The 69375-nt window shown below is 35.6% G+C and overlaps 11 protein-coding genes and 3 non-coding genes across 23 annotated transcripts; 9 read left to right on the top strand and 5 right to left on the bottom strand.

Moving 5' to 3' along the window:
* The first annotated feature begins 3515 nt into the window (after nt 1-3515).
* LOC105227523 (forkhead box protein A2-B) lies at nt 3516-10205 on the top strand. The gene is made up of 4 exons (XM_049461711.1): nt 3516-3535; nt 8681-8852; nt 8916-9360; nt 9437-10205. The coding sequence occupies exons 1-4, from the start codon at nt 3516-3518 to the stop codon at nt 9694-9696; spliced, it is 897 nt and encodes a 298-aa protein (XP_049317668.1). The 3' UTR covers nt 9697-10205.
* Nucleotides 10206-12691: 2486 nt separating this feature from the next.
* On the bottom strand, nt 12692-19520 carry LOC105227498 (DNA-directed RNA polymerase II subunit RPB1). Its single transcript, XM_011206857.4, has 9 exons — nt 19045-19520; nt 18453-18977; nt 17431-18387; nt 16765-17365; nt 15969-16708; nt 15525-15899; nt 14353-15454; nt 14095-14283; nt 12692-14027 (listed from the first exon to the last, which is right to left on the bottom strand). Exons 1-9 carry the CDS (start codon nt 19120-19122, stop codon nt 12925-12927), a joined length of 5670 nt encoding a protein of 1889 aa, XP_011205159.1. The 5' UTR covers nt 19123-19520; the 3' UTR covers nt 12692-12924.
* Nucleotides 19521-19786: 266 nt separating this feature from the next.
* LOC105227496 (transmembrane protein 242) lies at nt 19787-20609 on the top strand. Its single transcript, XM_011206855.4, has 3 exons — nt 19787-19949; nt 20018-20256; nt 20312-20609. Exons 1-3 carry the CDS (start codon nt 19862-19864, stop codon nt 20441-20443), a joined length of 459 nt encoding a protein of 152 aa, XP_011205157.1. The 5' UTR covers nt 19787-19861; the 3' UTR covers nt 20444-20609.
* LOC105227497 (uncharacterized) lies at nt 20554-21356 on the bottom strand. The gene is made up of 3 exons (XM_011206856.4): nt 21091-21356; nt 20982-21015; nt 20554-20911 (listed from the first exon to the last, which is right to left on the bottom strand). Exons 1-3 carry the CDS (start codon nt 21215-21217, stop codon nt 20578-20580), a joined length of 495 nt encoding a protein of 164 aa, XP_011205158.1. The 5' UTR covers nt 21218-21356; the 3' UTR covers nt 20554-20577.
* Nucleotides 21357-21486: 130 nt separating this feature from the next.
* Nucleotides 21487-22676, top strand: LOC105227494 (tRNA (cytosine(38)-C(5))-methyltransferase). Its single transcript, XM_011206853.4, has 2 exons — nt 21487-21637; nt 21692-22676. Exons 1-2 carry the CDS (start codon nt 21577-21579, stop codon nt 22651-22653), a joined length of 1023 nt encoding a protein of 340 aa, XP_011205155.2. The 5' UTR covers nt 21487-21576; the 3' UTR covers nt 22654-22676.
* Nucleotides 22677-22736: 60 nt separating this feature from the next.
* On the bottom strand, nt 22737-23371 carry LOC105227495 (V-type proton ATPase subunit e). Its single transcript, XM_011206854.3, has one exon. It carries the CDS (start codon nt 23271-23273, stop codon nt 23016-23018), a length of 258 nt encoding a protein of 85 aa, XP_011205156.1. The 5' UTR covers nt 23274-23371; the 3' UTR covers nt 22737-23015.
* A 465-nt stretch (nt 23372-23836) lies between these two features.
* LOC105227492 (uncharacterized) lies at nt 23837-26114 on the top strand. Its single transcript, XM_011206852.4, has 4 exons — nt 23837-24017; nt 24088-24395; nt 24460-25708; nt 25766-26114. The coding sequence occupies exons 1-3, from the start codon at nt 23960-23962 to the stop codon at nt 24550-24552; spliced, it is 459 nt and encodes a 152-aa protein (XP_011205154.1). The 5' UTR covers nt 23837-23959; the 3' UTR covers nt 24553-25708; nt 25766-26114.
* Nucleotides 26115-26688: 574 nt separating this feature from the next.
* LOC105227491 (endoplasmic reticulum resident protein 44) lies at nt 26689-31196 on the bottom strand. 3 transcript variants are annotated; one of them, XM_049461702.1, is made up of 8 exons: nt 31029-31196; nt 30825-30900; nt 29258-29349; nt 28796-29189; nt 28460-28516; nt 27887-28153; nt 27613-27811; nt 26689-27546 (listed from the first exon to the last, which is right to left on the bottom strand). In XM_049461702.1, the coding sequence occupies exons 1-8, from the start codon at nt 31074-31076 to the stop codon at nt 27393-27395; spliced, it is 1287 nt and encodes a 428-aa protein (XP_049317659.1). In that variant the 5' UTR covers nt 31077-31196; the 3' UTR covers nt 26689-27392. The 3 variants fall into 3 exon arrangements, with proteins under 3 accessions (XP_049317659.1, XP_011205151.2, XP_011205152.2); XM_011206849.4 differs by having other exon boundaries at nt 28487-28516; XM_011206850.3 differs by lacking the exon at nt 28460-28516 and having other exon boundaries at nt 31029-31195.
* A 506-nt stretch (nt 31197-31702) lies between these two features.
* On the top strand, nt 31703-61885 carry LOC105227489 (myotubularin-related protein 4). Of its 7 annotated transcripts, none has more exons than XM_049461705.1 (18): nt 31703-32342; nt 47118-47239; nt 47319-48148; nt 48214-48404; nt 48481-48676; nt 48740-48925; nt 49000-49357; nt 49427-49532; nt 51185-51657; nt 51822-52069; nt 52148-52829; nt 52866-53067; nt 53136-53304; nt 53377-53487; nt 54230-54616; nt 56490-56692; nt 57429-57552; nt 60109-61885. In XM_049461705.1, the coding sequence occupies exons 2-18, from the start codon at nt 47122-47124 to the stop codon at nt 60667-60669; spliced, it is 5145 nt and encodes a 1714-aa protein (XP_049317662.1). In that variant the 5' UTR covers nt 31703-32342; nt 47118-47121; the 3' UTR covers nt 60670-61885. The 7 variants fall into 7 exon arrangements, 6 of the variants coding, with proteins under 6 accessions (XP_049317662.1, XP_049317663.1, XP_049317665.1 ...); XM_049461706.1 differs by having other exon boundaries at nt 31704-32342; nt 49000-49164; nt 49231-49357; nt 52148-53067; XR_007423555.1 differs by having other exon boundaries at nt 52148-53067; nt 57429-57668; nt 60109-60237.
* On the top strand, nt 41634-41731 carry Trnay-gua (transfer RNA tyrosine (anticodon GUA)). Its single transcript has 2 exons — nt 41634-41670; nt 41696-41731. It is a non-coding gene; the product is annotated as a tRNA-Tyr (tRNA).
* On the top strand, nt 41940-42036 carry Trnay-gua (transfer RNA tyrosine (anticodon GUA)). The gene is made up of 2 exons: nt 41940-41976; nt 42001-42036. It is a non-coding gene; the product is annotated as a tRNA-Tyr (tRNA).
* Trnay-gua (transfer RNA tyrosine (anticodon GUA)) lies at nt 42252-42348 on the top strand. The gene is made up of 2 exons: nt 42252-42288; nt 42313-42348. It is a non-coding gene; the product is annotated as a tRNA-Tyr (tRNA).
* Nucleotides 61886-62922: 1037 nt separating the features above from the next.
* LOC105227488 (5-hydroxyisourate hydrolase) lies at nt 62923-64743 on the bottom strand. The gene is made up of 3 exons (XM_011206847.4): nt 64564-64743; nt 63416-63604; nt 62923-63348 (listed from the first exon to the last, which is right to left on the bottom strand). Exons 2-3 carry the CDS (start codon nt 63524-63526, stop codon nt 62971-62973), a joined length of 489 nt encoding a protein of 162 aa, XP_011205149.1. The 5' UTR covers nt 63527-63604; nt 64564-64743; the 3' UTR covers nt 62923-62970.
* Nucleotides 64744-65649: 906 nt separating this feature from the next.
* Nucleotides 65650-68467, top strand: LOC105227487 (protein no-on-transient A; the record flags this gene model as incomplete). Of its 2 annotated transcripts, none has more annotated exon segments than XM_049461710.1 (4): nt 65650-66115; nt 66713-67967; nt 68028-68279; nt 68409-68467. In XM_049461710.1, coding segments are annotated over 4 exon segments (1890 nt in total), but the record flags the coding sequence as incomplete, so codon positions are not given.
* Between the last annotated feature and the right edge of the window lie 908 nt (nt 68468-69375).

The following is a 69375-nucleotide window of genomic DNA, read 5'->3' as shown; positions in this document are numbered from 1 at the left end:
GATTACTATATATTTTCCTCATTTAAATATCATATAAACCCTGCCACCTGCCACTTGGATGAACTAGATTCTCCATACTTTGATAAACTTACATTACATTACAGACACGGTGTATTAAAAAAACCTTAGTCTTTATTTCTTTGAAAAGGGTTGATCACCATATTTACTTAAACTTTTCCAGCTTCGAAGTGCAACTTCTTTCAAGAAAAATCTGCTTCATTGTTAGACTTGTTTTGATCACTGTGGAATCTGCAAATCCGATCAACTTGCAAGAAAAGGAATCCTTACCCGAATGGCATCAGTCTGGGACCCAGTCGACGTTGTATCGAGCTCTATAAACCCCGGAAGACCTAAGCAATCCTTCAGGTCCAGAGGGGAATGAAACAGATCTCTTTTGAAAGTTTAAGACACCGTCCTATAGATATGATATAGATATGCGGTAATAGGAATCATACTGGACGTCAACTGTTAAAGCTCTAATCTGTTCAAAACGGAGATTAACAAATCTCAGTAGCGACAACTTCGATGAATTAAGCAAAAGATGATATTAGAAACTTCAACAAATTTGTAGCCCAGAAACCTTCGTCGATTTACAAGGGTCCTAATTAATCAAATTAGAAGTAGGAGGATCACAAAAGACTAACAATCCCAGCTATCTAAGTGGGATCCTTTGTGACTTCTACCCCAGAGATCGGCGGTGTCTCAGTGAGAGATGGTAAATTACCACAAGTGTCCTTGTCTTAAATAGATCACATTACATAGAATTGACATACATCAAATAGACATCCTCGCAGCCAATATCGAACGATTGGGAAATTAGAAAATATTAGTTGAAAAACTATTGATTAACAACAAAAATTAATATAAAAGTAAGTGCAGTTATCTTTAGAGAACTAAAAGTGTGTCTTATACATGAAATAATATATCAAATTATTCACGATGAGAGTATATTATCAGAGGAAAAAGAGCACGTAATACACCTTATAAGGACTGAAACTCTGACCCATCCCCCCAGTATTACAGCACATTCCGATTAGACACTGCAGCTGAGGCTGTAATAAGCTGAACATCTGTTTTACTAAAGACTGATCAAAAGTGACTTTTTGGCTCAAGATCGATCGCAAGAGGTCCAGTGAGCTTTTGCCCTTATTACTAAGCCTAACCTTTCCTTAGTTATGGGAGCTCCAACTGGTAATTTCGTTGTCGTAGTCCTCGCTATGAGAATCTTACCTGATGACAGCCGTAGAAGCTGTTTGGAAGGTTAGGTTTGAAACAACTCAACACTTCTGTCTTGATTGCCCCGTTTTTGCGAGCTAAAGGCTTAAACACTAGAGAGCTCACTCTTTCGGATATCCCACTGAACTTTTAAATTATTATTATTAAATTTAAAAAAGAAATTAAACGCATAAGCAGATTTTCATTGATCTCAAGGACTAACGACTTATAAGATCGAATACAGGAGATCTATTTTATGGACTCACATTTAGTAATCCAAGTGCGATGAACCTCATATTGGACAGTACGACCAGCAGAGATAATTGTTCATTAGTCCATCAAATTTCCACACACCTCATCGAGTAGTTTGGACATTTCTAGTGTATGTAGATAACCTGCCGTTCAGTTGGAGACAATTGAGTATTCATAATCACAACAATTTGATATAAGCATAAAAACTGTCACCTGGAAATCTTTGTAGAATTTTTTATAGTTATCCATTCAAGACCGCAGTAGGTTTTAGAGTCAGGCAGGAGTCTTATTTAAACTTAACTTATTAATGCCTAAGATGCTTTCCTCTTTCAACCAAATTCATATAACTCGTCTTCTCTACTGGACTTAACCGATATTGGAATTTGTATGGTTCGAAAACATTCGGTTCATGAACTATTTTGTTTATAAGAGTTAAATTTTTAACGTTCAGATATTGAAATGTGTAATACCTTCAGTTTATTAAAGAAAATGGGCCGTGGTCAATGCATAAATTTACTTCTTCTACAAAAAAAAAAATACTTTCTTGTCTCTGGTCATAATAAGTTCGTTTTCTTTAAGAACAAATTTGCTCTTCTTTCCACACAAAGCATGTAATAAGTTCTTAATTCACCTACGAAATATTCCATTAAAACTTTCTGGCAAAGCAATGACAATATTCTTTCATAAACACACTGCCAGTGAAAATAAATCCAAGACAAAAACAAATTACAGCGGAATAAATTATTACAAGTATAGCCATCGCACACACATACACACACCTCCATGTCCTGCGTGCCACCCGGACTTCACCGAAATCGTAAGCAATAGGCTCGCCATTGTACTTGTGTAGACACGCAGCCACATAGATACGGGGGCAGAAAAAAATACGTAGGAAAGAATTTATATAAAATTTATGAACTGGCTTTCCGCAGCACAACTCGAAATGTACCTTGAAAAAAAAATTGCTCGGAACCATCAACGGCATTAAGCATTGGTTTCGGCGTAGTTGGCCGTGCCGGGGCGTGCCTGGCACGAAAACCAGCCATCATCAGCCAAGCAGCCAGCCAGTCAGTAGTCAGTAGTCGGTTGCCGGCAAACGGCCTATCAACCAATTTAGCCAGTCAGCCAACAAACCAACCAACCATCCACGGCCCACGAACCGACCGGCGAGCCACCAGCCAACCAACCACTAACCAGCAAACGAACAGGCGGCTCTTCAGTGTCTGAGCCCACCGGCAGCCAACCCAGCCAAGTGGCCAGGTCATTCGAAAGTCTCGGCAAAACTTTCGAAAGGGGATGGACAGTGCAAACGTGTGAGTGTATGTGTATCGGTGTGTGTACTAAAAGCCATTCGTGCTGAGCGCCGTGTGTGGCGGCGTTCGGGGTATAGTCGTCCGTCATAAACATTTCATCGGAGTTGGGGAAATGGATTTTTAGTGTTTATATGTAAATTTTGGTTGGCAAAATATGTACACCTACACATACACATACACATACATATAAATCAATTTTTCACTCTTAATAGACATTCCTTCGTCGAAATATAGGTGTACGTGCATTTTATTTCGCCATATTGCACATCTCATTTATTTTGTATAGAAAATGTATTGGCATTATTGTCATTGCTACTGACGTACGAAGCCAACTATCTATATTATATATGTGTATGCATATATACATATTTATATTGTATATTGAATTGCAATTGCACCGTTGCAACGCCTAATAATGGATCCTTCAAATACACAACACCAAATTTACCAAAAAATTAAGTATTTCCTGTGTAGAAACGTTTATGTTAACATACTACAGTGCATATATAAATAGATTGCTATCAATATTATTGACTAGTGCGATTTTGTGTCGAAATGTGTCAGTTCTTCTTTTTTTTTTGCCAATCACATGAACTCTTTTCCTACAACGAGAGTATTTGGACTTGGTCCCATTCTTTCTCACACGTCAATAAGCTAGTGATAATACGAGTATCATCGAAGTATCTTCGTACGTGTGTGCAGTGGCTGACGTCTTCCGTCCATCGATTACTGACAATGATATTTGATATTAATGGGTAAGTGGCACGGCTTATACAGGGTGTGGTTTAGTTTAGGACATCAGGCAGTACATACTTTTGTCTGACATATTATATGTAATAGACATAAGCGAAGATCTTAGGAAGATCCATAAGGAAACCAGATTTTCTTTATATGAAATGAATGGCTCAAGATATGGAAGGTTGCTCTAGTACTCGGATGAAAGATATTAGTATTTTAATGTAGTCTATTCTATTAAAAATTTAATAATTTCATTTTGGAAGATTGCCTATTAAACGATCTGGGCCATTCCTCCAAAATGAAGTTTTAATAAAGTATCAAATCACTAGCTGGAAGGTCGTATTTCTTATCAATACCCATAACATCGCCATTTCTATCCAGTCTATATACGGGAAAACTATTTTCCTCCATTGCACCATCTGATCAAATTTGACTCGGACTGGTCCATTTAAATTGCGTCTGCAAACCAATCGATAAATATTTAATTAATGACGATAACATCGACACATTGAAAAAGAGACGCTTCGCAAAGTAGCTGAGGATCCTACACCATTACACATCATTGACGTGTTGATGAATATAACGTTGAAAATGTCCAAAAATCAAGCGATTGACGCTCCAAAAATAAGCCGAAACCGAAATCAAAGTCAAAGCTGGCCAAAAATCAAGCCAAAGCTTATGATTTTGTTTGATTAACGTGATGTGATTCAGTGTGAATCCGTTCCCCAGTATCAAACAGTCAATAAAGAATAGTACTTGCCTGCTTTGAGGCGTTTGCGTGAAGCACTTTATCTGTGCCGGCGTACTCCGATAATATTGATATCATTGGCCTCAACAATCGCGCCGTTAGTTCTACTTTCACCAGACTGGTAAGGAAGCAAAGCAAATGGGTGTGGTAGTGAACCTGGGCTAGACGAAATTACTCCTGTCATAAAACAAACAGATGTCGCACTTGGCTCCCACAGTCATAACTTTGAATATTTCGTCTATCTTGGAACCAGCATTAACATCAATAACAACGTCAGCTTTGAAATCCGACACAGAATAACTCTTACCAACAGGTGCTACTTCGGACTGTGTAGCCTAATGAGAAGTAAAGTCCTCACTCGACGAACAGAGACCAAACTCTGTAAGTCACTCATCATTCCCGTCCTTCTATATGGTGCAGAGGCACGGACGATGTCAATATCTGATGAGTCGACGTTGCGAGTTTTCGAGTGAAAATTTCTGCGGAAGATTTATGGATCTTTGCGCATTGGCAACTGCGAATAAAGCAGTCGATGGAACGATGAGCTGTACGAGATATGCGGCTGCGCTGCCTAGGTCATGTCGTCCAAATGGATGAAAAGACTCCAGCTCTGAGGATTCTCGTCGCAGTACCCGCCAAGGGAAGCATAGGAAGAGGAAGACCTCCACTCCGTTGGAAAGATAAGGCGGAGAAGGACCTGACTACACTTAGAATCTCCAATTGGCGCCAAAAAGCGAAAAATTCGCCAATAGAGAAGAAGAAGTCACCGAAAACTTACACAAAAAGTGCACAAAATTAGTAGGAAGTCTTTAAGATTCACATTATGAATCACCCTGTTTAATAAAAAATTATAATGAAAACGCCTACAAATTTATTCATAAATAAGGCGAACATCTCAAAAACGAGACAACGAAACAAATCAGACAAAAGCCTATGCTGAGTATAGAAGAGTAGGTGGAGCTCTATGGCGCTACTTGCCCCAAGTAATGCAATCAGAACAAACGCACCGGCACTCCACCATGAATCCTTCGCGTTCCGCGCTCATAATTAACTGCACGCAAGGCATATTTACCGTTGTAGCTAAATCATAACGTCAATAAAAAACGTCCCCCCACACACTACGTCAGCGTGCAAGAAAACCGTGAGTCGCCATATTTTGCTTATGTTTTGATTTTTTTTCTTTATTTTCATAATTTACGAGGAACTGCCCCTCGTTTAGTGCGCAATGGAAATTCGGGCTACATGACAATAAATATAAGTAGAATGACAAATTCAAACGAATGTTTCACATTACTTGGTATTATTAATTCGCTGTGGGCTGTATGAACCTTGGTCGGCGTAAAGCTTCTAGCGGAAGGGTCATTAAAAATTTACGAGTTTTGACTGACATATAAAAACTTACTAATCACTATTCTCTTTTCCTGCGTATTCTTCACCTTTTATGATTGCCTATTTGGATTTTTTCTTTTCTTGCTGGACGGTTTACCTACCTAAATATACATAATATATCACGGTACAATTTCACGAAAAACTATCCAAAATCAAGCGACTCATTTGTATTCCTTGGTCTTTCAAGTGAGAGTGGAAGTAGGGGGTTCTCTGCCTTAAAAGTTGGAGTTTTTCGTCGCATGTTATACACACAGAGAATCAAATTCAACATAAAGACAACGACTTGGCATTCAAGCCTTAACTTCCCAGAGCCCCAATTAGTTCTTACTATACTGAAGAGATCGAATATTTCTCTGTTTAATGGAAAATCGTATGTGGTTATAGATATCATAATGCCTCTCTGCAGTACATTATATCCGAAAAACTAAGTCTCGCCACAAAGAAAGCACTCCAACTTTGGTCAAAAAGCTCGCAGATGTCACTTAGTTGTCAGAGTAAATGTTCAGGCCTTTAAAAGAGATGATCCCGCGCTGGCCATCATGCCTACTTTCTTAAGACGAGTGACATTTAGGCGAAATGAATTGCTGAGAGGTCTCGAGTATCCAAGACTGTTTTAAAACATATAATAATCCGAAATCTGATTGTAGCTCCAGCAGAAGTGTAGGCTGTCTGGCTGAGGGTTTTCGAGTGTCAATAATTGTTCCGAGACCTACATTAATTCGTAAACTGACTTCGATTCGAGCGATCCTGCTTTTGGCAGTGCCTTTAGAAACCTATATGAATGTATTTTGTCCGAAATAATCCTGAACGGAATAATGGTTTCGCTTCTTGGAAGTTTAACTAGGTAAATCTGTGTATGTACTATCGTATACCAAATTGATACGCTTTATAGCATAGCAGCCAATGTTCAGAACAGAGCTGACAGGGGGCCTAAATTGTTCACATGCCACGAAAGGGTGGCTTGCTGCATGCAATCTCCTTGTTGTTGGCCGTAATGCAAAGTAATTTACTATACGAGTATAGCTATTGTTGCTATTGCATACCCATTAGCGGAGAGTGCGCATTGCACACGATGTCCTTTCCGGTTTTTCCAACCCCACAATGAACGCCTGATGGGCGCAAATTAAGAGGATACACAAATTCAACCCTCTATGTGCTTTCATACCGATTGGGGTTATACTATATGTACTCATATGCTTACATATTGTATAATATACATATATACAAGTATGCAAATGACGAAATGGGAGGGAATTCCACAAGCGGAAACAATGTAAAAGTTGGCTCAACTTTAATTGCCACTGGTCAAAGTTTTGATGAGTTTTTGTTTGTGACGCTGGCCAATGGTGGCCAACTTTGTTTTGATTGACAACAGAAGGGTGGCCTGACAGAAGCAAATGTCGTCATAACACACACATTTACTTATGAAACTATGTAAATGGCTAACAAAATGGAGCAATTTAATTTATTTGACGCAAAAGTCATTAAAACTTTGTAATTCAGCTGTCCAAGTAAATGAACCGCGTTGGACAGGGAATCGAGTGCTTTTCGAAATGTGGTTGTCAGGTCATTGGTTCCCAACTAACTAATTTATGGGCATAAAGCATACCTATGTATCTAAAGTATGTATCTAAAGTGTATCTGGAGATTGACCTATAAGCGAAGTTAAAGAGGGACTTTCGTGAAAAATTGCCCAACCGAGAATATTCCTCGAGAGTTACTCTACCCTGGATTACTGATGGTCTAGGAAAAAAGGGGTTTAAAATCCTAAACGTTCTCGAAATCTTAAAAAATATAATAGTTGTAGGTCAACCAAGACTGAGTAGGCAATTCAAAAGTAAAGTCCTCTCTCGACGAACAAAAGCCAAACTCTATAAGTCGCTCATAATTCCCGTCCTGCTATATGATGCAGAGGCTTGGACGATGACAACAACCGATGAATCGACGTTACGAGTTTTCGAGAGAAAGGTTCTGCGAAAGATTTATGGTTCTTTGCGCATTGGCCACGGCGAATATCGCATTCGATGGAACGATGAGCTGTACGAGATATACGACGACATTGACATAGTTCAGCGAATTAAAAGACAGCGGCTACGCTGGCTAGGTCATGTTGTCCGGATGGAGGAAAGACTCCAGCTCTGAAAGTATTCGTCGCAGTACCCGCCGCGGGAAGCAGAGGAAGACCTCCACTCCGTTGGAAGGACAAAGTAGAGAAGGACCTGGCTTCGCTTGGAATATCCAATTGGCGCCACGTAGCGAAGAGAAGAAACGACTGGCGTGCTGTTGTTGACTCGACCATAATCGCGTAAGTGGTGTCTACGCCAGTAAAGAAGAAGAAGAAGGTCAACCAAGACGAAAAGTCGAGCCGAACGAGGGGCTGGTCAATTGTCGACGTGTTTCTGTGAGTGGTGCAAGCTGAAAATGCAGCGTTCGTTAGAGCAGAGGTACGCGATTAAATAATGTGTGAAACTCGGTAAATCTGCGACACAGACGTTTGATATGATCAAGCAATCTTACCCAGATGTTGCTTTAGCACGATGTGGTGTGTTTCAGGTGGCACCAGGCCGTTTTGAATGGCCGGGAAGAAGTCGCTGATGAAGACCGGAAGAATGAGCAAATCCAAAGTGAAAACGATGCTCATTATCTTTTTTGGCATCAAAGGCATCATCCACCGTGAATTTGTTCCTCCTGTAATGATTGGTTCCGTCATTTTTTTTAAATCGACTCAGTTCTATAACTTTCCAAAAAAAACCCTGTATAATGAAAAATTAAATATGGTCTCGGAAATAAAAAACAATAAGAGGAGAAACCCTTGGAAAGCCTCCCGATAACATGATACAATTAGTTCTGAAATCCTTAGCCTTTACGCGCCATTCAACATGAAAAACCATTCGAGAAAAATGCATTTTTAGCATAAATCTTTTGATTTTGTGTTTTTGAGTTTACATAAGTCCAAGTTATTAAAAATGTGATAAAGGACTGATAAATAATGGACGGTTTACCTTTCTACAATTCCTAATTGCAGTGATCGCTTCCCATACTATAAATCGAACGATGATCGTTGGAAGAACTCAGTACGACATAACCTCTCCATCAATCCACATTTCCGCAAAGGACTCAAGGCGCCGCAGGGTGCTGGACACTTGTGGACAATCTCAAGTGGAGATTCAGCAGAGAATGTACTGGCATGGGAACACGTACGACGCTCACAAAGCACGTTAACCACGAAAACTATCTTTAATTTCCAATTTATTTTACAGAAGAAACAACGTCTGGATCTGTTCTTCAAAATGGAGTCGATGAATCGTGAACGCCTGCAACAGCACCAGCAACAAATGCAGCAACGTCAAAGTTGCACTTCGCCGCATCCAGATTGCCAACAACAGCAACAACGAAAGCAGCAGCAACAACAACAGACATGCGTCTACGATGAGGCAGCTACCGCCGCTGCTACAATAGCACGAGAAATGCTGAGCAACAGCGGCGACGAAGGCTGCGCGCGGAATTCCAACAACTCCAGCGACACCAACAATCAGAGGCTGGAGAGCAACCATTTGGTGCACGAGTTGCCATTTAACGACCTGATGAGCGATGAGGAGCTGCGCAAGACAGCTGGACAAATTTTGAATGGTATTCACCGCGAAGTGGAGGTGCAATCGGTGAACTCTATCATCAGTACCTATCACGATGTGTTGCTGGATAATGGTGAGTAGTAGCGCTTGGTTGCGTAAATGGAAAAGATACTAAATTTTTGTCTCACTCTGTCTTCTTTAACCACCAGAAGATTACCTCAATCCCATACACAAGGATGTTGCTGTGCACGAAAGTGGCCTGCGCAGCACGAATGCCACACATCTGGCGTCCAGCTCATACATACATTCACACAACACAACGAACTCCCAGTATTATGTCACCGAAATCGATCCACTGGAATTGGGCATACAAATGTCACACCAAGTGGGTGCCGAGGAGGTGCTCTTCAACGATGAGTTCAATTTGAATTACTTTGGCTATAATGGCGCCAACGATATTGCGGCCTGACCGCCAACCAGAGCTGATGGAGCTTCAAGTTGCTCAGTGCCGCTCATCAGTGTAACCGCGGTGGCCGGACGTGTAAGTTCGATTGCGGCCTTAGAAGCAGGCACACCCACACAACTGCTGGGTGCGAGGCCGGTTGAACGAGCTTACGGTCAACAAAAGCAATAATCGGTGTAGCCGTGTATTAGTCATGTATTAGTAAGATTAGTAGCATATAGTATATATGTATGTCAGAGAGGTCTAACAATCATTTCTAGTCATTAAATGTGGGCGATATTAGTCTGTTGGATAGATACTAAGCTCACAATTTACTAAAGATACATCTAGCAGTTTATTAGAACATTATCAACTATAGATATTAGGCGAAATCGGTTAGCAGTTAAGTATATATTTATTTATATTAGTGTTCTTTTGTGTGTATGAGCTATAACTATGCTTGAAGTACCCAGATCGTAACTCATGTTGGCTGCAGCCTATAACACAATTCATTCGTCTTCAAAAATATCCTGCAAGCCTGCTCAATTTCCTTCCATTCCAGGAATGTCGGGTTTCGCAGTTTAGATCCTCGAAAATTTTTCCAAGTAAACTAAAAGTTAGTAGTTCCGAAGTAACTCGACAATGAAATTATCAGAGAGTACACATACAGTGTTTGTCCGGAAAGTAATAGGACTGAGTCGATTTAAAAAAATTTATTAAATCAATCGTTACAATTCTTTAAAAACTTTTAAAATATGCTCCATCTGCGTCGATGCAGCGCTGCCAGCGCGATTTCCAAGTATTGAAGTCGTCACGGAAGGCATTCTCCGGAATAGCCTTGAGAGCTGAGGTGCATTCTGCTTTGATCCTCTTTCATTGGCCTTTTCAGGCAAAGAAAAAAGTCCGAGGGCGGCCACATCTGAGCTGTAGAGCGGCTACGGAAGCGTTGGGATGCCGGGCTTGGTTAGGTAGCTATTCACAAGAAAGGTGGTATGAGCCGGGGTTTTATCGTGGTGCAACTTCCAATCAACTGCGATATCTTGTCGGACCCTTGATAGATCCTTCGTTTGGTCTCTTGAGGACTTCCACATAAAACTTGACGTTAACGGTTTGTCCAGGAAGAAGAAATTCATGGTGGATGATGCCTTTGATGCCAAAAAAGATAATGAGCATCGTTTCCACTTTGGATTTGCTGATTCTTTCGGTCTTCAAACAGCCTGCTGTCACCGAAACACACCACTTCTTGCTAAAGCAACATCTGGGTAAGTCTGCTTGATCATATCAAACATCTCTGTGGCCGACATACCGAGTTTCACACAGGATATAATCGAAACTCTGCTCTAAAGAACGCTGCATTTTCGGCTTTCACCACTCACAGAGACACGTCGCGCGAAAATGTTTTCCCTGACTTCCCAGGTGCTCAGAGACAATTGACTAGCCGCTCGTTCGTTAGCTAGGAACGCCCTCTACCGGGTGCAGTCGGTGCGCGCACGTTCCGAAGTACAGTCACGCCGGAAGAACATCAGTATTATTACTTTCCGTACAAATCCTGTAGTTGGGAAACTTGAAAACAATGTAGGGATCCCTCTGAAAAACATCGGATCAATTCGATTTTCACTGTATTTACTAAAGTTATAAGAGTTTAGTAACGATCGCCGGAAGAAAGCGTGATCGAGACGATTTGAGGTAAACCTTCGAATAGGGCACATACTTGCTTTAAATTTATATTACTACTTATAGATTGTATGTATAAATATAATTAAGATCTGCAAACCCGATAGCTAAAGTCGCACATTCTTTTCTAATACATACAAACTTAAGACCGTAGTCAAGAAATAATGAACACTAAATTTAAATAAACGATCAAGTTAAGAATATATATTGTATCTTAATGCACTGAGAGTCGGTCATTCCCAACAATAAATCTTCTTTGCAGAAAGAGTTTCGACGTAATAATTGTAGAGAGTTTTTGGCTGGTAATCATAGTCAATGGCGAGCTTAGATTTTAACATCGATGAGCGAATTCAAAAAACGGACTTTTTGGATGGAATTGAACCGCAGGGAAATCTATGGTATATAAAAGAGTTTGAGGAGGAATCTCAACAGAATGATTTTCGCGTGTATATTAAACCCGTAATCCCAGTCAGTGGGGAGTTTAGGTATTGACATTGGCGTCATCTAAAGATGGATTCGAGAAACCGACTTTTTCAACGGCTTTGGACCACAAGTATATCAATGTTAAGTGAGTGAGTTTGAGAAGGCATGGTAAGGTATATTTGAAGGATACTCTATTGGTGGTGTCTGTGATAACGACTCGAGTGTACCTGTATTTTTGTTCGGTTTATTACTTGTCTGGGCTTCGACATCAGTGTGCGTTTACGACTTTGACTGAAGGTAAAATAGTGAACTCTTTCAGGAGCTCAAGGTTCATATAGTGGTTGAATGTCGGAAGTAACAAGACTCTAAGGGTCTTCATCAGCGCGGAAGTATCTTTACTATACGCAGAAGAGCAAAACTATCAGAAGATTGGACTCTTCTAAAGACAGATTTTTCAGATTTCGGCAATACAGCTTCACTGACGATTTAAAAGACTTTAAGACAGGTCAGCGACAAACAGAGAACTTTGATGAGATAATTCAGAAGGAAATATCGTAGGCTCTGGGTCTTAGGGCATACAAAGAGGTGGCCAGTGTCATGCGGAGACTCATTGCACGCAAGACATATGTATATTGGATATGTCGGAAAGGCGTTCGGTGACCTAGCCCCGGTTAGATCGCTGGCGATTTACTCATGTCCGTCTGTATGTCTCTATATATGGTAAGCGAACTAGTCCCTGTATCTGAGACAATTGCACTCAAAATGTATCAGACCACTATAACATATAGCTGCTATACAAACTGAATGACCAAAACTTCTCGAATAGATACTTTCTTATTTGTGAAGGTAACCGGCTCTGAGTAAGCCAACTACGGACACCCATAAAATGCTGCACATAACCCCCAAAATAGAAAACAATTTGAAGTGCGGTGTATGAGCTCATTTATATCTCAAATGTATGTCTTACTACAAATGACTGTAATACAATTATAATTTGATTATACATTGAAGTTGAACAATTAATCTTAAATGCTATATAAAATATTTTCATATGGATATCAAAAAGAAATATGTATTGTTATAACTGTAGTGTGTAGCAAGTGCCCAGTTGGGCACTGCAACCACTCCCTCAACCGCGGAAATAACCTAGACAAAGAATTAATCGTCACTCTCTTCGAATGTGGGACTACTCGGTGAATATGCTGGACTGGTTGGGCTGTAGCCTTGTGATGGTGCCGTCGGCGAGTACATCGGTGATGTGGGCGAGTAATTGCGTGCGGTTGGTGTGTACGTCGGCGATGTTGGTGAATATTTGGTGCTACTCGGTGAGTAGATCGACATGTTGGGGGAATAGCGTGGACTTGTAGCCGAGTAACTGGAGCCGGTTGGACTGTATTGATTGGCCGGTGAATGCTGCGGTGAGCTGGGCGAATAAAGTGGCGATGTTGGTGAGTACTTCGGCGAAGCCGGCGAGTACTGTGGCGAACCGGGCGTATATTGTGGTGAACCGGGCGATCCATCGTATGATGGTGATGGCGGCGAATAAGTTGGTGAAGTGGGTGAATATTTGACACCCGTTTGCGAATATGCCGGTGAAGCGGGCGAATAGTGTGGTGAAGCCGAATAATTCGGTGAGGTTGGTGAATATGATGGTGTAACTGGTGTATAGTTTGGTGATGATGGTGAATACGACGGTGACGTGGGCGAATAACATGGTGAAGTTGGTGAATACGACGGACTGGAAGGTGAATAAGACGGAGATGTGGGCGAATAACTTGGTGAATTTGGTGAGTAGTTCGAAGATGTTGGTGAGTAAGCGCTGCCCGGCGAATACATATTTGTGCCACTGCCCGAAAACGATGGACTGGACGATTGATAATTTGAAGTCGGCGAATAGACTGGTGATGTTGGTGAATAACCGCTGGTCGATGGTGAGTAGCCAGTCGACTGGGGTGCGAAATTCGGTGTTGTTGAGTAACGTGGGCTTGTGGCCGGATACAAGGGGCTTGTCGGCGAATAATTCGGACTGGTTGGTGAGTAATTGGGTGAAGCGGCACCCGGCGATGAAGCGGTATAATTCGGACTTGTCGGCGAATATGATGGTGAAACGCTGGGCGATGGTGGCAAATATGGTGACATCGAGGGGCCAGGTGAACTAGGCGATGAGCCAGGATGGGCTGGGGACCAACTTGGCGACATGCCCGAAGCATCAGAGGCGGCTGATGGAGAGAAGCTGGGACCACCAGGTGTCATGCCACTCACTACAAATGAGAATTGGAGTCAAATAAAATATGTTATTTAATAATGTAGTATAACAAAGGAACTTACTTTGACCAGATGGTGAGAAATAGCGCGGTGTGCCGCACTGTACCCAAGGTGTCATGGGTGGTGTCATGCTAGGCGTAGCACCGGCGCCAAAGAACATTGCCGAACCGCCAATCATGCTCGAGCCCAATGTGCTCGGTATTTCAATGCCGTAGCGACATTTCTCAGCATCGAGCAGCAAATCGAAACAACCTGTAATTAAAAAGGATTTTTTATTAAAATAATACTTGATTGACTTTTCTTACAATGCTTTTCACTTACCCGTGCCCATACGCGGCAATTGACCCATAATAATGTTTTCCGACACACCTCTCATCGGATCGGTTTCCGCATGCGCGGCGGCATCCATCAACACGTCGACCGTTTCTTCGAATGAGCAACGCATAAGTGCACCAGTGTCCTGTCGATTGATACCGTGACGTGTAATGGCCATCAAGTGACCCTTAGCTGTCATTACGTCACACAACAAGGCCAAATGACGATAGTTCACGTACAAGCCGTAGAACTGCAGCACAGCATTCATTTCCTTTTCAACCGATTTACGTACAGCCTCTATGCCCAATACTTGGAAAATTTCACAAATATCGTTGGACGATGTACGCACAGGATCCACATCACGTTCGGAGAGTACTTTCATCATTGAAGTACCGTCAGTTTCCAGCAGCCACTCGCCAATGGCCTTAAATTCCCCCGTCTCCGTGATAACAATACGTTTTTTACTGTCCGTTTGTGGTAAATGCATGTACACTTTGCCAATGGCTTCGATGCCCTGCAATGTCATGTCTGAGAGCATATTCGCTTCAATACAACGCAAGAACATATCATCCTCCATTTTATCGACTGCTTCGTCTTCATCTTGGAACTTGGTCTCCTCATTGTTCATGATACGTATGCGCAACACCAATTTGTCAGCGTTGTCATCATTGAAAATACAGTTCAAGTCGTCACCGAAACCGGCGTTGATCTTCTCGGCAATCTGTTCCATAGTTAATTTTTTGTCGGTCATGCGTTTGCGATCCAATTCAATACGCAGCAACCAAGGTGAAATGCGTGTCGGATCGAAATCGGGCATCTCATAGTAGACATTCACGAATTCTTGATCCTCCGAAATGACAGTTCTCTGCGGGTCGGGATCGTAGTAAATAGCAGTGTTGGCTGTCACTTTACGCAAGGTGGTGTGTTCCAAACGACACAGTACATTCTTAGCTTTCTCGGCATCACGCGCCGCACCGCCAGTAAGAAATACAGTTAGTGAGGGCGCTTTTGGTTTCTTCGATATGTTAATAATTTCCTTTAGACGCGGCACACCCAGTGTTACGTTCTTCGACGACACACCAGCAAAATGGAAAGTATTCAGTGTCATCTAAAAACACATACATATACAAAAATTATTGCAGTAACCAGATAATTTAGTATTGCGCAGTCGCGCTTACCTGTGTGGCGGGTTCACCCAAACTCTGCGCAGCTAAAGCGCCCACCATTTCGCCGGGGTTGGCTTGTGCCTGCTGGAAACGCGTTTCGATTTCACCAATCAACCATTCGAACGCCTCGGCTGAGAGACGGAACTCCTCCGCTACATATTTTGTGCAAAGCGTAGAGCGCACCAAACACTGGAACAGCAGTGTGGCGTTCTCATTGGCTTGTTTCGAAAGGTGATCATTGCCAACCACAATGACGCAGCGTTGCAACAGATCGCGTACGCCGTTAATTACGCGCAGTGGCGACAAATCTGTGGGCATGCGCTTATTAATGTGGAAAATCTTCTGTACATTCCAAATCATGCGCTGCAAATTGCAAGGCAATACAACCTGAAAGATGTAAGACAATATAAGTGATAGGCGTTCTAAACATGTAAGCAAAAAATTTAGACATCCTACCTTAGAATCGCCATTGGGGAAAATCTCACGCAATGCTTCACGATCGCGACACAGTTGATCCCACTCAATCTCCAGCTCGGGCAACGCATTACCACTCTCGCTTAGCTCTTTGATCACATCGTCAGTGAAAACTTTACGCATATAACGCTCATTGGACCAATCGAATTTGAATCTCTTCTCAAATGCTTTGTTGGACAATTTGACAGTTGGCAAATTTTGAAACTCTACGGTTTCACCAGCCAAACCGTCCTCGCCGTAACGCAATTGAATCAGCTGACCCACAGAATTACGCACAGTACCGTCGTAGTTGACCATAACCGACTCCATAGCCTTTATGAGACGACGTTGAATATAACCAGTTTCAGCAGTCTTGACAGCAGTATCGATAAGACCTTCACGACCACCCATAGCGTGAAAGTAGAATTCCGAAGGTGTCAAACCGGCAAGATATGAATTCTCCACGAAGCCACGCGACTCAGGACCGTAATCGTCTTTAATGAAATGCGGCAATGTGCGTTTACGAAAACCGTATGGTATACGTTTACCCTCGACGTTCTGTTGACCCACACAAGCAATAACCTGTGAGATGTTAATATTGGAACCCTTCGAACCCGACACCACCATAGCCTTTAAATTGTTGTATTCAGTCAAAGATTTCTTAGCAGAACCACCAGTTTTATCACGAGCATCGTTCAAGATACGATTCACCTGATTCTCGAATGTCTGACGCAAGGTATTACCTGTAAGTTTGAAAAATTTGTTAGATTGTAAACGAAATAAAAAAGTGAACACATACCGGGTGTGGGCTCCAACTCCATGTTGTGCGCTTTTTGAATAACGTTTATGACATCGTCTTTGGCTTTCTTGATGGCCATCTGAATTTCGTTATAGGTCTGTGGATCGGCAATTGTGTCACCAATACCGATGCTGTGACCCTCGAGCAATAGCCAATTATTAATTACAGTCTGAATGTTACCGTAGAAACGACCGGCGATTTCGTGACCCAATTCCAAGAAACAAATATGCAGCAGTGAACCCGCCGATGTACCCAGTGTCTTTTTACACAAGATACCCATAATCAATTCACCATGTTCTACCATGACCTTAGTGTCACCAGGTGAGATCCACTTGTAAGGACCATCATCTTCATCATCTGGATGTGTAGAATGTGTGCGTATCATGTTTACATTGCCGGGTATAATCAGTGAAAATAATTGTTTGCCCGTCCATAGCGGACGAGGTTTCAAAATACACGGCTGTGGTACTTTACCATCCCATGTGGGTAAGAACATAAGTAAGTTCATCATTTGTTCACGCGTAATGAATACATCACGTTTTGTCATTTTACGCACAGCTGTTAGAGTATCCTGCACAATACCCATGACGGGTTTGTTGGCCTAAAAAAGCAATTTTATAAAATATTACACACTGCGGCAAATATAAAAAATAATATGGTACGAACCTGTGGTGTGATAATTTGACGTGGTGTAACGTGTATATTCTCCACCTCAGCACGGGTTTCCATCGATTGCGGTACGTGCAAGTTCATTTCATCTCCGTCGAAATCAGCGTTGTAGGGTGAAGTACAGGACAGGTTCATACGGAATGTAGACCAAGGCAATACTTTGACACGATGCCCCATCATACTCATTTTGTGTAGCGTTGGCTGACGATTGAAAATAACCAGATCATCGTCGCGTAAATGTCTTTCTACTTTATAACCACATTGCAAATGCAAATCGGATGGTTTTGGGTGAAAACGCAAATCTATACGCTCACCATTGTCACGTACAATATACTTGGCACCCGGATATTGTGAATTACCACGTCGTACCAATTCCTGCATACGATCGATATTAAAGGGAGTCACTAGCTCTGGAAATGTTAAATTTTGCGCAATGGAACGTGGTACACCGACTTGATCAATACGCAAATTGGGATCTGGTGTGATGACAGTACGTGCCGAGAAATCGACACGCTTACCCATCAAATTACCACGAATACGCCCTTCTTTGCCCTTCAAACGTGCCTTTATGGCTTTGAGCGGTTTGCCAGATTTTTGCATAGCGCGTGGCATACCGGGCATGTCATTATCTACTAGCGTAGCGACGTGGAATTGCAACATTTTGATATTCTCTTGTATAACATGCGCTGCTGCGCCAGTGCCTTCATTCTTTTTCAATTCATTGTTTGCTTTAATGATATCCGCAAGTTTATGCGTTAAATCGTCCTGATTCTTAGCTGCGCCAAACATAACAACAGCTGGACGCACAGCTAATGGTGGTACAGGCAATACCGTGACAATCATCCAATCAGGTCGTGCATATTTGGGATCCATACCGAGAATGAAACATTCTTCATCAGTTATATGTTTTAAAATTTCCCAAACACGCTCCGCCGTTACTATGATTTTCTTTTCCTGTAGGTATTGAATAAAATTTTTAGTTGTAATAAAATATGATAACATTGGTTTTTATTGTTTACCTGTGAATCTTCATTTACATGCTTCCACTCGGCAGTCAACTCTAATCCACTACGTCTCAATGATGGTTGATAATGACCGCAACCACCGTGACCTTGTTTTTTATTAGGATCCGTTTGTTGACCATCTTTTGCCATATCCATATCTTCGCCACCCTCGCACACAGTTTTACCTTTACATAAATCATATACATACGCCAGACGCTTTCGTGGCTGTCCCTTTGATTTCATAACAATCTCCTTAATTTTTGGATTTTGTGGAGATACTAACATTTTAGAGCAGTAAAAGCACACACAACGCAATATCTTAATTGTTTTTGTAATAAAACCAATATGAAAAACTGGTTTTGCCAAATCGATATGGCCAAAATGTCCCGGGCATTCTGTCATATTACCAGCACAGGTTTGGCATCGAGAAGTTCTGTCTATTACACCTTGACGTGGGTCCATTAGACCGCCCAACTTTGGTCGACCACCTTCCATGGTCTCGGCAAACTGTACGCCTCCTTCTGTAACGGACATGCGACGCTACAAAGTTGATAAATAGTTAGCAATAATCAATCATTTTTAATTCTAAGCTTGTCTTAATACTTACAATTTCATCAGGTGATAAAATACCGAATTGCACACGTTTCACCTGGCGTAAAGGTGCCTTGGAATCGTTGGTCGCCATTTTTTAAATTTAATTTTTTAATAGGAAAATGTCTCTTGTTAAAAACACATAAAATTTGTGAAAAAAAAATTTCTTTCCGCTGAAATCTGCAGACGTCAGTTGCGCTGCACTCGACACGATGTGTCTCTTCTACAAAAGCCTCGTTCGTTATCGACGTCGCAGTTTCTTCTGGTGAAATTTGCAAATTTTTCAGACACCTTTTGAAGTTGCAATTTCCACCTGTGCAATACAAAAAATGATGCGCACAAGTGCAGCAACACCTCAGCTGCAGTATTTACAAACTTTTGTTTATATTTTTCGAGAATTTATGCTATTTTCAAATAATAAAATTGCCGCACGCTAAAAGAAATAATTTTGCCCGTGGCGAAAAGAAGCGAGTGCTTCGCGCGGACCCATGGTCGCTATATTTATATCATCGAAACCTACAGAGTTGCATATTTTAGTATTTTTCTAAGAAATAGAAAAGATAACGAGATATTTAAAAAACAAGTAATATATTTTCAAAAAGAAATATATAACATGTTTCATATTGGGAAAAGGTTAAGGATTTTGGTGTATATTTATGTAAAGAGTTTAAGCAAATTTGTATTCTCATAAGTAATAAAATACTACGTGATAACAACTCTGCTTATTTGCAATGTCAAGCGTTCACTGAACTTACCCAATAAATGTAAATAAACATAAACCAATCTAATATTTTTAGAACGAGATACTTTAATTGAACTGCTTTTGGGTACTTATGAACATTTCTGCGGAAATGTCTGAAATTACACCAATTTCTTCTAAACCGGCTATAGCCGAAAAAGACTCCAAATATAAAATGCAAGGTTTGAAACTTTTTATTCGAATGTATGCGTATTTAACCTTTATCTTCTCTTATGTCACGGCGCAATAGCGGCAGCCTTCCTTGGTCTGGTTGGTGGGGTATCCGCGATATTTGGATTTTCCAAAACACTGGGAAAAGCAAAACAATCTCATAGTAAACTGATAGAGAAAAGCGGACGTGATGCAGGTATCTTGCTTGAAGAGGGTTCTGCGTTGGCAATGCGCGCCTTAGGTTGGGGTACTTTATACGCATTTATAGGTACAGGAGTATTTTGTTATGGTGTTTGGAAACTATCTGGGGCGAGAAATGTAAGCCAAATATGAAATATTCTTAACATTACTCATCTGTTTTATATCTACATAGATGGAGGAGTTTCGCCTGAAAATGGGTCAAGGTTTACCAAGATTAACGAAAGACACGCCCCCAACAAGTCGTACGGATTTCGAGTCGCTGACAGATTTAATGAAATACTTAGGTTCAGGATGCAAGGAATAACTTTTACCTAACATGCTAAAATTATGCCTAAAAATTATAGAAAAACTTAATATTAAGGAAAACAGCTCATACTACTCAGTGCTTTAGAACATAACAAAAAATATGTAAAATTAGATTTTCAGGTAAAATAAACCTTATTTTTGTTTATTTGCCAAATTTTCTTCAATTTTGCTTTCTTTTTTGATAAATGCATTGTGCTCGCATACCTCTAAAACATTTCTTAAAACATCTTGAAATTGTGCATAGTCTTTCTCCATAAATATATATGCTTTTTGACGGAACTCAATTGATTCACGTATAAATCTTTGTAAATCAGGTGCATTCTCCAAGTAAGCACGGTTTTGTGGCGACAATATAGACATGTCAACAATGGGATGAGGCTTTAGTTTGAACGTCTTTAGTTGTTGAATAGAATCTCGCCAGAGTGTACTCCACTCTTTAATCTCTTGTCGCAAATTCTCTTCATATCTGTGACAGAATTGAAAATGGTGTTACAAGCCAATGCAATTATTAATAAGCGTGTATATAGATTACATACCTCTTCACTTCCCCATCTTCCTGATTTTCAAGGTCTAGAATACGATTTTGTTCTTTTTGTTAGCACAAAAGCAACTTATACTTTAGAAGTTATGAATATGCATACATACCATCATTTAATGTTATATTGAATATGCTTTTAGTGGCATTTGTGGGTTGTGATGCTTGATTGATTAAAGATTCATCTAGCTCTACAGTGGTTTCTGCTTCAGTATCTGTTAAAATTGGGGCCTGCATATTTATATTTAAGAAGTTTAAAGAAAATAAAATTGCCAAACTATTGTTGCGCCTTTTTGAACGTTCTTCTTCTTTTTATTCCTAATCGTTTACCATCAAATTGTAAAACGAAATTATTTATTTGACTGTTTGTTGTATAACTTCTTAGTTTAAAAACTTAAACTTTATACGTCAAAATATTTATAGAATACATTTATTTAACAATTTATTAAAAAAAACGATATGTTTACTTCTGAATAAATGAATTCCTGTACAACTGTTCTCAACCCAAAAATTGTGAACTAATTAGCATTGTGAACTTGTTTCAAGAAGAAGATTTGTTCCCCCCAAGTATTTATTTGTAAATAAAACACAAAAGCATGGAATTTCGTATTTTGGAACTCTTTAGTGGCATTGGCGGCATGCATTATGCTTTTAATAGTATGTATCTAATGCCTTAGTATATACACTTTACTAGTCTCCTTGTTCTATTAGGTTCTGGAATGCCTGGAACTATAGTCGCCGCAATGGACATCAACACACATGCCAATGCTGTGTACGCCCACAATTATCCATCGTATTTAGTATGCAACAATAATATACAAAGTTTAACCCCTCGGAAAATAGAGAAGATGAACGTAAATATGATACTTATGTCCCCTCCTTGCCAGCCCCACACGAGAGTTGGTAATCGCTTAGATGTAGCTGATAACCGCTCAGATGCTTTGCAACATATTTGCGATTTGCTACCACAATGCCATAGCATACAATATATACTGATGGAAAATGTAAAAGGTTTTGAGGTGTCTGAAGCGCATAAACAATTTGTTGAAACGTTAAAAACCGCAGGGTACCATTGGAGAGAATTCTTACTGACCCCAACCCAATTTGGCATACCGAATTCTAGAAGTCGATACTATTGCTTAGCACGTCGGAAAGAATTTAATTTCACTGGGGAATCTATTTTAGAAAAAATACCAAGTGAATGTGAAATTCCGAAAAATGAATTTAATGAAAAAATCATTAGTGACTTGATTGAGCCGGAGGAAATAACTAAAGACTATCACTTACCAGAAAAAATATTGACTAAACGTGTGTGGTTAATGGATATAGTGACAGCGGAATCAAAAAAGACAATGTGTTTCACTAAAGCGTATACCCACTACAGCGAAGGTACTGGCTCAATATATACTCCTTTAGCTAAGAAAGATATGGATTTAACATTTTCTAAGGTAAAAGAGTTAGAAAATTCTGAAGGAAATGAACATCTACGTATAGAACTTCTGAAAAGTTTAAAATTGCGGTATTTTACTCCACGCGAAGTTGCAAGATTAATGAGCTTTCCAGATTCATTCGATTTTCCGACAGAAACAACAAATCGGCAGAAGTACCGTCTTTTGGGCAATAGTATAAATGTTTATGTTGTTGGCATATTAATAAAAATACTATGCTCCTGAAATGGTTAGTGTTTGTTTGGTTATATGCTGTTTTTCTACATAATACTTCAATATATCGATCCAATTAATAAATACAGTACAAATTTATTAGGTCCTCTATTTATTAATACATTTTCCGAAAATTATTTGAAGATTTCGCATTTTTGGAGTATAATTTATAACGTACTTAAATTCCATGGCAATTGAATGCATTTCGTTATCAAGTTGATAAAATATGAGAGGAATGCACAATTCTTGAAATGAATCACCATCTTAACACAATACATTTTTCTATAATTAATATTGGAAATAAGTTATTTACATATATAATAAGCATAAGTCTGCTTTTCTACAACAAATAGTAATAAATGTATTACACTCATTTAACCGTCTTTAAGTTCACTGCCCCACTCCTTTGCTATTATATATATAGTGTTTTGATTCAATTTTGGTCCAAGTAATGGATTCATCTGAGCCATGTAACAGCATAGCCAGAAAAGCCAGCAAGTCGCTGCAGTTAACATCATAATGCAACGAAAGAGACTTTGATTGGGTCCTTTTGGTGTCATCATTGGTACGCCGATGCCAACACATGCCCAGAATGCGGTGAAAAATAATACAGGAAAGAAAGCTGCTCCCATATCTTTGTTTAATTTATATTTTAACAATTAATCTACTGACAAAGAAAATACTTTATCGCGTTCGACGAAAAAAATCAATACACAAAAGAAAACTACAATGACGTTGTCAAAAGAATAGAAAAAACTGTGCTGCCATGCCAATTGCATTAAGCATGAGCGACAGATGGTGCTGCACTCACTTTTGTACTTATTTAAATAATGAATTGAAGGTATATTTTTTATAAATATTTGTAATTAAAATATATATGTCGTTGTGATGAGCTGAAATACCAACAATCAATTTACATAATTTAATTTATACTTTATTAACTTAAAGGAACTTATAAAGTAAAAATTTATCAGAACTTTTTAAAAATTAATATAAAATAACAAAATTTTGTACTTCGAAAATTAAAAAATGTTAAAAATATTCTGTACATTACTTCAATAATTTAAAGAAAATCCATGTTAATAATATTTTCTTAGCCTTAATTTAGTATTTTTTAAATTTGGCATGACGTTAATCCACTGTGCAGAAAAGCGGGCTTAGTGCGACCCTGTCTTAAGGCGTGGTTTAAATAAAAATCTGTCAAATCTATTTGTCATTATTTAGTTAATTGTGTTTATTATATATTTGTTGTGTTTGTCTTAAAATTATTTTAAATTCTGCATCATCCTAAATAAATCCTTCACCACGTTTAGTGAAAATGGAAACATGGAAGTTTTTCATTATTACCGTTGTAGCCATTTATTATATTGGACAAGGTAAGGCATACCAACAGATCTTGTCAAGAACAAAGTCACTCTGTATTCCCACACTAATATCTACTTGTAGTAAACTTCGTCAACGGTTTGGAGTGCTATGTTTGTTCCAATCAGACAGGTAACACAGAGAAATGTCTAAATACGATAAAAACTTGTGAACCAGGTGAGGATGCTTGCGGTACTGAGATCCGTTGGGGTAGCCAACCGTACTTCTCTCAGGGTGCACTAAAACAATACTATGTTTCCAAACGGTGTATGACAAAGCAACAATGCCAACAGCGACGTAAGCGATATATGCAATACTGCACACATATTTGGTATGAGGACTGGTGGTGCTATGAGTGCTGTGTTGGTGATCGTTGTAATTACTTTGTGATTGTGAGTTGAAATAATCTGAAATCATATGCATTTGGAATTTTAAATGATATGTGTCCTTCTCCAGAGTGGTTCAACAAAACAAAAAATAACTGCCAGCATTTTGATCGGCGGCTTATTCTTAACTTCTCTCCACGGCCTGTATTCATTGTTCCAATGAAGAATCTGTTGAAGATATACTAAGAACACCCAAGTGCCTCAAAGTTTTTACTTCTGTAAAGTAAAAATTTGTAATAAACGCAAATTAAATAAGCATACAACCCCATTAGAAAGAAAGTACTTGAATACTTTTATTTAACTTAAATTCATATGAAAAATCTTAGCATTATTGTGTTCGAATATAATCCGTCCAAGTTTTACACTAAGCATAATGTTATAATTTGTTATTATATTACGATATTGGTTTGGAAAGGCAACAAAAACAAGAACTCTTATAATTTTTACTTTTTTAACATTGTAATGTTTTAATACTTAGTTTGTTAGCAATGCAGTATATATTCATAATTTTTTAAAAATATTTACACATAAGTATAAGGCAAGATACAAAATTATGCTTTAATTTGAGCGTGCACAATTTTTTACACATCAATAAACTCTTGTAAAGCAATACATTCGTATTCAAAATTAGAAAGAAAATAATCATAAGCTTGTTGTTTTTTACTTCTATTTATTAAGACTAACTTTAAACCATTGAATTATGTTGTATGCTTTTCCACAATATGTATGATCTTTCGCAATTTTCTACCACAAACGATTACCGTTACAAAGTTTTTATGGCTCTACTAAGCTTTGTATCTTATTTGCATATCACTCAATCTGATTTGTCGTTAGCTATTATAACTGGGGCTCGGTTGTCACGTACTGTTTGTTTATTTTCTCTCACTAGAATTTTTATTGCTTTGCTTTCTTTTAACAAATATTTTTCAAATGACTAGAACATTACTAATTCGTACATTGTAACAACCTTTGACGGTGTCTACAACAATTGGCAAGTGTTTGTGAAAAAATAGGTTTGCTGATATATGTACATATTTATGTGACGTTTGCATGTAAAGAAGAAGCAACGCGATAATCAGACTGACCGCCAAATTGTTTACTTTTAAAAGGGGAAATAAAAATACAGTAAAAGAAATTAAAACAATACTTATAGCAATGCAAAGAGCAGCTCTACAATCAATTTTATAGCTGGCTTTTTAAGTAGTTTGTTGGCGTAACGCACAGAAAGCGGTTCTACTTATGGATAAACTGGAGGCACAGCCATCAAGTAGCCGAAAGCGACAGGTGAACCTGGTCGGCATGAATGTGGACTACCAACTGTAAGGGCCAACAATATTGTTAAACAATTACTAAAGTGCTTTCATTTCATTATTTAGACATGAAAATAGTGAATCGGGCAGCGTTAAGAAACGCAAACCTTTGGCCGTTAGATGTGTGCACTTGCTGGCGAATGGATTCGTAAACGCTGTTTATGGATTTCTCAATTCGCGATTGCTCATATAACAACCGGCAAGTAGCAGCAACCACAGGTGACTAGGTATCCGCTTAAACAACAACAACAGCAGCCATACAAAATACATAGTGCTGCTATGCGTTGATGTACATATTTACCTGTATTATTTGTTTGTGCAAATAAATAAATACATGCGTATGGATTAAATATAGGTACATCATAAAATTATGTAGAAATGTTTAATATAAACTAGACTCATTTTACCACAACAAGTTTGAGTTTTTATTTATTTCAGTTAATAAAGTAGACGATTTTTTAATACAATAATATATACGTTTATCGTAAAATTATGTGTGGAAATTGTTGCGCTACCTTGGATAATAATCCATGCAAAATTTCGAGAAGATATCTTGGCAAATCAAAAACTTTTCCATACAAGAACTTGATTTTGATTTTTCAGTTTGTATGGCAGCTACATGCTATAGTGGTCCGATCAGAACAATTTATTCGGAGATTTAAGTGCTGCTTTGTATATCCCTTTTCAGTGTATAAAAACAAAAAAATTTATATAAATATCTACAAATACAAAATAGAAGTTAAATATATTTCCGGCATTTATTTAATTTTCATCATAAATACATACATATATAAGTATGTATGTATGTTCTAAACTAAATAAGAAATTAAACATGCTCAAGTAAATTCAAGCAATCATTAAATGCATTTAAGACATGACACTGAGTACAGCAAACACTATAATTTAAGACCATTTGTGTTGCTGTATTAGTATTATATTCTTTTTTTACCGTAATTTTTAGCCTTATTAATAGTAAATACGAAATTGAATTGGTTTTCGATTATCTTTTCATTCATTTATTGATAATTTTATTTTTATATATTGAAAAAAAAATCGCAATTTTATATTCAAAGCTTGCGGCGCGACATATGTAAATGTGTTTCCATTTCTAACAAACACACACAATTAATTGTCTAATTAAACAAAAACTTATTCATAGAACCTCCGATTATTTTTACAATCTCCGATTACAATAAAGTTAATCTTCAAATTGACAATTCGTAATACAATAAGGAAAGTCATTTCATAGCAATACATACATACAATGAAAATAAATCAAGCGCTTATTTTTTAGTAGCTTAGTTTATCTTTTTTTTATATTAAAATTAATACAAAAAATATATAATCACAATTGCATTTTTATGTATCTTTTCATTAATGAAAAATTAAATAAAACAGAAAGCTATTTTTTGTTTTGTTTGAAAAATAAGAAGAAAACATCTTTCTAAAGCATAATTAATACGAGTAAAAAGCAACAAAACAGCAACATTATTATTAAAAATTTCATACATATTTCTAATTGTTGTTGTTGTATACGAGATTGATTGTTTGATTTGAATTGGTTTGATTGGTATTAAACTTCAGCACTGTCATCGTGTATGTAGCTGCTTGTGTATGTGTCAGCAGAACGTGTATGCTTGTGTATGTGTGTATCTGAGTGTGTAAGTTTTAGCCTATAGCCTAATAACATGCTTTACAGCTCATCCTTATGCAGTAATGTATAACGGTTTTTCGATGGACCCAACTTCTTGAAACTCGATTCGGGCGGTGAAGTTCCTTTGCCAATTTTCATTACAACTTCAGTTTGCACTTCATTGCCAGATGGATCGGGTCCATAATGGAATTCCCTGTATATAAAATTAAATACATATTAAACAAATTTTAAATTTTATTTAAGCGGTTTTCGAACGCACCTGTGCAATTTGCCACTGTATAAGTCTTGCAAAAATTGCTTTAGTTTACCAGGCTGATACATATCTTCGAACTTTGGGAACATGTACATGTGGCGGAATGAATCGATAGCAATCAATGGCAAGTCATCCTCCGATTTGCCCAAATGATGTAGAGGATGTGCAAATCGTTGACCATCGGCGGTAAGGAAATTAATATTCTCTGGAAATAGAAATTGAAATGAAAAATTAAATTAATTATTCATTAGATATATGTCTGATATATTAGGTTCCTCACGTTTTTCATCCAATAATTGAGTTTCAATAATCGCCTTGTAGTCCTTAATTGCCTCGGTATCGTCGGGTTTATGGAAGAGTATCAAAAATGGCAAGCCCTCTTCGGTCAGCTCTTCTGCGTTTTCGAAAGTAATTTCACGCACCAAGGGCACACATTTCTCTTGCACCCAAATTTTCAGCTCATCAAAGTTTTTCAAGCTGCCAGTATAGGTTTCATCGTTTTCATGCGAGAGCGCAACATCGGGACGGAATACAATAATCGGGTTTCCTATTAATAATTTAAATTCAAACAAATATTAAACAATATACTTATAAGCATATGTATTTAGATAAATCAGCACATATGACCAGCACAAAAATTATTCGGTGTGTTAGGAAAATAAAAATTAATTATGAAGCAGAAATATTGTGTATTTTTCGGTAGTATTAGTAATAGAGCTTATTAATTTCATAAAAAAGCTGTAACCCAAAACCTTTGAAAAACAAAAATGGAAATTAGATAGGCGCGCTGAAAAATATACAAATGCAGTTATGTATATACAAAACAAAAATAAAGAATAAAAACAAAATTTACCTAATGTAAAATTGAAAATCGCATTACCTCGCTTTATATCGCTGTCAGCGTCCACAGCTTATAAAAGTTTTGAAAAAATTAAAAGTTGTTATTGATACATTAATATTGGTTAATAATATAGGTTATGCATTTAGGCGATAATAAAGATTTGAAACAATAGACGTTCAGTTTTTTGTTTTAGAATTAAGACGAAAAGCCAATCAGTACAAGAACAATGCATGCATTCAAGAAAAAGGATTAATTGTTAATCTAAATTAATTAACAAATTAGAATGTTGTAAAATTAAAAAATATACCACATAAAGACCCTTTAATAAGACATTCTGTCAATACTCACCAGGTGGATGCATAGCTTGAGCTGCATCACCGAAGCCGACATGGAATTGACAATCCTCCTTCAAATTTGTAGCAACCTTACGGAATGTATCATACTCCGGCTGATCGCGACGATCGAAATAACCTATAATAATACGTTTTCTCGAGTCTAGATTTTCCAAATCTTTCAATGACTTGAACTCTTTGATGGGATCCTCAAGTTGTTTGCGTACAAATTCCAAAAACGCCTCCGCAGAGCGTTGACCACGATATTCACGCTTGCTCAACTGGCCATTACGTATCACCTTAAGTGTTGGGTATTTGGTTATATGGAAACGAGATGCAATCGAAGTTTCGCGATCACAATCAACTCTTCCGAGTACTACTTTACCTGCTTCAGGAAAAGCCTCTTTCACCTATAATTCATGAAAAATATTGTTGTTGTTATAAATGCGCGATAATACTTGAGTATGTGTGTTTTTACCTTATCAGCAGCTTCATTAAATATGGGGGCGAGGAGATTACTAAATCGGCACCATTCGGCGTAGAAGTTGAGAAAAACCAATTCATTGGAAGCTGTTAACAAGCAAAAATTATGTTTAATTAAGTCATATCAGAGGTTAGTCATATACAATACATATGAATATTTACATAAGCACATATGTATATGTAAGTTCAAATATAAACCTGGCTATATCTTGGCACAAAATATGCGCATAGATAATTATGTTGTGAATGGACAAGGAAAGAGAAAGTTATTTGTGTAAATTTATGCAAATAACAAACAATGGAAACGCTTAAAACATTTTACATGTAAGGTGTTAATATTCATAATTGTGGTTGTATTTGGGGGTTTCAATAAATTTATGCATCTTTGAGTTAAACGTATTAATTTAAATATGAACATTTATTTAGTTCTTAACCTTCGCTTCTATAGATGTAATAAGGTGTGCAAATACAAAGTATATACTGTATAACAATAGGGCACTAAGAACTGTAATTTCCTATATATATTTAAAAATAAAGTTAACAGCTGTTTCAACTTCAGGTAGAACAGAAATAGTGTAGCACAATGAACTTCACATTATCTGGCAATTTAGTATTTATTTTAATACGCAGATTCGTTTCAATTTAAATGCTCATTGTACAAGTACATATGTACATTTGTGAAACAACGTATGCAACAAATATCTTAATGACATAACTACTAATTTTTGTTACCTTCTAAATATGTATACATACATCTATAATGAAATTTTTGTAAGAATATACTAGATATTAAGACCGAAACCAGTTTTTTACTATGCATGTACATATGGATGTATGCATCCAGGTACATTTCAACATGCAGTTTTTTGATTTGACAAACATAAATGTCGGTCCAATCTATTTCGATAACTACCAAGCAGAATTACAATGGAAATTTTTGTTTTCATTTGAATGGAAGCAGGTGGAATAGTAGTTTTCACAAAGCAAATTATCAAACAATTATAGCGATAACGGTATGACGCATCCAATTTTATATTGTATTCTGCAAGTCTTTATTTGAAAATAAAAATTTAGAAATTTTATGATTATTTCTAACCACAATATATTATAATACTACGATACATAAAATGTTAAGAAACAAAAACAACCAACGCCAAACGATAAGCTCAGTTTTATCTAACTATATTAACTTTTAAGTTAGTTTAAGTCATATGCTAATATAAGCACTATGAAAAGCAAATACGCCTCTTATGTTAAAAAAAGGCATTTAACTTCTCGACTTCGTTAAGATTAAATAAAACTTTATGTTCTACAGTGTACTAAAAAATTAGCCTCGCTTAAGTAAATATTTATTAAAAAAATAAATTAAGAAAAGTACCTAACAAAATAATTGAATTAATACTACCAATAACATGGTTTTGCCTTTTGGTCTGAACACTCACACCAATTCTAGTAATGACACGTCAAGAGGAATAAAACAAGCGGCGGTGTGATAAGCATGTTGATCTTCCTTTTCTTTACCTAAAATTCCCCAAATATGTTTATGAATAATTTTTACTTACCTAAAGTCATATCAATATTTTCACTATTCATATCCACTGCTCCAGAATCAGTAGGATTATAAAATACGTAAATTACCTAAAATATACAGATGTACATTAATGTTATGAATGAATAAGGGCAACTTTCCAGAAACCAAAAAAAAATGATGCGGCAACAAATCGGCTTAAAAGTAATTACTTAACATATTGACTAATATTACTTACCATAAATATTGCTAAGCAGCGACATTTTCTACTGCTCCAAAACTCCATATTGCTAAAGTTTTTATTAAATATATATAAATAATTTAAAGAGATTTTGAGAAAGGTTTTTAGATGTGCGTGAAAAAAATCACTAACACACTATATTCGCTTCTGTCTCTTTAGTAATTTCTTCTTTTCTTCTTATTGCTTTGTGGTGATATCCGTCAACCGCTGGCAGCAAAACAATGATGCCTACTCTATACAAACATTGCGAAATTTCTTTCACTAACGAAAATCTCTAATTTTATTGTACATATATTTAGAAAATGTAGAAAAAAATGCTTTTAACTAATAGTATATTTTGCGTGTTTTTGTAAAAGAAAAAAGTCATAATCCTACATTCTCTGGTTATATTATGTGGGGGATAAACTAAGGACACCAATATGTGGTTGTGCAAGCACTGGTAAACCATAAAATGCAAGAAATGGTAAACCATAAAATGGAAAAACAAATAGTGTTCTTGCAAACGCTAATTTTTTAACATACTTTTTTATTGTGTTTGAAAAAATCGTTAAATACTAATCGTTTTAATTTTCGGTAAAAATAATTTGCTTCCAAATGGTAATTGTGTAAAAATTAAAAAAGCTCCGGCATCCCACAACATTTCCACTTATGCATCAACTTGAAGTTGGCTGTAATTTAAAGTTCTAATACGAAAAATGTAATCCGTGTGAATCTAGTGCGACAAGAAAATTAATATTATTTTTTCCTTATTAATATTGGTTGTAATAAACGAGTTATATGCGAATAGAAATTTTGACTGTGCTATAAATTAGTAGATCTTCTAAGATTGTTTGTAATTAAACAAACAATCAATTATCCCATGTAATCGCAAAGGAAAGAAAAAATTGCATTTAGTGACAAAGAAAAAAAAAGCGGAAGATAGAAACAAAGGTGGAATAAAAGTGCAAAGGGTAAACAGAAGAATGAAATGAATAGCAAATAAAATGTACGATCCAAAGGCCGAATCAAGACGCATAAAATATAGCAGTGGAGGAAGAAAAATGAAATAAAAATAAATTGTCGATTTTTTTTATTCTTTCGCAGTATCTGTATTAATTTTTTAGAATACACAGTGTTATATTATTGTGCTCGCGTTTATAATCAATTATTGACACAAGTAAAATAAAATCAGATTATTCCATGTGATTCGGTGAATTCTTAGTGCAATTGCATAAAATAACAAGCTGCAAAACGCTGACGTCAATATTGAAAATAAATAAAAAACTGACCATAATAGAAGTTTTAGACTGATTTTTTGGAAATAAATATCGGGTAAGCTGTCCGTTATGTATTTCTATCAATTATATTTATGAAAGTTATATGTAAGTGTATTTCGCATCATTTACAATAACTTCTAAAATAATTTCTGTAAAGCTTAATTGGACTTTGGACTTGCAATGCCGGCTTAGATTTTTACTGCTCCATAGCACAGCAATAGCCGTTAGCCGATGTGGCCGTTTAATATGTTATTCCAACAAATATTACAGTTTCCTTGCAAAGTACATATTTCCCGTTTAAGTCTGTAAATTATAAATGTTAAACCAAAAACAGTGCGATGAAGTATACGAGTACATGCATATTTGTTATTATATACCTGTATGTGATCAACTGCATTAGATAAGAAATGCAAACTTTTCAAGTGCTATGATTGATATGTAAGACTATGTTAAGTTTACCTGAATATAGAATTATACTTTTTATATGATGAGTAAAGCTGCTGAACAAATTATTTATTTTAATTAAAATACTGTATGTTCATATTAAATTACATATATACATTATATATTTAGAACAAAGTTTTTTGGTACTATACATATATATATGCACATGTACATACGAATATATTACAATATATTCATTTATTTTATTAAGATTTTGATTTAATATCAATGCCTTCCATGCGATTTATTTAATTTGAATATGGTAATACAAAATGCAAATTTGCAAAAATTCTCTCAACATCATATATGTATTTGCTATCTACTTTTCACGAAATTTGCAAAGTCATATTTTACTTATTCGCTTTCGCTTTTTCCTCCGAGTATCTGCTTTTGTATTGTGTTTTTATACCTTTATTCTTATATATCTATATAGTATATAGAACATCCATACATGTACATATATATGTATAAAATATATTATGTGACACATAAATAATGACTTCTATATGTGGATACATTTGTTTATATTTTTCTTTGTTGCGAAAATTGTTTGCACAGAAGAAACGTAAAATTTGTTTATACGAAATTAAATTGCGCTTTTAATTTTTACACACTTTATTATTCCTAATTTCTTTGCACAGCATTTTCCTTATTTCTCTATGGTTTCTCAGAACTGACTTAATTATTTAAATGCCAGTTTATGGGTACGAAGAAAGCAATGTCAACAAAGAATTCGCAAATTGGCACTGTTGGAACGTAAACATATTTTTCAAGTCTATTATAATATTACACGTTTATTCCATACATATTTATGAACTTAAATATGAAGTACATGTGAGTTAGCAACGTAGTAGTGCACTACAAATAAGTTTCGTGTTATTCAATTATGAAAATTAATTGAACGCATTTTTCTACAATTTTACCTTTTTATACATACATATGTATGTATATACCCTTAACAAAATATGTTAAGTTTGCCACTGAGTTTCCAAGAGCCATACAAAACAGTTTTTTATACCCTTTTATGCTATAAGAAATGCACCTGTTGAAGGTATCATAAGTTCGGTGTAGCCGTTGTTGACATTTTTTATTGTTTCTTGAATATCATTTTTTGCTATGGGTTAAAAAAGTATTCTCTTCAACTCGATCGGATGTTCATCGGATCGATTGCTTTGTGTTTAACATTATATTATATCTGTTGTATATTTATCCAATGTTGCATTAATATTTTATTAGGTTGTTGAACCGAACCCCGACCTTGTGTGCGAAGGAGAATAATAAAACACAACTATGTATAAATGAAATGAGAACTCTACATCTCACCAATTTCCAGTTATAAAAAAAAATAAAGAAAAAAGTGTCGTTTACATATACATTTATGACAAAATATGCCGGGTAAACGAAAATACTTATGACAACGACTATGATTTCTTTATAATGTATTTGTATTGTGGAGAATCATTTCTTCACCAAATCCGTTTACTTGTATATGTTTGGTATTCTCGCCTTCTAAACATTGAGATAACATGCTTTTTGTTTTGTATACGAAAGAACAAATTAAAAGATAGCAAAAACTTATCAGCATCATCATATTTGTATAAATATATTATAAATGCATATAAACAATTGAAGCCGAACTATACCAACAGAAATTGTCAATGTGTAACGCTTTATAGATAACAATTTTTCACTTGAGACACTATTCGTTTGTTTCGCCATATTCACATGCCGCATTTAATAGATTAACGTATACTATATGCATACAAATTTTTTTATTTTTGAAGATAACGTTTTTTATTAGATTCGCTCGTTTTTCGTGTCAATATACAGACTGATACTATAGTATATAGTGTTTCGTAAAGGTTATTTCAAAGTTAATATAAATCAAAGAAAATGCAATTAAGAAATTATTGCATAAACTTTATTCTCTCTTCAGGCATAAAGTTCCGATTTTTAATATAATATATAACGGGATAATATCTTCATTAAGTTATTAGTTCCCTATGTAGCAAATTAACTATATAATATGTAAAATTGCATTTTTGATAGATTATTTTTTAGTACATATACCAAAATCTTGTTCTATCCCCACGCGAATGCGCCTAAAACTATGCTACAAAGATTTTGATGTCAATTTTTTTCGTAAGAACTAGCACTGGATTTTATGGTATATTAGGTTTAATTTCTAAATTTAAAATAACTTCCAACCAGACGCCGATTTCTTTTCTTTTTTATGTTTGTGTAAAACAAACCATATGTCAATGACACACTAATTGGCACTATTTTGGCAGCTGTTTGTTTAAAATTTGATGTTTCGCGAAAAATTTGATTGAAATATTTTATTGAAAGTTTTTATAACTCCTAAGATACATACATATTTTACAAATATTTTATGAAATTTCCAAATGAAAATATTTAAAGTCCGATCTTTCGGCGTCATTTCAAACAGTGCCTCGGCTGCCTTCGTGTTGAAAGCAGAACTTCTCACAGGATCATCAAAAGTAAAAAGCAAAAAATATAAACTAGGTTTTGGACGAAGGAAAAAATGCAAAAAAAGTATTTTTCCAGACTTGGCAAATTTGGTGAAAATTGCTAGACATATTTTATATATGTATGTATGTAGTTGTAATTGAAAAAAATATATATAAAAATGCTCTAAACCTTGTAAATTATATCTCGAAGGCAACTGTGATTTTTTAACTATAATTGAGGTTTTTCAAGGTTTCGGATATAAAACAATTACACAGCAATTTTTATTATTACGATACTTATAGAATATTACAATGTAGTCACCCTCGATGTAATTACAATTTATTGCATATACAGTTATCCACAAAAAAACCACATGACCACATGAAAAAAACGAATTGTTAATTTTCATTAACAAAAATGTTTTTTTTTTTAATTTTTGCACAATGTAATTTGCTAAAGATCTATTAATATTTCCAGATTTCATCGCAGTTTATATCAAGTATTTTATAGTTATAATACGAGACCGTTCTATAATTTGAATATACATATAATGGTTCCAAAGTTTCACAGAGTATTTTTTAAACACAGCATCACATCTCCGAGGCATGGAGTCTATGAGATCCTGACAACGTTTTATTGGTATTCCTTTCCAAGCCTCTTTCATTACTTGCAATAAATCTCTCGAATTGGTTGGTTTCTCTTCAGCTACTTTCATCTTGATATCTGTGCACAGGTTTTCAATGGATTTGAGGTCAGGAGACTGAGCAGGTCACCACATAACCTCAACTTCGTTGGCCTAAATCTTTTTTTGCGCACTTTCTAGTATGTGTAAGGTCAACATTACCTCTTATAATATTTTGACATATGCCCTTTGGTCCATGATGCCTTCAATTAAGTGAATTGGACCAACACCACAATCGGACCAACCAACACATCGTTATGTATAACGGTTTTTGTGGTAAACCGGGGATTATATTCTAAGTTAGGGGGACGTCGGACAAAGTTCCTAGAGCCTGTACCACAATTTTTGCAAATTGTATGCGGGCTTACTTCTGCTTCCTTTTTAATGAGGGTCCTTTTCGTGGACTTCTGGCAAATAATTTGTTCTGCTCCAAATGCCTAAGAATAGTTTCAGTATTAACTGACAAATTTAGTTCGTCATGGATGTTCCTGGCTAAAGCAAAAGGATAAATTTGGCAGTAGCGTACTATATTGCGATCGTCTGCAGTGGCATTTAAGGCATTTGCTATCATTTGAGGAGAGCATTTTACGATTTCTTGGATCTCTTTATAAGTTTTTCTTAGTTTTCTAAATTTTTTTTATCGTTTTCCGCTTTTTCTCTGTGCAATGATTTCCTCTACATACTGGATCAAATTCCAATGATTAAATAAATTAATAACTAATTTAAATTGCTGCTGGATTATGGAACTACATATACATACTTTTCTAATTTTGTGAATATTTTTTATGTTGAGGACTAACTAATAAATAATAAATAATTTAAATTGCTGCTAGATTATGGAACTATACATACTTTTCTAATTTTGTGAATATTTTTTATGTTGAGGACTATTTTGAAAACGAAATATCTAACACTCCTATTATTTTGTGGAAAGCAATAACAAGTGTCTCTGAGAACTAGCGAAGCAGAAGTAGAATAACAATCATCACAATAAAAATTTGTTAGGTGTACCGTTATTATTTCGAGTCATTTGCATATTGGCACTCCTATTATTTTGTGGACAACTGTATGTATTTTTATTTATAAGCATCTATGGCGCCGGCTAGTTTTTATGAATTAATAATCTCTGTAAATTTGTTCTACCGTGTTAATACGGTGGTTGTAAGCCTTGGCCGTTTGCTATCTCTGTTTGACTTTACACATACCAAATTGAGTTAGTACTTTAGTTTAAGCGGTTACAGTAAGTTATCGCATTCTTGGATCTTTTGTCAGCCAATAAAATAAATTTGTTGACCTTAATCCATTATACTAAAAGGTATAAATATTTAAAATATTTTCTTAAATTGCTTTTTCCTTGAAGTTGACTTCTGTACCTAAGAATTTTATCAGTGCAAAAGGTTTCCCAACTTTATAACTGCTTGATCAAATGGAAAAAACTGTTGACACTTGGCACATTACAATCGACACGTGTGTATACAAGTGAAGTAGTAAAAATAAACGAAATTTATCCGGCCAGAAAAAAATTAAAAACAAAGCAAAAAGGCCATGCATAATATACATATGCATGCATATTATAAAGAACAATAAAAGGCTCGCCAATGTTTGTTCTATTTTTGTAAATTTATTTTTAGTATCATTATTCTCTTTTTTTTTCAAGTCGTCAACACTATGTTAATGTGTTCGTGAGTATTGTTTTCTTTTTTTTTCATTTGTTTTGATTATTTTATTTGCCAGTAAGCAAATATGTACATACATATATAATTATAAATGTATGTATGTACATATGTTTATGTATATTTCGTCGATCGTGTTCATTTCTTTTCTTCACTTTCTTATGTCTTCAATAATTTTAGTTTGTTTCTCAGATTTCTCGTGAGTTTTGTTATTTATTTGCATTATTTGTAATCGCTTGTATTCGTTTTTAGTGATAACTGTCACGCGATTACTGCTATTTGGTATATGCATAGGACTATATAGTAGATACGAGTGTTAAAAGAATGCACCTATCAGATAATTTATACCGAGTACAAAACATAAGGAAGAAGATAAAGATAATTGAATGCAGAAGTGTTTGTTTTTAGAGTATATTTATAAAGTTATAATTATACAAAAATTGTACTTAAATATAATATTACAAGTGCCAACGTAGATTTGAATTCCGGATAACTTTCCAGGTCCATCGGTAGCATAAGTAGCTTAGGCTATTGAGGAAACAGATAACTGTCTGTTTCGATTGCAATTGTGCAATCATGAGCAGTGAGAACTTATCAAATTTCCCAATCCATTAACAAAAAATTGGGGAAATGATGCGAAAAGTAATCTACATTATGTTTGCTGTAAAAGTGTATAAATATAGATATACATACATAGATAGAACTTTTTCGATTAATTCAATCACAATATTATATATCTCAGGTGGGATAGTATTTACATGAAAATTACTAAATTAGTTGCTTAGTCTGCCGTCTCGAGTGAAAAATCTAGGTCAGTCTTGCTGCAAATGCTGTTGTCACAGTTGTCGTCACCTTCGTCGTTTCTTGGCTATAATTGTGGCGCCGACATACTCGAACATATCCAAAGAGGTACACACTGAAACAGTACTTTGAGAAAACTTAGCGGAAGAATATGGCGGAAAAATACAAAGTGCGAAATCATTGCATAATGCGAAAACGCAAAGCCACCCATTCAAAAAACACCTAGGCGGACGCAAGGTTAGATATTCCGAAATCAACAATTTATTGATGCAGCAACTGAAAGCTCCGGATATGTGTAACTATGTATGTATGTATGCAGCTCAGTTTACGTTGTAGCGGCTTTTCACTGCGTTCGTTTATTTTCAATTTCTTTTACTTTTTTCACCTTGCACTTCAAGCGTCTTCTTCCTTTTTCTATACCATTTAAACACTTATCACTTGCCTGACTGTAAATACGTTAAACCCAATTAATTCAGTGTTAAGTGGAAAAAGTGCATTTTCATTAACAGTTTTCAATGCACGAGGCACACAATGCTGCCCGCAAACGCATACCACGCCATGCCATGCCACCAACAGCTAACACCTTATAAACGTGCCAAATCGCTCGTCGTTCACATGCCCCTCACTATTTCTAACATGGGAGAAGTTACAACAAAAACAACAGACGCGGCTCAGTCAGTTAAGCCAGTCACTTTGTCAGCGTCTCTGTGTTGGAAACTACGACGAGTCGATGGCGGTGGCGTCGGTGTTAGCAGTCAATAGTAAGTCAAGTCAGTCGACTACATTGACCAATTGCAATTTCTTTTCTCCGGTTTTCCTTTGTCACGTTCCACTGGTTAAGATTCCAGCAAAGGCCGGTCGGTTGCCTTGCCGCTTTTCCGATTTTTCGTTGCGTTGTGGATGTGGCTAATACTTGTCTGCCGCCGACCATGTGGTTTTTGTTTTCACCTTTAAGCAATGTGTTTTTTGTTTTGTTAATTTCAACCGATGTTTTACTACAACGCTCGTGATGCGTCGTTGTATGGTTTAATTTAGTGGCATAGTCGTTAGTTCGGTTGTTTAGCTCGTTAGTTGTGCAACACGCTACATTCACATATCGTTATACATATACATATGCCTGTATCTAGTTAGCTAAAGAGCTAGTCGGCCAGTATTTACTCGTTGTTTTTGCTCATTCATCATTTACCTTTCTTTTTCGTATGTACGAAGCATGCACATTCGTGTATTGCGGTTTTTTGTGTCTGACTACTAAATGAGTACTCGATTACTTATTTCCACAATCTATTATAATATTATCTGTTCGTACACAAAGTAAAAGTGCTGTTCGTGTGCGTATACATTATTTTTTCATTGGTTCCGACGAGTCCACGTAGCCAAAGGCCACGCCAAATGTGTACCTTGCCAAAATGTGTACATTTTTTTTACTCTTGCAACATATTCTCATAGAGTATAATCGTTTTGTTCACTTAACGGTTTTTTGTATCACCTAGAACTAATCGAAATAGATGTAGGTTTAAATATGTATATAGACAAATGATCAGGAAGACAAGACGAGTTGAATTCCGAGTGAATGTCTGCCTGTCCGTCTGTGTAAGCGAAAGCTTCAGTAAAACTTGATAATATCTTAATAAAACTTGGTGCACATGTTTATTGACGTCGGAAGGACGAGTTCGTAATCGGACCTTAGCAACGGCCACAAAACGCCATTAAATGCTTTGACCTCTGATTGGTTTAATATAAGTAAGTATGTATATATATTTCCCAAACTATTCAAGTTATATTCCCAAAATTGGCACAGTACAAATATGTACGAGTATGTATGTACGTACATTGGGGTATGTTTGCCATTGATGCACACGTATTCGCATAACTAATGTGATCATTGCCAGATATGTGTGTATTAAATGTCACATTTTGTGTATTGAAATGAAAGTGAGTCTGAAATGCAGTTGAAACGTGAATGAAAACTTTCGTGCTATACGCTTTTATAACATACATACATATCTATGTGTATATATGTATGTCTGTATCATATGTACATACATATGCATATGTGGTCTTTATTGCACATTTTTTAATCGCTGTACAAATGAAGTCCTCCGTGTGCGACACCGTTGACAAATGCAATGAAATGACAAATGTGTTTAGATGACAGTATGTGAAAGACTAACGTCAAAAACAGCTGCATTGTAGAAACCATTTGTATCGAAGAAAATATGGTAAATATTAAATGCATCTAATATTTAATGTATACACGGAGAGATAAAAAATCATTGAAAAGGAACTAATTTCTGGAGTGCATTTCTTCTATTACATATGATCAAATTTGACCAGGACTGGTAGTAAATTTTAATTTTTATTTATTTTAATACAAATCTTTATTATCGTCGCCAGCTGTGATGCATTTGAGGAACATTAGGGTTCTCAGCAACCGAGCATCTCTTTTGCGTCCTCTTCCCGATGTCCTTTTTGCAAAAGTTTCCGGTTGTTATGGTACGAGTGTACGATTGGCACGCTTCATACACTCATACCTAAAACATGAACTAATATGTGTTGAGTAGATGCATAAGAAATGTTGAGATCCTCCGCTGTCTCTCTGATGCCAAAACGACTTTTTTCAAGTACTTTTTCGATGTTATCCTCATTAACGAAGGTGGATGATGGACGTCTTGCAAGAAGCCAGCTTTTGAAGACTTTGCGACTTTCATTGATAAAGTAGACTACCCAAAACGTGTTCAACGATTTCATAACCGTGAATCAATTGGAAAATTTGTATCAATGTTTTTTGAATTCCTATGCTATTTCGACACTCTTGATAAGCCGCACATTTTTATGAGTATTCATTCACAATATCACTGAAGGCCACGAATAAAAGCTAATATAAGAAACAAAGCAAATTCATTAATCTTCACTTTTGAACATAATTCGTACATAGTACATGCATGACCTTGAAAATATATGTATATGTATGCACTCAAACGACTGATATTTCCTACTTATTTGATAAGGTATGTTCACCCTTGTTTCGGCTCTTATGTTTGATTTTACTAAAACAAAACTTGATTTTGTGTTCGTGCTTCAAAGTTGATTGAATCTTCACGCATTTTCAAGCATTTAAGTAACTGGTTGATCGGCATTTTTTGATAATGCTACTATGCAGATTTTATTGAGTTTAACAAAATATAATCGAAATCTCTGAGGTAGCGAAATTATTTATATATTGAGGCCTCTGCTTTTGCATTCGTAAAAATAAATATTTCACCCAAAATCAAAACCTTCGATAGCTCAGTTGGTAGAGCGGTGGACTGTAGAAGAGATTTGTAAACATTCGTAGACATCCATAGGTCGCTGGTTCAAATCCGGCTCGAAGGATAAAGAAGTTTAATATTTTTTGCATTGTTTTTAAGTTGTAACTTAAATAATAAAAAAATAATTAAGAAAGCTTTTAAGTATAATTAATATATAGCTATTATATTTAATATGAAATCAATGTTTTCTGGGATTTAAATAATTTAATTTAATATATTATTTTGTATAATGGTCTGTAATCTATGAAATAACACAACATCCTTATAACATACCTTCGATAGCTCAGTTGGTAGAGCGGTGGACTGTAGAGTTAATTGTTTACAAACGTAGATATCCATAGGTCGCTGGTTCAAATCCGGCTCGAAGGATTGTACTCTGTAATATTTTGTATCCTTTATTTTGCAAATACAATCGATCAAATAAATATATTTAGTTAAAATTTGGTATAATAATATGAATAAAATATTGCTGCGACACAGTTATGATAAAAAAGTTTCAAGTTTTATATAAAATTCTAAAGATCTGATTTCTTCACTTTTTTTTTTTTTAAAGCATACATATATTTAAAAGTTTAAATCAAAAACCTTCGATAGCTCAGTTGGTAGAGCGGTGGACTGTAGAGATAATTATGTTCAAATATAGAAATCCATAGGTCGCTGGTTCAAATCCGGCTCGAAGGAGAATAGATGATATTTTTATACGAATTGATTGAATAGGATTTAGCAAATTTTGAAAATGCAATTTTAAACAAACGAAAAAAAAAATCTCTAATATCTTTATATTTATTAGTTATGGACGGACATTGCATTGAAAGGGTGCTTTCCGCACAACTATTTGAGAGCATTATTTTATACATAAAGGGTCACATGAGCGTAAAGAAGAAGAACTCTATGGAAGGCAATGAATTCGATGGCATGCCCTCAAAAGTAGACGGGTGTCTCTCCGACCTTTTTTGCTTCCTCGCTGTATGGAACATAACACTGTCCCCCTAAAACCTCTGTGACCATATTCACTAACTGAGCGAAATATTACAGACTTGACCCTAATATTGCAGTCGATGGCGTTAAAATTCTGACCGTCAATAACCCTTAGCTTTTAAATGCGACATTCGACAGCCTGTGCACCTTCACTCCTCATACGACCGTGATTATTGCCAAGGTACAATACAATGTATAGAGCCGCAACAAGATCCTCAACTCGCTAGCCGGCAGCGCATTGGGAGAAGTCAAAGAAACATTGTTGGCAACGTACAAGGCAGTCGACCGGACGGTCCTCAACTGCGCCGCACCAATATGGTCGAGACGAGGAAGCTACAGACATGTCAGAACACAGCACTTCCGAATACAACGGGATGCCTCTTGATGTCTCCTACTGAACGTCTGCACAGTGAGGCCCACATGCTCCCAGTTAAGGGGCATATTGAACTCCTCTCTAAGTCGTTTCTGCGGGGGTACTTTCGTAGAAATCATTCCGCATTCACAGTGAAGGCATAAATACCTTCACCGGTCCTTCTCAGTGAATGGCGTAATTGGAGTCAAACCACCACCCATTGCAGACGAAGAACTCGAGTTACCTCAAGAATCGAGAGTGAACCTTGTGCTTCGTTCTGATACTGTATCAGATTAAGCACCTACTTATCCAGAATCGACTCCAACATATAAATTATATGTCCAGCTTGCAACCAGACTAGATGACTGTTACAACAACAACAAGAATTTTATGAATGTCCAAAACTGTTACTAACGAAATCATCAAGACAATTCAAGACAACCGTAATATTAAGTTTCTCGAGATAGCTGACACCTCAAGAACATCAAACGAACATATTAAAATTTATGAATATTTTGCACAATCGACCGATAGACCCTTTATAACAAATTAATGAAAACGATTGCAAAATTGCACAACTTGGTCTTCGAACTCCTCTCGTATTCTCCAGATTTGAATAAATTTTTTCCTTTTCTCAAGATCTCTGCTCACTTGAAAGTGATTTAGCCACAATGAAGAAGTAATCGTCGAGATTTAGGCTTATTAGAAAGTCAAAATAGTCGATATCGAAAAGTTAGAATAACGTTATAAACGCTGTATCAACCCTATAATTGGTGTAAGGACGCTATAATCGATCTACCTATTCAACATAGAGTCAAATTTTGCAAGAAATATGCTTTCTATACAAAAGATATGAAATTTTCAACTTGCCTATTATAAATATTTCGAGATGCTGAATAAAAAAGTTGAAATATTTTCTCCACATTTAGCGTATAAGATATACACAATCACTATTCTAGTCTCTTTTACATAGTATTGGATAAAGTATCTACTACATCATACGCAGTGAAAGGACACACGAAATAACCGTCAATATACCTGACTATATACGAGTATAGTATAGGCTTCATATATGTAGATACATCTACATAAATTGTATATAATTTTTATCTAATCATTCAACTGTTAAGCACATAGTATTTATAATAACTTTTATTGCTTCTAATACTTTATTAAATCTAGAATTTTTGTCTTTTTTTTACATACATCAGTACATTTGTATATTATGGTGTGTATATACATACTTATATCATGTCTCATAGTACCTACAATACAACTTTCTCGAGTGTATCGGCCATTGCCAGCCACTTGGTGGAAACGTTGACTCCACAAACGTCGACACTGGATACCCGCTGCTCCACTATGAGAACGAGAGCGTTGCCATTGCCACTACTCATATTCCAGCATACCTTGTACATCCAAATATATGACCATATACTATCCATATCATACACATATTCACGTGTATAGTGCGATTGTGTATACATACGTGCATATCTACAATACTTTGAATATGTATATATATATGTGTGTATATTGGGTCTTCGTTCGTCTCCGATTACTACGATTGCGGCTACGCCATTTACGGTTGTAATCGCTGTCACCGCTTTTAGTCAACTACAGTTGCTACTCGGTCGCGTGACGCTTCGTAACTAAATCATTCAGTTGCTTTAAAATAACTAGACAAAAATATTAACTAAATCATAGTATATACTTTTAGTTAAATACATTCATACCTACATATGTACATGTACTATATTCAATGTTTGTTACAATTTCTTGCGCGTACATCAGCGAATTGCCGTGATAATTTCGGTGTGGGGTAGGTCGGTTTAATAAAACATACACCACCAACAACTTGTGAAAGTCCACATTTAATATATCCATATAGATTAGCTTTAAGTAATCGCATAACTAATTTTGAAGTCAATTTAGTTGTTTGCTATAACAGTGTCTAAACTTTTTCCTTTATCAATTAGACGCAATAATTGAAGGATAAGAAAAATCTTATTTCCTAGCTTCCTACTACGCTTTTATACTTTCGTCCTGCGTGTCGCATTTACGGTCGCATGTTCCTGTTCGCCGCGGCACAATCCTCTGTGCTAGATACAGACTATATTCGCTTGCGTGTGTATAATACAGACATGAAAAATGTGTGGCGTAATTTTAATTTCCCTTCACGCATGAAAATCATTATCCTTTTCCATCAAATTTGAAGTGTGACATATTCACTCGACAAATTAAAAAAAGAAAATTTATTGAATTTTGTTTGGAAAATTAGTAATAAAATTCTTAAGCTGCTTACACACTTTTTTCCGACTGCATGTCATAAAAATGTGTCAACTGCATTTTTAGTAGCTGAATGAATTTGTAAATATCTGAGTGTCTAAATTGTCTACAACTAAGTGTATACCCATGTGTAAGCACGTGCATGGCTAATGATAGTATTTGGTACGTGTGCGATGAAAATGTAATTAAATTGTAGTTTCACCATTAAAATTAATTCACAAATCATGTTCAAATCTATAAGTTGAAAAATTTATTGAATTTGTGTATGTTCTTAAATTCTTAGCGATTTCCCGTAATATTTCTGATTTTTGATGTATTCTGATTTTTAAAAAATATTTTGAATGTTATTTCTTCCAATTGTTTTTACATATAATTCACAGTTTTCCTTTATATTTTATTAGACCAGTAAGAAGGAGACCTTATAATAGACGTTTAGAGCACATTTATTTTATAAAGAGTATATTATAACTCTAGTACCTGCGCCAGGAGAGGTCTAAGACTCCGAATCCCTGATTTCAGACAATATTATTAGTGTTACAGTGTTCCTTACTTTGAAAATATATCGTCGTTTATAATGAATAGTAAATTTTATCATCAATAAAAATTTAATGGATCCAAATTGTAGTAAATAAAATAATACTAAAAATCTCTTTAACTACAAAAAATACTATTAACACACAAAGAAAAAGGAGAAATTAAGTCTCTATAACTCTATAGCTTTTCTTGAACGAGAGAGATATTTTAGAATTGCGTAGTAATTGTATTATTCAAAGTATTACTATATGAAACTACAACATTTTCCCACCTTCCTCGCAATTTGTGGCCACTATCCCAAAAGAACTGCGCCAATTGTCGGCAAAGAATGAACCAATTTTTGATAGCCTGTTCTGATGTGAGAACTACTATTCAAAAAAAAAAAAACAACAACATGTGAACGGTATTCCAGTGAGAGCGTCCATCATCGACCGGCAATCATATTGTACCAGATCAGGGCTATATGTATATAAGCAGAGTGAGAGAAAACATAGTCGCGACTTCCGTGCGTTTTCGGCAATCACTCGTTTGTTTTCACCCGGATTTAAAAGTTCATAATACATACAATAATGCTCTTCTCTCCCACCAAACACGAAACATTACCTTGGCGTCATGAATATTCGATTTTGCCTTTAGTTTGGCTGTTTGGCCCCGATTCCTATATTATGTTTTGCTTAGAATTATGACAGGTCTACTTTTTATCGCCATTTCAATTCACATGGCTCCCAATTTCAATGCTTTTGAATGTATCCGGCTGCTTTTAAATGTTTTGAAACTGCTGTTCTAGTAGCTCTTGAACTCTTCTTGCGTTTGGCCACAATGTTAATCACTTGTTTGCTTCTAGTTCTTCATCTTCAACTTTTTTGACCAACCTGAACTGGACGATTTTCGTCTTTCAAGCCAATATTACCACTTTTAAATCGTGACAACCACGTTCACTTAGCAGCTCACTATAAAATTCTATCAAAATACGAAGATTTTCGGATGAGATCTTCTTCAGATTAATGTAATGAAGAAGAACTCTCCACAAAACCACTTTTTCAGGCATAAAGTTCGATATATTTAAGCATTTTTTGTTGTTTAAGCTTTAAGCTTGATTTGAATCACAGATTCTCAAAATTCAAATTCGCGCAATGAAAATAGCTTTCCAACGCATATTCGTCGGTATATTGAAACAATATAATAATAATCCAGATACGCCATTTCTTGGCAAACCACAGCAATATTAGTTATAGATCCAAAATAACCTCTAATACAACTTTTTAATCAAAATATCCTCTTCTTATTTTCATAATAGCTAAATGGAGGGAACGGATGGATCACCCCCGCCTTCTTTGTGTATTGTACGCGCTACTGAGTTTTTCCCAAGATTAAATATGGAAAAAGAAGATGCAGATTTGGAAGTACCCTATCAGGAACGTAAGTACAATAAAATCAATTTTATTAAACATTTTCTAAAATAAAACATCTATCTTTACATTTATGTATAAACCTACAGTTGCTGGGGAATTCGTCTTATATCTAGGACGTACTGATGATGGCATTTTATCGCTCTCAACATACCGTATATTTATACTTAAAAACTCTACCAACTCAGAGACATCCGTGCCACTGGGGTTAATCGAAAGTTTACAGATACGTGACCTGTTTCATCTAATCATCAATTGCAAGGACGCTAGCACCGTTAAATGTTCCTTTGAAACAGCTGAACAGTGCGCCGAATGGCTGCGACGCATTCAGTTGTGCGTCGGCGTGCCCGAAACTTTAGAATCACTTTTCGCATTTCCCTTCCACTCATACATGAGTGATGCAATAAATACGCAAAACGAAGCTTATAATTCACCCGAGTACCTGGAACGCTTACAGCGCGCTAAACGTGCAGACGATGATTTTATGCGCGAAGTCGTACGACTAGGCTTCGATTTGAACGGAACGTGGCGTATTTCCAAAACGAATGAAGAGTTCAAATTATGTCCGTCATACCCGCAGCGGTTACTGGTGCCGGCCTGCATTTCGGATGACATGCTTTACGAAGTCGCGAAATTCCGTGGATCGCGCCGATTGCCAGCCGTTGTTTGGCGTCACAAAAAGTCGGGTGCAGTGATTGCACGTTGCAGTCAACCCGAAGTGGGTTGGTTCGGTTGGCGTAACAACACAGACGAACAATTACTCAAAGCTTTGAGCGAGGCGTGTGCATTTGATCGAGGTGAACAAATGCGTCGCCAAAGTCAGTCTATCAATACGACGGGACGAAGAATGACATCAAGTGAGAGTACGCCCTCAAGCACTGATGGCAGTCATGAGGAAGTCACGATGGATGAAGTGCAGGTTTGTGCATTCAACCAATTGTTTAAAAACTTTCCAATATATGCTTGTCTCAATTTCGGTTTTAGAAAGTTCTGATTGTCGATGCGCGCAGTTATGCTTCCGCGGTAACGAATCGTGCACGTGGTGGTGGTTGCGAATGCATTGAATATTATCCGTCGGCTGAAATCGAATTCATGAATCTTGGTAACATACATGTTATACGTAGGAGTTTTCAATCGTTAAGACAACTCTGTGCTTCGCCAGCAGATAGTCAAAAGTAAGTATCGAGGCAATTTTCGTATTAAATGTGCATTTCATATTAAAAACATTTATTTTTTTTTTTTTTTTGACAGTTGGCTAGGCTCGCTCGAGAAGACATTTTGGTTGCAGCATCTCTCTGGGCTATTGGCCGCTACCATAACTGTTTGTCATGCTATTGAGAAGAAGGGGCGGCCAGTGTTGGTGCACTGTTCGGATGGTTGGGATCGCACGCCACAAATTGTGGCCACAGCACAATTGTGCTTGGATCCGTATTACCGGACTGTAGAGGTAATTAAGCCAGCAAAAAGAAAATAGTGGCTGTTATAATTAATATATATTTATATATTTTAGGGTTTCCGCGTTTTAGTCGAACGTGAATGGTTAAGTTTTGGCCATAAATTCTCAGATCGTTGTGGTCATGGTCCTGGTTCGGATGAGCTAAATGAACGTTGTCCAGTTTTCCTGCAGTGGTTAGATTTGGTACATCAAATACACAAACAATTTCCTTGCAGTTTTGAATTCAACATGGCTTACTTGGTAAGTTTTAACAATTCAACAATTTTATTTTTTAATCTCCTTTATATATTTCCATATTTATTTTCTCACAACAGATCAAATTAGCACAGCATTCACATTCATGTCTTTTCGGCACCTTCCTATGTAACACGTACAAGGAACGTTGCGAAAAGTCGGTATTTGAGCGTACTTACTCAGTATGGCCTTTCCTATCCGGACCGATGTATAAAAGTCCACTTTATCTACCAAATAAAGATACGGTAAGCTTATTTTTGAATATACAAATAATCATACGTTGGTTAATGAAAATATCTCTTTTTTCTCAGGTTATTTGGCCAGCGCACAATGTACGAGATCTGCACTTATGGACTGAAGTATATTTGGGAAGTTTGGGAAATCAAAATAGCGTCGAATTCGTCAATAATAGCAACGAAAATTTGCAGGGAACGACAAGTAAGTTTATTAATTATAATATTTAGTAACGTGCAACAGAGAATGTAATATATACAATCATATTTATAGCTCCTATGACTAAGACGCGTTCTTACGGCGATTTAGTGTCAGCAAACATAATGCAGAGTGGCATCTCACGACGTTCCAGTGACCCAAATATGACTGTGGAACCGAAGTAAGTGTTTTTTTGAGTACATAAAAATATGCCACCGTTTATGAAAAAACTGAGCGATGTCTTTTTTTGTGTTCTGTTGACAAAAATTTCTTTTGTGCTACTATTTGCCACCCTTCTTGTACAAATTTAAATTTCTGAGCATAAGTAAAGTAGGTAGTATGCTTTTAAACTCAAATATCAAATGTAACCTTAAGAAATATTAATGGTGCCGCCTTTAATCTTGCATAACCAATCGGTAGTCGGCCGACTTGTCTTCCGATCATTCCTCAGTCAAGATCAAATTATTCGGACAATCAAATATTGTTGTGAAACCATTTCGCCTAACAACTATCAGAACACATTGGCTCGAGTACAAGAAATATCTTAGCACCTACATGCAAGAGGAAAGTAAAGTTGTATGTGAAATGGATATGGAAGACATTGTTAACTTATTCAACTGTTTGCTATCAACAATAGGTACTGTAGTAACATCAAAACCAAGAGATAGTCTCCGAAATACAATACGAACCACTAACAGCTTAATTGAACGTCTTCTAACCGAAAAACGAAGCATGCGCCGAGACAGATCGATCTCATCATCTAAAGTAAAATTCAAAGTTGATGAGAAAAAATAGGAAAAGCGAAGCATTTCAACCACACACGGCAGTAAACAATTTCTCGATTCCTTCTTTGCCCCACAATGTACTAAGGACTTTTCCCTTAGAGTATACAACTTCATCTGAAATAAAAGTTATAACAAAAACATTAAGTGAAAAGAAGTCACCTGGATACGACCACATAACACTGCAGATGCTAATAGAGTCAACAAAGTTCTTGTCACAATTTTTTCTCAATGCCTCCTAATGTTTGGATATTTTTCAAAAAACTGAAAAAAGTCGCAGATTATCATAATAGTCAAAGCGTGAAAAATGGCATGATGGGCTCATCCATAAAATTAAAATGATAACATTCGCAGACGACACCGTTATTTCATGTGGAAGCAAATACCCAGTAAAAATCACAAACGCTCTAGGAAATCTTCTAAAACTCCTTGAAAGTTGTTGAATGGCGCATAAAAGTGACCGCGCAAAAGTGTAAGCATGTCACATTCACTCTAAAGGCCAAACACTGAAATTAAACAACGTAGTGATTTGTCAAGCATACGAAGTTAAATACCGTAGCGTTCACCTAGATAGACGTTTGACTTGGATGTGCCACATTTCTGCAAAAATACGGCAGTTAAAACTTAAAACCGACAGCCTAAATAGGGTAAAAATTCAAACCTATGATTGGACCATAAAATCCTTTTATAAAATTCAGTAATAAATCCAATTTAGAAGCACAATTATTTAGTTCTGCCTGCGCTACTGGTAGCCGTTAAATGTAAGATCATGCTAATACTCTAGAGAAAATCTTATCCTGTCCAGCTAGCCGATCACGTCTTTAGAGATGGAATTTGCTAGTGTTTTAATGAGCAAGCTTCTATCTATCGTCCATTACTACTTGTGAACTAAAGCAGTAATTCATTAGTTATTAAGATTTTAAAACTTATTGTTAGGTTTAAATTATGTAAGCAGATTCAATAAATAATTACTTGGTTAAACAAATGAAATAATAATTGTTCCGTGTAATTATTTATTTCTAACGTTAAAATTGTTTTCACTCTTTTATAGTTTAACAATGGCTACAAATTCTGAAAACAACTCCATCGCCGATACACAATCCGAACGTGAAGATTTGCCCGATAATGTAGTTGAAATGATGCAGCGAATTGAGAATCTCACCATCCAGCCAAATAATCACGATGAAGATAACTTTGTGGATGCCTCAAACAGTACAGAGGACCCACAAACTAGTAATGCGCTGCTTAGAGAATTGAATGAACCTATTGCGAATACTGAAGCGACTGCAGACTACAAGAGCAGTCAACTTTCAGCTTTAAACAAAAATGAGCTCCCAAGGCACAATGAAAAAATTGATAATTCAAATGACATTAAGCCTAAGGCTAACGGTATCGAGCACCAAAAAGGCAACACGAATGTTGCCCACAGTAGCAGAGATATTAGTGATTCGGGAGGCGGCGACGCTTCAAATGAATTGAAAGCAAATACAGACGAGGATCTTATGATAAGTGTAGAATTGAATGGTGAGTAAAATTACGATGTTCAAAATTTCTGAGTTGAAGGAAGTGCACTTCTTATTTAACAAAACCAATTATTTTTTAAGTTGCATTTCTTTTTAAATTGTCGGATGAAATATTTACTTAGTTATAAAAGTAAAAAATAATATGGAAATTTTGTTCTTTTTCAGATGTAAGCCCCAATATAGATGAAGCTTTAGGTAGACATAACAATTGGCATGGCGCTGTCAGCACTAGCACAGATACTTTAGTACCAATCGAAAGAAGACCAAGTACTAATGGCGAAGAACTACCATCTACGCCTCCAAAAGTGGACGTCGATGTTACAGATGGATTTCATACACCTGAAAAACTATCCACATCGGCGGACAAAGAAGAGCTTGGCTTAAGTTCTCCGTATGTTCTATTAAAACAAGAGGTAATTTATTGATAAATTGTTGTTCAATTGTTTCTATTAATATTTGTTTGTTGTTTTCATTATGTTTTCTATAATCAGCGGCAAAATTCTTCAACTGGTAAAGGCAACAATGACAACAGACCTCCCGCCAACGGCGTTAATAACAGTATTATGCCAAATGTTCATGGCACAAACGGTACCTCGAATCGTGCAAATATCTTGTCAAATTCATCTAGTAATGCCTCCGTTTCATCTACATCGTCTTCACTCAATAATTTTAATACAAACATGAATAATACGAACAGTGATAGCAACAACAGCATCGCAACAACAATGACAACAGCCACAGATCAAAGCGCAAATGATGTTGCTGAAATAGATGTAGAAGCTTGTATTGCTGATGCAGGCACGCAAGCGAATTCAACTGATGCCATGAATGAAAGCATCATGATTTTGCCAGAACATCGAAAATTGCAAATATCTGTGAGTGGCAAGTGTGAGGCAATCTCGAATAATGGCTCGTCCTTACCCACGTCCCCAACAGGCTCTGACGAAAAGCCGAGTACTAGTCGTGCAAGTGGTCAAAACAGTAGAAGTGAAAATGTTTGGAATGGTGGAGGCGCTGAAGGCGGCAGACAAAATAGTGGTGGTGCCGGTGGTAGTGGTGCCACTGGTAGTGCAGGTAGTGGCGCCAGTGGTAGTTCCGATAGTGGTACCAGTAGTGGTGCCAGTAGTGGTGCCAGTGGTGGTGCCGGCGGTGGTGGCAGTAGTGGTGCCAGTGGTGGTGCCGGTGGTGCCACCGGTGGTGGTGCCGGAGGTAGTGCTGGTGGTGGAGCCGGTCGCGGTGATGATAATGGTGGCAATGATGGCGCCGGTCGTGGTGGTAATAATGGTCGTGATAATGGTGGCAGAGCCAATGGTGATTCCGATAGTAGTGAGGAAGACGGACAACGCCGTCGACGCCCTTCAAATTCAAATCGTCAATATGATGGCTTTCACATTCGACAACCAGACGGAAGGTGAGATTTCGGATGTCATTATTATTTATAATTGTGTCATACCATATTCTTCTTTACTTATTTTATAGCATACGTTATTTCTTTACGGGTAATCGTAGGCCTGGTATACGCTCCTTGCCGTTGTCACCGCCTCCCCGTCAGGAAAGACCTCATCTATTATATTCCTGCCCTGACGGCTTGGCGCACGCGCTAAGCGAACAAAATATGCGTCTACATCAAATTGTGCAAGAACATATGGTAAGTGAAGCTAGTCAGCGCAAGTCTTAGATAAAGATATTTGTTATAGTAAAAGATTTGTTTTTCATTTAGTTACGAGAGGATATGCTATTGCAAGAAATCCATGATATGGAAATTGAACTACGAAGGAAAAGATGTCCAAATTGCAATGCCGCTCAAAAAAGTGATAAAAACGAAGAACAGGTAAGAAACTAAAGTCGACATTGAATTACTTATAATACTTTTACACTGCGCAACAAACTGTAGGATGATGATGATAAGAAGTGACAGCGAGAAGAGCATGGATTTTATTTGATTGAAAAAGGTGAAATTTTGTTATTCAATTTTTTTAAGGAAAGGAAAATTATGCATCAGAACATCACAATTTATATCTAGCTTAACAGAAAACATTATTTCTACAAATTTTCGCGTTTACAAAATTGCTAAATTCAGTTCTAGTACGAATAGTTGAGAATAATTTCGATATTTAAAAAATTTGTTTACTGATATTTAGTTGAAAGTCTAAGGAGAAACTGATTTTACTTTTATAAGTGTCTTCTTTCGACTGTTGTTCGCCTGATATTTTAAGTTTTATTTTGATTTAATAATATTTTACTTTATTTGTTATTTCAATTATTTTTTAAATTTTTGCTAATTTTTTTTTTGTTTTTTAATTTTAATTTATTCTTAACCTTTATTTCACGTACTCTTTTAATTTTCATTTCATTTTTTTTTTTAATTTCTATCTCAATTATTTTTGTTTTTTATTTTTTATATGATTTTTATTTGTTGAATTTGATTTTTTACAACTGTAATATTTACTGTTTTGATTATAATTTTCCTTAGCTTATCATTTATCTACATATATGTTTTTGGTTGACAATCTACGTTTTTTACATTAGTACACAGTCCTATTGATGTATGTATGTATGTCTATTCAATTAAGGTAGACGAACTCTTAGTTAGCCGAAGTAGAGTACGTGATTGTACTAAGTGCCAAGGCTTGAATGCGAGATCGTGTACAAAGTGTAAATTACTATTGCAACAGCAGCAATATCGACAACAACAACAACAGCCACTGCAAAAGCAACCACGACCTCGTCGTCATACTGCGGTTGATTATCGTGATCGATTTCCTCATCGTTTTCATAATTGCCATTGCCTTTGCCAAAATAGTCACCATCAACGTAAGCGTTATCATAGTTTCAGTTGTAGCCTTTGCTATAAGAAAGATGATAATACACAGATTGATGACGATAACGATATCACCATGACGTTGCTCAGACGTAATTGTAATTCAGATTATGCTGATAGCAATAGTTCTTTATTAACGGTTAGTCTTGTCTCCGGTTTTCATTCCCTCATTACATTGCATAAGTGCTTATTGTGTGTTTAACGGTAAATACCGAGCATTTTCAGAGTAGAGAAGACGCCTATATTATGTAATAGATTACAGCAATATTTTAAGTGGGTAATCTAATCTGGAAATTTAACAAGAAAAGGCGAACATTTTGCAGATTTCAATAGTTTCGATATTCTAAAATAACTCTTACAAAGTATTTTTGAATTATTTTAAAATTTACAATAATTTTTGACAATCAGGACTGGATCTGACAATAAAGTTAGCTGTGTACCACCAATGTTGCTGAAATCTGTTCATCAATATTGGCGATTTCTTTATTATAAACATTCACTGTTAAAATGCTTAAGTCAGCATATCGGTATGTTTGTATTCTCAACATTTATTATGCAAGTATATGCATATTAGGGTAGGCGTTATTTCCAAAGTTTATTTTTTTTTTGCCAACGTTCCCTGAAGTTTCATTTTCTGTCATGAAAAAATTAAAAATCTCGTACTTTCTATTTAAACTTTGCCTAAATCAAGTTTCTGTTCTCATGTATTAAACATGTTTTTTTTTTTATATTTTGCCTAAAACTAGTAAACAGTATACAGTTGTTTCACAATTTACCCCTCTACATAAAATATTTAAAAGATTTTATCCACAAAGCAACTCATTCAGCATTCATTCAAGTGAATCATAAATTGTCTGTTACTCATACGCCATGGTGTACGGTATGAATACTGTACCTTTGATTCATAACTATAACTGCGTATAACTTTTAAAGAAATGTTTCTATGAAACTTATCAGGTCTTTTTTGTAGAGCTCTAAATTTATTTATTTTCACAACTGTGATTTTATTTGCTTTGAAGATAAAAAGTGTAATGGAAAACATCAAAACTCCATATAAAATATATGAGAGACGTAAAATAATTTAAACGCGGTTTAAATTGAAAATAAAGGGATTGTTTACTTTGGATAGTTTTTTTTTTATATCACAAACTGAAAGTTCAGGGACGTCTGCGCTCAGCTCATATACCTTCTGAACAAGGGTTTTATAGTTACATATTTTTCTTATCAAATTAATACGTTTTGAAAGAATGTGTGTCTGCCATTAAAGGTTAAAATCATAGAATTGTGTAAAATTACATAATTTACCTTTCTTTACATTTTGACACCCCGAGTCTCAATTTACATTCGAAAACCAAGAAATTATTTACAAAATTTTTTATATTTAATTAGCTCTTAGTGCTAAAAAACATGTAATAATATACGCTAAGAAGTTCGAACAAAATGGATTGAATTAAATGAATTGATCTCGTTGGCTTTCATACTGCGAAGATTATTTTAATCTCGAAAACTAGAAAATTTGTTCTCAAAATAATTTAATTTTAATTAAAAAACTATTGGTGCTAAATAATGTGTAACACATACATATGTATACATGCATATCGATATGTCAATTTGTTATCGTTTGTTCTTTGTGCTGTTCCAACGAATGCTGCTTTTGTTTGCTTTGTGCGCGTTGCATTTTTTCACTCCTTTGATTGCTGCGCTGCTTCTATACTAACTTGCTGTTGTTGCTGCTGTTTGCTTTAGCAAATACGTACCTCGCAAAACCCCATAACAAACATGCACTTGGTTTAATTAGTTCTCCTAGCGTAAATGTGCGTTTATTCTGCCTAACCTTTTTTCGATAAAAAAAAAATATAGAACAAATTGGTTAATCGCATGCCTACTGCAAATTGATTAAATTTTCGTCAATGTTCAACTCGTTCTCTTGTTTTAATTGTTGTTTAAATCACGTGACGATTGCCACAAAGTATTATCTGAAAAATGAAAAATTTAATTTATTTGTTTTACAGTGTTCGGCGGCCGATAATTTAGAGAATGCTTCAATATGCTCATGGGAGGCTGTGGAAGATCGCAGCGCTCCATCATCTAGCGCTAGTTCCTCCATACAACAACCAAACACCACAAGTGCCCTCTGGGTACCAGACCACGCTGTGAAACGCTGCACCAGCTGTCAAGTCGAATTCTGGATAGGCCGCAGAAAGCATCATTGCCGGTGTGATAAATAAAATAATTAACATAGCACACTTTTAATTTCTTTTCTTTTCTCAATCTTCACTATTATACCTACATATATTTATTTTTTTATAATTGTTTTGTTATTTTATGTTTGATTTTTGACTCATACTCATTTATAATATAGAATATAATCTTAATGCTACCTCATCCTTAATTTATTATTCAACTGAAGGTATCATTGGTTTCTTATATCAATATTATGCTTTTGTTGATAACAAACTTCCTAATTATAAATTAAATACAATACATACATACTTGTTTACTTTCATTATGTGCTGTTATGCAATTTTTATCTCATTGTTTTAAAGTCATAAAATTTTTCAAATTTATATAACCACTGCTTGTACTTCAAACCTCACTACATTAACTAGTTTATTTTACTAAATCGAATTGTATTGTTAAAATATTTTGTTAGCAAACTTAAGTTCTTAAAGACACATGAATAAAAAATCTGTTCAAAGATTACTAAAGATTAACACCAGAGACAACTTCGTTTTGTTCATGAATCAGTAGTGTCCATTATGCCTTGGTTTACAATTCATACTTTTTATTTATTTTTTTGTTGATTTTCTATTTTTTATTTTTCGAATTATTTTGTTTTTGGTTTTTTTTACAACTTTTATAATTTTTTTGTTGTGTACTTTTCAAAACGCTTTAAATTGTATTGTGTTTTCCGTAATGCTCTATATTTATTTGTTATTTTCTCTGTTTAGCTCGTGTGGGCAAATATTTTGTGCCGACTGTTCTGAGTTTTGGGCACCGCTACCTGATGCAAAGCTTTTTAAACCCGTAAGATTGTGTGGACCCTGCTATCTTGCCGTAACAACGAGAATAGAGGTAAACACTATACACATTAATTGAGAAAATTTGGTTCACCTACATACATACATATTACAAATTAAGTAAAATGAAATCATCGAATAAGTCATTGAGAGGAACGAGACTTAATTTTGGTAGGTCAATTATCAAAGTTAATTTAATAGTTTGTTTGTAAAGCATTTTACATTAGCATAGGTAATCTAGCTAAGAAAATAATAATACAAATAATTTTTTAAGTACAAGTAAAAATTAATTTCGCAGCAAGCGAAAGCAAGTCTTTAAGCACTATTTGGAGAGCTCTTGAGTGAATAAGAACTAGGTGAAGGACGCATTTTATAAAATTTTATAAAAATATCAAACATGCTACCATAAGTAAGAATCATAATACTGCAATATATTATATTATATTGCATTATATTTTCGAGTTTTACACGATCACAGACGGCTCTAAAAAAAGTGCTCCACTCCTGCTGTGATTCCGCTCTTCTTCATGTTCGTGGAATAAATCGTAAACCAAAAATAAAACTAGACAAAGCTGTGGCCTTTTTAAAATTGAATTTTACCCAAAATTTTGTTCGTTTTTTGCATACCAAACTGTTAGGTCATTGCATGGAGAATTATACAAAGAACATGCAAAAAAAAGTTTAATATGAATCGGTTCATTTGTCTCTGAGAAATCACTCCAAAAAACTTGAAAAATGTAGTTTTGAAAAAAGCCCTTTTAAAGATAAAATAATGGAGCAGATTAAACTGAGCTTTTGTATAAATTTAGAAACCCGTAACTCAAAAAATGTTTGAGATATTATTGAAAATGTTAGTTTTTTTAGTTCAAAACTTATTGGCAAAAAAAAAATATTTTTAATTATATTTTATTTCAAATTAAACACTAGCTACCCCTAAAATCTAGTAATAATACAATGTTGTTTGTATGTTCAAATCGTTTAAAAGGTTAAAATTGCTGCTTAAGTATTTTAACAAATACCGGCAAAGTATATTTGAATATTATTATTCTTGTTACCGTGGTGATGCTGGACTTTTGTGAAAATGTGAAACCTGAATAAGTATATAGGCTTAATATCTCCACATACATATATTTATCCTATAAACCAACAAAAGCCTAATATACCATTTCATTTGTGTATGTGATTGTTATTTTTATACCCTGAACAGGGTATATTAAGTTTGTCATGAAGTTTGTAACACCCAGAAGGAAGCGTCGGATACCCTATAAGTTATATACATATACTTATAACTGATCAGTATGTTGAGCAGAGTCGATTTAGCCATGTCCGTCTGTCTACCTGTCTGTATATTTACAAACTAGTTCTTAGTTTTTAAGATATCGTTTTGAAATTTTGTAAACGTCATTTTCTCTTCAAGAAGTTGCTCATTTGTCGGAACTGCCGATATCGGACCACTATAACATATATGTAGCTACCATATAAACTGAACGATCGGAATCAAGTTCTTGTATGGAAAACTTTCACATTTGTCAATGTATCTTCACAAAAGTTGGCACAGGTTATTTTCTAAGATAAAAACGTAATATACGAACAAATTGTTCAGATCGGCTACTATAGCATACAGCTGCTATATAAACTGAAAGATCGGAATCTAGTGCTGGTATGGAAAACTTTTGCATTTGACAAGATATATTCACGAAATTTGGTATAGATTATTTTCTAAAGCAACAATGTAATCTCCGAAGAAATTGTTCAGATCGGTTAACTATATCATATAGCTTCTATACAAACTGGAAACATAGTTACTAAAAGAAATACACCTGTGAAGGGTATATTCGCTTTTTTCTTGTTTATAATAATATTTTTATAGATTATTTAAATTATTAATATTATCAATATTATATTTTTGAATCTGATCAATTTTGACCCGGACAGAAAAAATCTACATTTTTACGTATTTTATTACAAAACTTTGTCATCACTTGATTCCCATACACTTGTTATTAGAGTCGGCTGGAATGGCTTCCAATTCTTTCAACGAATTTGGTTTTTTCGTCTCATTTTTGGATCTCCATTCACTAGATTGTTGGACAGTTTTAACTTCATATTCATAAACCCACGTCTTCTCATCAGTAATAATGCATTTGATGAATGTTGGGTAACTACGTTTTCAAGCATATATTTTGCGACCTATACTCGATGTCGTACGAGAGACGATTTTTGAAGCACGGTTTCTTTAATTGTTTCGATGTTATCGTCATTAAAAGATGTGAATTGACGACTCAAATGACAAGTTTTCGATGACGTTACGACCTTCACTAAAAGGAGATGAAACTGTCACGAACCAAAAAGGTGGTACTCATTTAGCAAAGCAAATTTTATGTGAACCAGTCCGAGTCAAATTTAATTAAATTCAATACTCTTTCGTTTATTAAATAATCAATTGTAAAAATATCTGATCCAATACAAACACACATACAAGTGCATTCCTTATTTTGGAATAAAATAGTTCCGTGATCGCAAAGTCAGAAACCCCTTGTAATAATCAAATTATTAACTACATGTGTATAAATATCGTTAATAGTTAAATTATTCCTCAATTTCCACGCAGCAACAGAGCAACGCAATCATAGCAACAAATATGCCAAATTATACAGCCACAACTACCAGCACAACGGCTACTGCTGCCTGGACGACTGGAGGAGCCTCAACTAGTTCGCCCAAATTGGCGATGTCTGCAGTCTCCAATGCAACGGCAGTCACAACAACAACAACAACTACACCTGCGTCCAGCACCATAACGGCTACAGTGTTTCAACAACAACAACAGCAGCAGCGGCTGCATCAACAACCCAAACAGCGACATAATGTAGCCGCAGCAACTACAACAACTAATGGAGCATTGACTAACTTGCATCAGCCAATTGCAGTACACGGCATCGCTGTTGTCACTGCAAATACACCTGCCTCAAGTACACGGATGATGGCGCCAATACCCATAACAGCCGCTGCAGCAGACGCGCTACAACAGCAGCAGCAACAAAGACAGAATGCAGCAGCGGCAGCAGCGACTGCAAGCGCTACCGTGGCCGTTGCAGCGGCCGAGAGCAGCAGCATGTCGCACATATTGATGACAGCGAACAAAAATATTGCAGCCAGCGTTGCAAATTAATAAACAAGAGCTAAAGCCTATATAGTGCATCATTTAATTTTATTTCGTAGCAGAAATTGAATTTTAATGATCATTATTTCTATAAGAGACACATCTAACTACATTAAATGCTGTTAAATCTGATCGTATGTAAGTTTAGCAGCGAATGTTGTGCTACTACATCACACTACGGACAGTGACGAACGCGAGAGAGACTGTGCTGCCAGACTGTCGGCAACTTTGTTGCTATCGTGCCTAGACATGTGTGGATTATATTGCTTAACGCCGCGTGCTTGTATTATTTTTTGAAATTGTATTCGTTGACTTTTTTTTTTTAATTTTTATTTTTTTTACTTTTTAACTACAGTGTTCAAGTATGTACATGTTTGACCATTGTATATGTATTTTATAGTAATTCTCAAAATACAATTTTACATAAGAATTTATTTTAAATTAATCTAACTTTTCGCATAATTATTGAAAAAAAAAAGAGAAATCGTAAAAAGTAAATGCGGTGAGAAGTGTTTTTGCAACAAAAGTTTAGTTTATAAATTACATTATTTATGTAATTTCAATTTATTGAATTAAGACACTTGACTTTATATGTATATGTGTACCTTTAAAAATTAATGATTGCAGCTAAATGCTGAACTATTTTAGAGACAACGTTAAATGAACTAAACAAAAAAAAATTATTGGAAAATTTCAAAAACTTGCACTAAATAATAAATTGAATTTTTTTTTTGTTTTCTACATTGTTTTCTAATTCAGTACAAAATATTCACTTTTATTATTTGTTGTTACGAGTCTATTACTACAAAAGGGAAAAACGCAGAAAAAAAACAAGTTATAGCGAAAGTAATAAATTAAAAGCAAACATATAAAATTGTAATCGAAATGAAAAATAGTAAAATCATAAACCAAAAATTATATATATACAAACACACAATATTGACAAACACATTGATCGTGTAATTGTTTAAAACAAAACAAGCAACTAGAAGCTGCGTGCTTTTACTTACTAATAAATGTGAAATTTACAATATTTGATTATTTGTAAGGGAATATTTAAAGAAAAATGGTTATGTTTAAATTAACTTTGTCCCTCCCTCCCACTATATTGAACACAATTGAATGTATGTATGTATTAACTATTAGGAATTTTAAATATTAAAGAAATTTATCATTATTGCTTATAACAAAATAAAGCAGAAAGCAAATGAAATACGAAAATCAAGATTTTTACAAATGTTACTTTAACGCTAAAAAATATTTAAAAAAATGTAAGTGGTGAGTGTTCATATTATACAAAACTGAAATATTTATTATGAAAATAACCTAATTTTTTACAGCTTTTTTCTACAAGCAACATCTCATCACCAGCTATGTCCTTTTCTTCCTATAATTCTCGTAAATACAACCTATTTGCAGTATCCTTCGTACGGCTTAGATCTTTTATTGAACAAATTTTTTTCTGAAAACCATTTATAAATGCCTTATATCCGCTATAGCGATTAAAGTCTCAAAATATTGTATAGGACTCCCAAGCAACAGCAGTGCATTCTGCCAGAAAGAGATTAGGTAAGACCATGTTTACTTTACAGTTAACACAAAATTGCATCTTCTTAAACAGTTAGCCTTAATTTCTTCATTCGGAGGTTTGCTCCGAGTATTTAAGTCAGTTTTTATACTCCGCAGAGGGTATATTAATTTTGCAACATCCATAGGGAAACGGTGGAGACCCTTTAAAGTATATAGATGAATACTCAGCGTGAAGAACTCAAGTCCTTATATGAAAATTGTTTTTATTTGACAAGATATCTTCACGAAATTTGTCATAGATTAGTATATAAGCTATATCTTCGAACACATTGTTCAGATCGGACCACTTAAGCATATCTCTGCCATAAAAACTGACCGATCAAAGTGGCGATAGAGCTCTTTTTATATTATTTTATGCTATAAAAAATTCGCCTGTGAAGGGGTTTATATCTTCGGTGTAGGCGAAGTTAACGCTTTCTATTTTTTTACATTGCTTGTCTGTAAAAATATAAAATATTTTCTTGTTAGTATAAATTATTCGTCTATCTCTGAGAAGCAAGCAGACACACTGATCAGACACACGACAACAGATAACGTAATCTTAAACAACACAAAATGTTTGCTGATGATGACCTGTTTTGCGTTCATAAGTTTGTGATCGTGTACTTAGCAATGTATATATAAAATATATGGTATATCCTAAATATTTAAGATTGATTAAAATAGCGAAAATTACAGGTTTCTTAAAAAATTCTTCCATTTATTTAATATCACATTCATTCAAGTACCTCTGTAAGTCGTATAGCCAAAAGGATTCAATAGTAATGGAATATGATAATGCTGACCCTGTTCACAGAGCACTACTATTTCAATAAAGGGATAAAAACTGCTAATGCCACGTTCAGTATGATATGGTTTCACGTCGAAATGTAACTTATAGATGCCGGATTTGTAGCCCGTTGCGGGCACTAATTGGTTCACACGACCATCTTGATTGGTGGTTGCTTCACTTAGTTTCTGCCAATTATTTTCGCCCTCTAGACGGTAAACGGTAATGTTGACATTTGCTGCCGCCTGACCCACTGTGGTGTCCAATATATGGGCGGATATAGTGCGCACGTCAGCGCTTACGCTATTATTGCTAACCGGCTCGAAACCCTATAAAGCATACATAAGAAAATTTTAAGTTTAGGAATCAATAAGATTAATTATTTCAAATATGCACCTCTTTGGTCTCGACACGAAGACGAATGCGTTCCCAGCTACTGCTCATTGTGCAATGATATCTTATGGAAATTATACTGAGTGACAGTATGAGCGCTGCACTTATCTTCATTTTTAATCTATATTCCTCTTATTGTTTATCTTCTGTATGATATTGTTCAAACTCATACGAGTTGTTTATCACCAAAATCTGAAAAAAAAAATTATATTTACTATATCTTTTTGTATGTAAATATAAAGATATCGCAAAATATTTTATATTAAGCATTCTTAATTTGGAGTTTACAAAAATTTGGTTGATGAAGCTTAAATTAGGTAGAAAATCACTAGGAAAGCTAAAAAGCCCGCAATTTTATTAGTAGCGAAAAATAATCTTCTTATTGGTCTCGGACGTTTATTCGATTCACTACTGTATCTTTATACCTTGTTCAGGGCCGGAGACCCCATAAAGTATATACATATATACATAACTGATCTGAGTGACGAACTGGCCCGGATTTTTACCCGTCCAAATTACTTCAGGAATGTTTCCTGTTGATATAACAACAACAACGAACTGTATATAAGCTAATTAGTCTCTCAGTTTTTGAGATATCGTACTAAAATTTGGACCATGACCTTTTCTCCCCAAGAAGTTGTTCATTTGACGGAACCGATGGTATGGGACGACTATAGCATATAGATACAAATGTAGTCCTTATATGGAAAACTTTTTGATTAGAAAAAATGATTATTCAAGCCAGCGCCGCAACCTCCGATTAAATTTTTTATATCGGATCACTATTGCATAGCTGCCATACAAACTTGTCCATTAAAATATAGATAAATATCTTTAAATACCTTGTTTTGTTATAGAATATGTACCTGTGAAGGGTATTAAGCTTCGGTGTAGCCGAAGTTAACGTTTTTCTTTAATTTGATAAAAGTAACAGCGCCGGTACACATACATACATACATACAAATTTGTTAATAATCTATACTCATTCTAAAAGGTTAACATAAGCCCTCCGCTACATCGATAATTGAATAATATTTAATTCAAGCAGATTTCCCTGATTCAAGTTTTTCTAATTATAATTATTAATTGTCTGCGAGAAACAGTAACTTAATCAATCTCTTATTGTCTTGTACATGTCTACATAGACTTACATTAATATACGAGTATGGTATACCCTTTTAAACACCACTATTGCTTAAAATCTTTCTTGTGATACCAATGTTCCAATAGCAACTCAGTTTCAGAAACTTTTTGTTTGCAATTTTAAATAAAAAGCTCAAAGCGCAGTGCCAGCTTTATGCATTTTTCTAAAGTTTCTTAGAATTCATTATTTGATACCTAAAGGTTACAAATGGTGCTTAATGCTGATAATATGAATACTAATTTACATACTTATGTATGTATGTATGTATGTTTAAAGCACCTATTAGGAAAATGGGCCAACATTTTTGGTAGGCAAATATGGAAAAAAATCCTTAATTATAAATTTTCTTGATGACATTTTTGTTCTTGTTGTAGGTAAATAGAGTGAGTCGAAGTTACATAAGTATGTATGTGCAACCTCCGAGACGTCGTCAACGAAACATTTGACCGGTGGAATTCTTTTCTTATACAAAGTCTTGCATTAACATAAATGATTACTACATAGTTTCTACAGCAGTCATTTTAATAGACTGTATGAGCGGCCCACATTCCATTTCCTGGAACCGTTGTTTTTGTTATCCAGGTTATCCAGTTATCTAATCACTGTTTTGAATGGTTAGGTTCAAGGTGGCTGTCGTCTACTTCGCAGATTGAAAGATCTGAAAGAACGAATTAATTTAAATTGATACCAAGGACGGAAATTTTAGGAAGGCCTTCTCCGAATTCGGGATTAAAATGGGTATAGGCGGATAAGAGGATGTTCTCCAAATTATTTAAATATTTTAAAGAATTAAGTTCTTCTCATCTCGCCATACCCATTTTAACGCCGAATTCAAAAGATGCTGTTCTAAAACCGAGTCGAAGTGAATTCCAGTTCTACCACAATAAATTAAGACTTTTTTTAGTACAGTAAACTAATAATTCATAAAATTTTCTCAATGTTTTTATTGCCTGTGTATATCCCTTATTATGTTTTAGAACTAAATACTGTTTCGATTTCTTGTACCACTATTTTAGTACAAAATGCAACTCTGTCCCAAAATACAACCATGCATTGCAAACGCCATTTTCATGAGTTCTTGTCTCAGATTTTCCTCATTCTTTTTCCGGTGTTCGAGCTGTGCGGATGTGCTTCTAATTTCGGATCTCTGGTTTAATTAATGAAAGAAATCTATAGGATACATAACTGAGAAAATTGTGTGCTTGTGTGTAAGGTGAAAATATATTGTAGACAACATGGATGGTGGTATAAAAGCTGAAGGAGTCAATGGTGCTGCTCCGTTGCCACAGAGAGCTCAAAAGAACATCCCACAAGGTAATAAAAAACCCATGAATGCTCAGCAGCAAAAACAAAATGACGGTGCAGATGGAGCACCAGCGAAGAAGAAACCACGTTTTAACCAGAATGGTCCAAATCAAAACCAAGGTGGTGGAAATCAAAATAAGAATTTCGGAAATCAGAATCGAGGTTTTGGTAATCGCAATAATAATCGTAACCAACAAAATCAGAATCGTGGTAACCAGAACCAGAACCAAGGGAACTCCCAAAATCAGAATCAGGTACCTTATTGAAATTATATTATATATATTAAAAATTTATTCAATATTAATATATTATGTAAGAAAAGTCCTAAACATTCATGCATAAATGTCCCATAAAATTGTAAAATCGATACTAGCAATTTTCTCAAAATGGCGAATGCAAAATGGCGGCTAACCGTCGTACGCTCTTCGTGAATCGTAGGTATTGGTAGTTCGTCTTCAAGAAATCGAATTGCCAACGTCATGAAAATGTTACTCTTTATAAGCACACATTTCTATACTTTAAATTAAATTATATTTTAAAATAATTTATTATATAAATTATTTTACCAAGTTTCAATTTATTTGGTTATTTTAAAATATCACCCTGAAAAGCAATATTCATTTGCCGGTGAAAATTGAGTTGTTATGTGTCACATTGTCAGACGAAGAGTTCAATGAACGTTTGAACTAAATCTTAAAAAAAAATTTAACTACTTAATAAAATTATAAGTACAGTTGCGTTCAAGGGAAAAAATTCCGCACTTACAAAAAAATATATATCTGCGATTCCAAATTTCCAGTATTAGTTTCTAGTATTTCAACATTGGAAAATTTTTTTAAAAATATTTTCAGCAGAACCAGAACAAACAAAATCAGCAAAATCAACAAAAACAACAACAAGATGTGAAGCCGGTAGGTGATGGCAATCAAGGCAATCAGACAGCAATTAAAAAGGATGTTGGTCCAGGACCTCAACAACAACAACCACAGCAACAACAGCAGGCCCAGCAGCAACAGCCACAACAACAAACTCAAAACCAACAAAGGAATCAGCAACAAAATCAACAGAACCAAAATCAACAACACCAAAATCAGCAGAATCAAAATATGAACCACAACCAAAATCGCAATCGTGGTGGAGGAGGCGGAGGTGGCCCTATGGGCAATCAAGGCGGCCCAGGTGGCAATCAAGGCGGTCAAAATAGGGATCGCAGCCGTGGTGGACGTGGTGGTCCCGGTGATGGGCGTGGTAATCAAGGCAATGGCCCCTATAATAGGAGTGATGAATTCTTCATTGGTCAACGTTTAAGGGCAATCGGAGGACCAACTCATGAATTGCCACCGGTTGAGGCCACCGAAGAACCTAAGTTCTCTGGCCGCAATCGTTTATACGTTGGAAATCTTACCAATGATATTTCTGAAAATGAATTGCGAGAAATGTTTAAACCATACGGTGAAATTGGTGAAATTTTTTGTAATGCTGAGAAAAATTTCACATTCCTAAAATTGGATTTCCACATAAATGCCCAGCGGGCTAAACGTGAATTGGATGGCACCATGCGGAAAGGGCGTCAATTGCGTGTTCGTTTCGCTCCCAATGCTACCATACTTCGTATAAAAAATTTGACACCTTTCGTATCCAATGAACTTCTTTATAGATCTTTTGAAATATTTGGACCTATTGAACGCGCCAATGTAGTTGTTGATGATCGCGGTAAATCCACTGGCGAAGGCATAGTCGAGTTCGCTAAGAAATCGTCTGCAAATGTTTGCCTACGTTTTTGCAATGATAAATGCTTCTTCCTTACGGCATCATTGCGTCCATGTGTGGTTGAACCATTTGAAATTAATGAAGATGATGATGGTTTGCCCGATAAATCACTAAATAAAAAATCACCAGAATTTCATCATGAACGTGGTGTAGGACCACGCTTCGCCGAGTTAGGCTCCTTTGAGCATGAATATGGTACCAGGTGGAAGCAATTGCATGAATTGTTCAAAACTAAACAAGATGCTTTGAAACGTGAACTCAAAATGGAAGAGGAGAAACTTGAGGCCCAAATGGAATATGCACGATATGAACATGAAACTGAGCTGCTTAGGCAAGGTATGAACTATAAGAGTAAAAACACAAAATTCAGATGTAATAATTAGTTTATATATACAGAATTGCGTAAACGCGAGTCTGATAATGAACGCAAGAAGATGGAATGGGAAATGCGCGAAAAGCAAGCCGAAGAAATGCGCAAACGTGATGAAGAAAGTATGCGTCGGCAGCAAAGTGAAATGCAATCGCGTATGTTGCGCCAAGAAGAAGAAATGCGTCGCCGACAACAAGAAAACACGTTGTTTATGCAAGCGCAACAGCTTAATTCTTTGCTGGATCAGCAAGAAGGTTTCGGCGGTAATAATAATGGAGGTAATAATTTCGACAACTTTGGTCGAGCATCCAACAATTCACCATTTGAATTCAGAGGTAAATAATCTGATTTTAAATGGCAACAGTTATACTAATTTTTAATGGTAGATCCCATTTCGGCTCTTTTAGGCAACAGCGGTGGGGGCGGTAATGGTAACGGCAATGGCAATGGGCCAAATAATCCACAGGTACGTTCATTTTTCGAACTCTTCATGCAATCAAGATTCTAAACATACAAGCTCAACAAACATATCAATAAATTCTTTAAGTTAAAGCTGCAAAGTAGGTCATACTTATGCATCTTAAATGCTTTGCAGTGCTTAATACATATGATCCTTGAATCGGTTATATTTTGAATTGTTTCTTAACAAATTCAGTTCGCACCATTGCGGTGTTATTGCTTATTACATTGATACGCTCGTGCTATTTTATCGGGTTACTTATATATACGTTGCAGCAATGGCAATAATTTGTATTATTTGTAGTTTATAAAGATATAAAATATAACTGTGTTCGTTAACATAGGCTGTTTAGGTAATTAATAAAATATTGTTTCAAAAATTTCACTGTACACAATTTCTTATTGATGTGAAAAAGGCGTAGAGCAGTAATGATGTATATCATAAACAATAGAACAATAGTGTACCATAAGTAGCGGCTCGTAATCAAGGCATGTGTGTCAGCTAAACATTTTCAAGGGAATTAATGATATTCGGCCAAATATCATTTTATTTTCCAAAGGAATTGCATTGTAGGGTCTAATCTTAAGTATGACAATACATTGTAAATGCCTTGAATGTTCGCTTTGACGCAAGCTTTTTTAAGGGCATGCTACTGAATGATACTTGTTTCCTGGTTAATAGCTACATACCACGATATTTGCAGTTATTTTCAAAGCTACGCAGCTGACTACATTAGGCTAGGCAATTTGTTGTTTAATGTAACCAAAGAAAGCATTGTTGCATAACTTTCCGTTAAAGTAATTATGAAATGTTATAGTGTGTTAGGAAATGTGTATTATTGCAATTATGACTTGAAATTTGTTAGCACTCTTTGAAGAAACATATTTGGTTTGAACTTTCCGAAACTTGTAATC

Source organism: Bactrocera dorsalis, unplaced genomic scaffold, assembly GCF_023373825.1.
Source record: "Bactrocera dorsalis isolate Fly_Bdor unplaced genomic scaffold, ASM2337382v1 BdCtg081, whole genome shotgun sequence".
Taxonomy (NCBI): Eukaryota; Metazoa; Arthropoda; class Insecta; order Diptera; family Tephritidae; genus Bactrocera; species Bactrocera dorsalis.
Note: the sequence above shows the minus strand (reverse complement) of the source record. Positions and strands in the feature narration are given on the sequence as shown.

Coding starts and splice junctions, on each gene's coding strand:
- LOC105227523 (XM_049461711.1), top strand. CDS start 3,516: ATGATATTTGATATTAATGG. Junction 3,536..8,680: donor ATGATATTTGATATTAATGG/GTAAGTGGCACG, acceptor TCCTAATTGCAG/TGATCGCTTCCCATACTATA. Junction 8,853..8,915: donor ATGTACTGGCATGGGAACAC/GTACGACGCTCA, acceptor TTTATTTTACAG/AAGAAACAACGTCTGGATCT.
- LOC105227498 (XM_011206857.4), bottom strand. CDS start 19,122: ATGGCGACCAACGATTCCAAGGCACCTTTACGCCAGGTGAAACGTGTG. Junction 16,709..16,764: donor GGAGTTGGAGCCCACACCCG/GTATGTGTTCAC, acceptor TCAAACTTACAG/GTAATACCTTGCGTCAGACA. Junction 14,284..14,352: donor ATTGCCGCGTATGGGCACGG/GTAAGTGAAAAG, acceptor TTTTAATTACAG/GTTGTTTCGATTTGCTGCTC.
- LOC105227496 (XM_011206855.4), top strand. CDS start 19,862: ATGAACATTTCTGCGGAAATGTCTGAAATTACACCAATTTCTTCTAAA. Junction 19,950..20,017: donor CTCCAAATATAAAATGCAAG/GTTTGAAACTTT, acceptor ACGGCGCAATAG/CGGCAGCCTTCCTTGGTCTG. Junction 20,257..20,311: donor AACTATCTGGGGCGAGAAAT/GTAAGCCAAATA, acceptor ATATCTACATAG/ATGGAGGAGTTTCGCCTGAA.
- LOC105227497 (XM_011206856.4), bottom strand. CDS start 21,217: ATGCAGGCCCCAATTTTAACAGATACTGAAGCAGAAACCACTGTAGAG. Junction 21,016..21,090: donor CAATATAACATTAAATGATG/GTATGTATGCAT, acceptor ATCGTATTCTAG/ACCTTGAAAATCAGGAAGAT. Junction 20,912..20,981: donor GAAGATGGGGAAGTGAAGAG/GTATGTAATCTA, acceptor ATTCTGTCACAG/ATATGAAGAGAATTTGCGAC.
- LOC105227494 (XM_011206853.4), top strand. CDS start 21,577: ATGGAATTTCGTATTTTGGAACTCTTTAGTGGCATTGGCGGCATGCAT. Junction 21,638..21,691: donor CATGCATTATGCTTTTAATA/GTATGTATCTAA, acceptor TTGTTCTATTAG/GTTCTGGAATGCCTGGAACT.
- LOC105227495 (XM_011206854.3), bottom strand. CDS start 23,273: ATGGGAGCAGCTTTCTTTCCTGTATTATTTTTCACCGCATTCTGGGCA.
- LOC105227492 (XM_011206852.4), top strand. CDS start 23,960: ATGGAAACATGGAAGTTTTTCATTATTACCGTTGTAGCCATTTATTAT. Junction 24,018..24,087: donor CATTTATTATATTGGACAAG/GTAAGGCATACC, acceptor ATCTACTTGTAG/TAAACTTCGTCAACGGTTTG. Junction 24,396..24,459: donor GTTGTAATTACTTTGTGATT/GTGAGTTGAAAT, acceptor GTCCTTCTCCAG/AGTGGTTCAACAAAACAAAA.
- LOC105227491 (XM_049461702.1), bottom strand. CDS start 31,076: ATGGAGTTTTGGAGCAGTAGAAAATGTCGCTGCTTAGCAATATTTATG. Junction 29,190..29,257: donor TTAATGAAGCTGCTGATAAG/GTAAAAACACAC, acceptor CATGAATTATAG/GTGAAAGAGGCTTTTCCTGA. Junction 27,547..27,612: donor TACAGTGGCAAATTGCACAG/GTGCGTTCGAAA, acceptor TTTTATATACAG/GGAATTCCATTATGGACCCG.
- LOC105227489 (XM_049461703.1), top strand. CDS start 47,122: ATGGAGGGAACGGATGGATCACCCCCGCCTTCTTTGTGTATTGTACGC. Junction 51,658..51,821: donor GATAAGTGTAGAATTGAATG/GTGAGTAAAATT, acceptor GTTCTTTTTCAG/ATGTAAGCCCCAATATAGAT. Junction 53,305..53,376: donor AAATTGTGCAAGAACATATG/GTAAGTGAAGCT, acceptor TTTTTCATTTAG/TTACGAGAGGATATGCTATT.
- LOC105227488 (XM_011206847.4), bottom strand. CDS start 63,526: ATGAAGATAAGTGCAGCGCTCATACTGTCACTCAGTATAATTTCCATA. Junction 63,349..63,415: donor TTCGTGTCGAGACCAAAGAG/GTGCATATTTGA, acceptor TATGCTTTATAG/GGTTTCGAGCCGGTTAGCAA.